Genomic DNA, 72,089 nt, shown 5'->3' with positions numbered 1-72,089 from the left:
GCCCTGCGTTTAGTTTTTCCTCTCTCACGAGCAGCCGGTTGTGTGTGCGAGAGAGAGACGTGTTGTTGCCATGTGTTCTGCTTGCTGCGTGTTAATCAGTAAAGATGTGGTGTGGAAGGCGTAGTGATGTTTAAATTATTCTCACACGCCGCTGTGGCCTTTGTTCTGACCTCATGTTTCTTTAACATGCATGTGGATCTTTGGAGAAGAAACCTAATCGTAGTGAGCTGCCTATATTAAAAGCACGTTAAAGCATTGTAGGTGCACTAAACTAGAAGATTATACTTAAGGTAACATAGTGTCCTAGAAGGCAAGGGAGCAGTTAAAGGAATATTTCACATTCGAAATGAAAATTCTGTTATTATTTACACGCACTCTTGTCTTTTCAAACCTGTATGATTTTATTATGCAGATGAACACAAAAGAAGATATTTTGAAAAATGTTGGTAACAGAAAAGCGTTTGTCCCTGTTGACTTGGATTGGTTTTGTGTCCATACAATAGAAGTCATTGGGGACCCATGTTTTTTCAAAATAATTTTTTTTGTGTTTTGCAGAAGAAAGAAAATCACAGAGGTTTAGAATGACTACGGGGTGAGTACATGCTTTTCCTTTTGAAGATGAACTATCCCATTAAATATAATTCACACGGCATTAAAGGGATAGCTCACCCAAAAATGAAAATTCTGTCATCATGTACCCTCCCTCAGATTGTTCCAACACTGTATACATTTATTTTTTCTTCAGAAACAACAGGGAGAAATTTGGATGAATGTCAGTAACCAAACAGATCTCATCCCCCATTTACTCCCATAGTATTTATTTTTCCTACTACGGCAGTAAATGGCGAATCAAATCTGTTTGGTTAATGACATTCTTCCAAATATGTTCCCTTGTGTTCAGCAGAAACAAGAAATGTGTACAGGTTTGGAACAACATGAAGGTGAATACATTTTTGGGTCAACTATACCTTTAAGTAATCCCAGAATTCATTGCAAAAAGTGCAATAATTTTGACAGGTGCCAAGGAAATGTGTATTTATAAAGGTCCGCTCAACCAAGAATGCTATCTATACAGACAACCGCAGTCACTTTTTAAATATGCGAGCCATTGGATGTTGATTGGCGCTTAATATTTTATTGTTCATCTGCAGTTTTTTCAGTTTTGTCTTTTATTGTAACAGTCCACACATAAATACAAATGTTCAATTTACTCACCCATGTGACAAAATCTTTATACAAGTATTTTTGTTGTGGAACACACAAAAGAAGATATTTTGAGAACTGTCTGATTTTGTGTCCATACAATGAAAATCAATGGGAGCTATTTTTGTTTTGTTATCGAAATATCTAATGTGCTTTGCAGAAGAAAGTCTTAAAGGTTTTGAATGACATGGAGGTGAGTGCATGTTGAAAGAATTTATATTTTTGGGTGAACTACCCGGTCAAGTTATACCAAAATACATTTTCAAATGATTGATAAAAGTTCTAAATAACTATTTGACAAAAATATTTGCTATGCTATGTACTGTATGTGTATGTTCTTACAACTGGTCTATCTGTATTTTTTTCTGCACTTTGCTGAAGTAGTGATGCGTACAGCAGTGGAAAATGTTTAAATGATCCCACATGAACTTACCCGGCAGGCGGCATGTTAAGAAGGTTGAAAACTGATGTCACATTTCAAGAAATAATATTACAGTATGTACATTCTTTAGCGTATGTTTCGCACACACCCCGCATTCAAGTCTTTATGCAGTAGATGTATCATTTATACATATTGTTTTATCGATCCTTACAAATTGAATGTACTAACAGTGAGAAGTCATCTCGTGTGAATAAAGATCTGGCACGTGGCGTTAAGTGGCAGGGCGAATGCTAGAATCCCATGCTTGATCTGTTTTGGCAGCTGGACGTTCATTTAGATTGGCCTGATCCCCGTTTTTCCCTTATGTTGTCAGCAGGCTTATTTTAGAGCCCGAGAGCAAGAGGTGACTTTCCATGGCAGAATATTAGCTGCTAATAGAGGCTTGTTTAATTAGTTTGAGATAAATTAGTCTACGCCTGTTGCAGAAACCGCTTTGTGGTTGGGGCACAGCGTTCTCAATGATCTATCTTCAGCTCGCCTGTTTGTTTTCGGACGGGACTCCTTCACCCGTTTAGTCTACCGAAATGTCATCTCAACCCGCTATGCACATACAGCCGTGATTACCAGTATCGTGCCTTGCAATTATAACTATTTGATGCATGAACAAAGACAGGATCAGCACTGTATATAAATAATTTTTTTGGGCACGATTTCAGAACCTTTACAACCACCAGTCTATTTATAGATTCACTTGTGTTATTTGGGGAAGTTTGGGAGTCAGCTGTTGATTTTTGTTACCTCATTGCCAAAACACAATGTTTGACATGGCACAGGACCGTGCTGCATCTCTTCTTCACGTCATCCTTGGAGCTCACGGGTCGTGTGCCGTCCATGGCATAAGGTTTGCCTATTTTAAGTTGGGCTACTTTCACAGCTGACTTGTAAGCTCTTTGCCTCATTTAGGCAGTCCCTGCCAATTTTTGGTCATTAAAGGTCCAGTGTATGAAATTTAGTGGCATCTATTGGTGATGTTGGGAATTGCAACCAGTGGGTTCCTCTACCGCTCACCCGTCCCTTTCAAAGCACCACTGTTTCTAAGATGACGTCGCTTTGTCACTTCTTTGCAGAAGGACATAATGTATTTATACTGTCCGTTTAGGGCTACTGTAGAAAAAACATGGCGAATTTCATTTTAGGGGACCCGTGGCGTTGATAGAAATCGCTCATTCTAAGGTAATTAAAACATAACACTTCTTTATGTGAGGTCTTTATACACTTCTGAAGACATAGTTCTGTATATTATATTGTATTTCTGTCAATGGATCCTCCAAAAAATGACACACAGCACCTTTAAAAAGACTTTCTCTAATCTTCTTGGTGGTCTACTGTAGGTTTAAGACAGATTTATAGCCAGACATAGAGAGGCAGACAGATAACAAGTATTACATTTTGCCAAAATATTGTACTCCCTAGTCATGTTGTAATTGTACCAAAAGGAATACACCAGTGTCTTCCATGTACAGGTGTCAGAAAAACACAGCAGTCGATATCGTTCGTGAATCAGCCAGCATAAATTCCTCAAGGTCATGACAGCTTTAGCCTTCCATTGACCACTCTCCCTTGTTTGTGTTTGTTTTCGTTGCTTTCATCTACAAACAGCAGACAAATGAGTCAATGCTCAGCACTGCCGTTCGGCAGCCAAGGAAGTCTTTGAGTTTGTAGCATTTGTAGATTCATCCATGGAACTCGGGCCTCACCCAAACGAATATGGCTTTAATTAGGCCCCTCTGTGTCGGTCTGCGATTTGGTCAGGAGGGAACCCTCACAGTGTCCTGCTTCCTATTTGCTCCACATCCGATTCTCTCTCCGCGTACACGAGATAAATAAGGCGTGCTGGAAATTTGCACGAAGGGCTTGTCATGGTGTGGTTATGTTGTGTGCAATCCTGCAGATCGACTGGTTGTGTCTGGCGCTAGCCTTCCAAGGGACTTCACATCCATGGACTGATAAAATACTACCTTTGCGTAAAGTGTTAAAAGCCTCTAAGGCCGGTTTTACAAATTTAAAGGAACAGTTCACCCCAAAAAAACATTCTGTCTTCGTTTACTCACCCACAAGTTCAAATCTGTACACATTTCATTGTTCTGACAGAGATATTTGGAAGAATGCTTGTAACCACACAGTTCTTTGCCACCATTGAAACATTTCTTTAGAAGTGTATTTGTTCTGTCGAACACAAAAGGATATATTTGAAGAATGTAGGAAAGTAAACAGTTCTGGGGAACCGTTGACTACCATTTTTATTTGAACCGCTATGGTAGTGGATTCTTCCAAATATGTTTCTCTGTGTTCATTGGAACCGAGAAATTCATACAGATTTGGAACAACTCGAGGGTGAGTAAATGATGACAGAAGAATTTTTGGGTGAACTGTACCTTTAACTGTACAGTAACTGTATGGAAACTTGAAAGTGCTATTTAAAGAAGAATAACCTAATCTACATGCCAGGTGGAAATATGCTCATTCTCCAAAGTGATAGCACTGGCGTATTTAGACACAAAAGCGGTAATAGTTAGAAGAAAGGTCGTCCAAGAATTACAAACCATTTGTTTGTTCCAAATCCAAACATCAACACCACATGACAGAGCGATTGGTCAGTGATGGCAGCATCTCCTCTCCGGCAAAAGCGTGCACATGGTACTGGTCTGCATGCTCTGTTTCTCACCTTCCTTAATATCTCACAGCTGAAAGCAGTCACTAGCTCCTCACTGATACAGTGATGGTAATAGAAAAACAGAGCTCTCATGTCAGAAGTAAAAATATCTGCAAAGAAGAAATGCCTTGTGACTTTGCATGCCATACTGGCAATTAAAATAAACACTGGTGTCAATCCACCTTAAAGCAACTCAATTGTATGTTTTCCACCACTTTGTCCCATTGGTGCATTAAAGGATTTACTTTAAGGGGAAAATTATTTCATAATTTACTCATCCTCATGTCATTACTGACTTTCATATTGTGCATAACACAAAATAATATATCATGAACAACGTTGGACCCCATTGACTTCCATTGTATTGGCACACTAAGACATTTCTCAAAATATCTTCTTTTGTGTTTTACAGAAGAGAGTGTAATACTGTACACAGGTTTTAAATGACATGAGGGTGAGTAAAGTATCATTTGTATTTTTGAGTGAACTATCCCTTTAAGCCGACGGACCTATAATTGACTATTTGGGAAAGCATCTGAGAGTGTGTGCGTGGAGGATGCTTGTTTTCGCCATTTTCATTTACTGGAAAAAGAAAGACGACTTGTTAAAATATCCTATTTCAGGCATTCTGAGTGAAAGTTATTCATTTGTTTTTTTCTTCAGCCAATGAGAGAGAGAGACGGTGATCATAGACTTACCAATATGAACAAATGTATAGACTGTGACTTGTTTGGTTGTGGATTTCAATGGGCATTGTTAAAAATGACTGATGTTTTTGATTAATGTATCAGATATAGTTTGTTATTGTTATTTTAATTGACAAAAAAATTGGTCTTAGTTGTACACGTTTTTTACATTTTAGATTTTTTTGCTGATCCTGTAAAGAGTTTATCTTGGTTGCTTTTTGTATCTTGTTGTAAACTAATATCTATCTATCTAAAAAAGTGAAAGTTCTGTCATCATTTACTCACCCTCTTGTCATTTCAAACCTTTGTCACTCTTTTTTATCCTGCAGGCTACATAAGGAGATATTTTGGAGAGTGTTGGTCACACAGGTTTGAAAAGAAAAATGATGATTCAATTACAGATTTTTATGTGAGCTATCCCTTTAAATGAATCAAAGGTAAGTCCGTCTGATAAACATTATCATTGAAACCAAATGTACCTACAGCAGCAGATCTTCAGAAATAGCGAACACTGGAAGCAATTTTAATTTTAAGCCAGACTTACACAAAGAATGGAAATAAACATTCAGATTGATGCGAACATGATGCTGTGATAATGACAAGGTAACTGAATTTGGTGAGAAAAATGTCATGATTTTAATAGAATTACAGCGCTTTAAATCTATGCTAGAGGGACTTTATTAAAGGGACAGTTCACCCAAAAAATTTAATTCTGTCAAAAGTGCCCCAAAGCTTTTTGATTTCCTACATTCTCCAAAATATCTTCTTTTGTGTTCCTGTGGTAGTCAATGGTGGCAAATGCTGGTCATTTTTGGGTGAACTGTTCCTTTAAGTTTGTTATTGTAAGAATCCTAATGGGGACACCAGTGTGTCCCATGCTAAAAACCAGCATGCATATCTAAAGTCACTGAGAGACGCCGATGCTCTCACCACTCAAATTGCTGTTGTTAATTTTTTGACCAAACCGAACAGTTGGCACAGATTTGTACTCACAATGTACCTTCTTATGAGAACAACTAATAGCTCCCCATACCGTCCTGAAACGTGACCTGCCTCTGACCCATCTTTGATCGTAACGCAATGCAATGTCAAAGCCCCTTTGATTCCTGGACTTTTTATTGCCTCTCAGCATCCCACCATGACCTCCACACAGAGATGTTCATCTCGTGGTACTACAATGGAAAATATTGGTTCTCTTGATTTCTGCGTTTCTTTTTAATGAATGATTTAGGAACGATCTGCTCCTTGTTCTTTGGACCTCAAGGCACTTTCTGGCACGAGGCCTCTCTGCTTTTTTTAATCATGATGTACCTGTTTAATGAAGTTTCTTTTATTAATTTCCATGGTTATGGCTTTTGTTATTCCACAACAAAGCCGGTTTATGAGGTATTTGACAATGTAAAGGCCAGCTCTGTAAACCGAAGATCTTCCATGATGTCACCGCCCCCTGCCAGGTGCACGAGGAGCGCGGTCAGCGGGAGGCGCTGTCACTGTCCAAGGTTTAAAGCCTCTCGCTCACTTCATCAAAACACATTCTGATGTTGAATTTCATGGGTAACACTTTAATACTGTTTCATACTTAATAGGTAGTTATGCAGGAACCAATGCAGAACAAATGATTAGTGCTGCATTAACACAGCATGTAGTCATTACTGATAACTAATAAGGAAGGAAGATTAACTTATCAATAGGTAACAGCACATGTTTAAAGCAAGTAACCATCAGTAACGTATCACTTATTTCATTGTCATTCATAAATACTAAATGATGCATGTCTCCAATACTATTACAAATACAATTTTAACTAATTTTGTTAACTTTCAGAAAACTTAATTATTTTATATCACCAAAATATTGTCCAATATTTTCCTTTATCAAGACAAGGTTCATATCAATCACATCAATGAAATAAATCTAATGAATATTTATCCTATTTTCTATTTTATTTATTTTAAAGGAAATTAACTTATACACCTTTTAATCACTGCATCACTTGCCAACTTACCTCACAAAAATATCTGACATATCTCTCCTTGTCGATAATCATGAGTCTGGTGGACAAAAGCTGAAGAGCTGTGTTTTATAAAAAAATGTATTACTCTGTTCTTATTACTGGATTATTCTGTAAAAATGATAATAACTTTTTAGTAATGCTCAGGTCTAACCGCATCAGTATTAAGTAATTACTTATGATCCGGAACAGTGTTAAAAAGTAAAAAAATATGGTACATTTTTAATAATTACTCAGACATTATCATATTAGTATTGAGTAATTATGATTGTTTTAAGCGAAAATCATGATAACCCGGCATACGGAGAAACCTCGACTTAAATGAGACATCCTTCGTAGGACATACTGGCCTAAAAGGAAACAGGAAGTACCACGTTGCTACGACAACACGTTGCGCTCGCACACCTGTCAAATTCCCTTAAAAGATTCCACATGATTTTAAAAGGTAAAAAGTTTGCTACTTTCTACCCTAAACAATGCCGAAAGAGTTAAACAAATATAAAAACAATTGCCTTGCTGTTTTAAAACGTTTAAAAATCACTAAACCCTCGTAAACCTAATTACTACATATGGCTGCTAAGATTAAAAAAACGTGACACAAATTGTAAACTGTTAACATTAAAACAACAACATATTTGATTGAATGTGCAGCTGCTGCCAACAGACCTGCTTTAATGAAACGAGACGTAAAGGTGACGTAGCAGGCTTCAAATGAGACCTCCGGAGGACGCAGCCTTCCGAAAAAATGACACAGATATCATTGCTGTTGAGTGCACTCGTAGCTGATTACGTCATTCGAATGTTCCTGTTTGTTTGAAATACTTAAGTACAGTACTAAAGCTACATTTCCAGAACAAAATGTATACTTTTACTATGAAACATTTTCCCTAAGCAAGTTCGTTACTACAAAATTAAAGCATAGAAACAGAACTGAAATAGAAAAGTCAGCGATCCGGTCACCATAACAACGCTGAACCAATCATTGGTTAAAGCTAAATGTGCAAAAAAGATGCTCTGTGTGGTTAATTTTAACTAAAGGTTTTAATGTGCTTCTTCTTTTAAAGATAAACTGCACATTTTTCAGTTTCAATTCATTATCAAAGGACTGGCTTGTTACTGTAAGGGAAATGCAAGGAAAGAAAGAAGTAGGGCCAGACAGATCTGTGCTGATTTTGTTCCAAGATGTTCTCTTAGAGGGATAATATTGGGGGTGGGAGGAAACAATCCTTTTATAAAGTTATAAGTTATGAAGTAAAGTGATGAAGGTGTGGTTCCTGAACTTGTATTTTACCAATTTGGCAACATGTTATTCCAGATAAAACTTCTGAGCTTGAGACGGAGCTTTTTCATAGTTTTACATTTCATTTTCCTTTTTATCTTTATGCTAAAAAAGTAAAATTTTACTAACAACGCTTGCTTCAACTTTACTTTTATACTTAAGTAGATTTAATACAAAATTGTCAATGGTATTAAATGGATATTGAGATCTGTTTGGTTATAAGCGTGATTCCAAATATCTTTCTCCGTGTTGATCAGAACAAAGAAATGTATGCACATTTGGAACAACTCAAAGGTGTGTAAATGATGACAGGATTTACAATATTTATCTGTTACTTTAAGACTTTTACTCAAGTCATATTCTAAAAGGTTACTTTCACTTTATAGGTACTTTATACATCACTGAAAGTTATCGTATGGCTTTAGGGGCTCATATCCAGCTGCAGAACCACAGCAGATTCTGAACAGCAGTCACAGAAAGGAGGGGTGGAGCTTGGTTTCTTAGACGAAGTCGCACCACCTAGAGTGTGATTTGCTATTGTTACCTGTGAAAAACGTCATATTGGGTATGGTTTTATCGCAAAACCTGACATGACACAAAATGTTAACTGTAAATCCAAGTTTCGGTTACTAGCTTCCAGTTGTTTTTGTGAATAAAGACAGTGGCGAATTCATGTTAAATTTATTGATAAAGTAAATTGCTTGATTTGTCTTTCTAATTTTAGATGTGGTTTAGCCAGCACCGCCGCTCCAACCAGGCGCATCGCGCGATGTGCGTAGGGCACCAAGTGCTGAGGGGGCACCAAAAATAGCCTAATGAAAAAAAAATGTATCTAATATTATTCCATCGGGCTATAGAAAAATTATTACGCAGGCACATTTTAACCATGTATATGTAAAAGAACAACAACGGCCGAATATTTTATTTATTTGTGGTTAAACAAGCATTGATTGACAAGAAAAACTTTTAATTTGACCACAGAAACGTTAGTGACAATACAGTGATAAAGAGGGGCATTCTTTTTTACTAGTTTTGGTTGAAACGCACAATAGATTGCTTTGTTTTGAATCCATATAAATAAAAATATCACAGTATGCAGAATTCTACGAAATTCCAGAAAGATTAAAACTATTTATATAATTAATCCTAATAACATGTATCTTTAATAGGCTGTTTACAGGCAAAATTATTCAGAGCAACTGTTAATAAGGGGTTAATGGAAAGTGAATTAAAATGAGTCCAAGCATACAGTATTTACTTGTTATTAACAACTATTAAGAAAGTAATAAATAACTAATTGTTACTTACTTTCAACATCAGTATGCAGTTACCTACGGATTAGTTAATATTTCTTCCTTATGAGCTATCAACTGCAGTGTTAATGCAGCACTAAGCATCCTACTTAAGAATCCGAATCAGAAAGAGCTTTATTGCCAAGAATGTTTGCACATACAAGGAATTGTTTTTGGTGACAGGGGCATCCAGTACATAGAAACAGCAACAACACTACGCAGGGACCATAACACACTAGAGTACATAGTACACAGATGATTTAATTAAGGGCCTATGGGTATAAAAGAATAAAAAAGAAATACTATACAATACAATTCAATAAACATAAGATAAAGATTAAAGCTAGTGTATATTAATACGTGCAAGTAAAAAATAAGAATAGACTATTGTAGACCAAGGTATGTTTTTTTAAATTTACAGAAACAGTTGGATAGTATAGTATAGGATAGTATAACAAATGGATAGTATTATCTGGAGGATATAATGAATATTACACAGTGTTATTAAAACATTTAACTGTTCAAGACGTAGATGGCCTGAGGGAAGAAGCTGTTTTTGTGTCTGGTTGTTTTGGTGCTCAGTGCTCCGTAGCGCCGACCCGACGGCAGCATTGTGAAGAGATGATGGCTTGGATGCGAGAGGTCCAGGGTGATTTTCTGAGCCCTTTTCCTCACTCTGGATGTATACAGTTCTTGGAGGGGTGGCCAGGGGAGCACCAATGATCTTTTCAACAGTCCGAACCGTCCTAATATGGAACGATTATGGAAGTGTTACCAAAAGAAGAAAGTAATATATAAGCGAAATGACAGATCCTCTTTACATTGCTGCAGTGTTTTGTGGAGAGTACATATTAAACTATAGTTACGTCAACACATCACTTACATCTTTTGCTTGATTCCTGGCAATAAGGAATTCTTAATTGGAATTAATTTGTGATAACAATCGAACACGGGGTTAATCAGGAAGCTGAATGTGTGGTCGGTTTATTCCCAGAAATGTTATTGGTGCGACTCAACTTGGCTCAGTTTGGATCAACACACAGTCTATTGTCCTTATCGATGACTGGGTTCCTGAACGGCGTGACCTCATTCAAGCTTGTAGGTGGGGTAGGGTGGGATTTCTGGAGAGGCTGGTGATATAATTGCACATCAGCTGACCTTTGACTTGGCCGGCCTTGTGATAACACAGGAAAATGCTGTGGGAGGGGAATGAAAATTGTGACATTGACACCTGTGCTTTGATATTGTATCTGCTTTAACATTATTTAATCATTTCCCAACATGCGATCAAAAATTTAAGTTAAAATAAAAAGAAAATAATGCTATGAACTTTTATACAAAATTGCATTTTTTTTAAATAAAACTATTGGTATATACTGTATATTCCCACCCTACGAGCTTGGATGGTCACGCTGTTCAGGAACCCAGTCATCGATAAGGACAATAGACTGTGTGTTGATCCCAACTGAGCCAATTTGAGTTCAGGAGTAAGTGTCATATGTGTCTTATGGTGTGACGGCCGTTATTTTTTTAATACTTAAAAAGATGTGTTTCCAGGGACCACTGCCTGGAGAGGTGATCCACCAAGGCACAGTCAGAGTTACTGACTTTGACCCCACTGAACCCTACCCTCAACTCTGTGAACTGCAAGTACACAACAAGGGAAACAAGTTTTCTAGCCCCCAAACAAAGCTAATGTTGTTGATCAAATGTGTGAATTTGTCTGTTCCTGCGCTTAAAATACAGCATTTTCCATTCGAGCCAAAGGCTATGGGTCATCGATTGGCTGTGCTTCTATGGTGATCTGTTTGGTATTTCCGTTTCCTTTCAAGTTTGTCGAAGCTTGATGAATGCTGTCTATCGTTGACATTGATGACTGCTGCAGTCATTGGATAGCAAACAAGAACTTAGAGTTTGAGTCATATGGCTTCTTTCAATTCTGCAGATTGGTTTGAAAAATGACTGGTGCCCATAGTCTGCGAGATTTAAAGCGATAATGCTTCTGTTAGTTGCTTGAACGGTATCAAACAAACGTTTTAAAATGTTGAACAGAGGTTAAAAAGTTGAGCAGATCTATTTATAAAAATGAAAAATTGACGGATAACTCTCTGGTTTTACTTTATACTTCAGTCTGGATTTTAATCGATTAAATCTGTTTCTTGGGGGCAAACAGCAAACAGGCTGTAACAGTTTATGCTCCATCTGCAAATTTGAGTGACTGTAAGTACTGACGAATATCTGAAGTATTGAAGTAGTGTTGTTTACATCCTTGAACTTTTTGCGGCGGCGATTACTAACGGTGCGAACACGCAATGAGATGGACAGCCAAAATAACAGATGAATCAGAATCTACTATCTTCACAGAAAGAGTCAGATCATTTTTGGCAATAACAAAACTGCCTGTGTAAAAACAACAACAAACCCCGAAATGATATAAGAAAGATTTCCTTTTCACACGCTCAAGAAGCTGTTTCTAATATAATTATTGGGAACAGATTTTACTGCATTGAATCAGCCTTATGAATCAAAAGTGTGATTCATTTTGTTTAGAAGAACACAATGAACAACCCGTCACACACACGCACACATACACACACACATACAAGGTCAAAAAAGTTTCGAAACAAAGAAAGGATTGTGCTCATGCAATGGTATTTAATGTCAAAGAATAATACCAGGCATGTATGGTAGAAATAAGATAAGCCTTCATCAGGAAGATGGATGTGAGCCATCCAGACTTGTATTATCTGGGTATCCCACATATTTTCCACTCCTACCCTTTAACACCACCTTCAAATAGTCTGATAAAGCTCTCAGCCAATAAATTTCATTTGATCCAATTCACAGCTTTTAGATGTTCACGATAGCATCAATATAAACATATTTTATGTGTTATTAGAATACTCTGTCTTTACACATACGAGGCAAAATTCTGAAAGCCAGCTGGGTCGAGCGTGGTAAGCGTGCCACCAGACATCAGACTTGACATCTGCAAGCTCAGAAGCTGTCAGGTTAATTCGTTTGACAGCATGCTCTTGAAAGCGCTCTTCTCTGGAACAGATTACACTAAAGCTGGAGGATGAAGTGAGAGAGCGCGAGTTTGTGATTGTGGACAGAGAGAGTGAGAGGGGAAAGACTAATGGTTGTGGTGAAGAGGAACAGACGATTGGAGGGAATTAGTTGATGTGGAAAATGTTCAAATGGCGTGACTAAAAGAGCGAATTCTGGTCCACGCCCGCGACCGCATCCATTTACCTTTACTGAAGACGCAGATATGGCATCAAATCTCTGCCGTCGTTCCATCCCATCCAGTAGAAAATATGCGTCCTAAATAAAACATTACGACCGGTCGGGCGAACGTGACCAGCATACCATGAAGAAAATGAATGAGCAGCTGAGGTCATGTGATGTAATTGTGTTTTGGACGTGATGTCAACACGAGTTCAGTTCAATGTTATTTCTGTAGCGCTTTTTTCAATGCACATTGTTACAAAGCAGCTTTACAGGAAACATTTAGTGCTCGAAAATGATGCTTAAGAACGAAGTAGTTCTTTTAAAGTCAACTAAATAAAATGTTTAGTCATGAGTCAACCCCATTATGAACTCAAAGTAAATCGAAATAGAAGTATATTTATTGGATGTCCCGGTGCGTAACACAATCACTTGGCTCGCTAGAGAATTATAACTCAACAAGCATTGTCCTAGAGATGAAACAAACCATAAAACATAATCGAGAAAAATGCTTGTGACATGCAACGAATTAGAGGCTGAATGTGTCAGATCCAAAAGGTTTGACAGATCCGGTGGCTTAAACTGGACAGATGATCACATTCTGCCAATTCATAGACCAATGAACAGTTTTGCCTGGAATCAATGCGGATGTGGGTGACTCAACGCTATGGCCGGCCAGTAGCCTTTGACTGTTGCCATTTGGGTTCCCTCAATTGCCGTCTGGAGAGTGTTAGCGGGATCTGTCTCCTTTGAATATTTCTCTTATTTTCAGCTTTGGATTTGTTCTCCCCGAGTGCGGGAAGATGTTAGAGTCGGCCGGCATTAACCTGACGTCTTCTGAACTCACAGATGTTGGTCCTGATGTTTGGTGGCACGCTTCTCGCTCCACTCCGCCTAACGTGAGTCACGACATAGAGTTAAATAAACTAACAGACTGAAAGATGGCGGAAATATCCCGGTCTGATCTGGAAATGTATGAAATTCCTTTTCACTATCACATAAATAAGACTTTGACAGATTTATCGATGATCGAATTCACACTACTGTAATTCGCAGGCGCTCACGCAGACTACGTATATATTAGCGAAATATGGCTAAAGGCCTCTCTCTCTCGCTCTCTTTCTTTCCTTTTGTATGATGTAGAAGCCTGATGATGTTTTGAACTATGAGGAGGGCTTCAGACAAACAATGTGGTAGATTAAACTGGTTTACAAGGAAGGGAGGGGAACAGACTAGGCTTTGGGCTTGGAAAGCGGTGACCCCTGACAAGCGTGAGGGATCAGAGAAGAGGGTCTCCAGATCTGTCACTCTCCTCAGGGGATGTTGTCGCGCCTGAGGCAAGGCAACTGAGTCAACACAATGTGAGGTTTGTGGTGGTCTCTTTCACCCGGACCCTTCTGACCAGGCGGAGAAGCTAGCTGTGCACATTCGGTAAACAGAGAAAAACAGCGGACGTTGAATAACCGCAGGCTGCAGGGGCCAGACTCTGAACGGCGGTGGTCCGCGGTGCTCGAATGCAGAACATGAGTCGTCATATGAGGCATTCTGAAATTCTTACATGCCTGAAATCAGTCATGCATTTTTACAATGTTTTTGTAGTTATTTGCTACAGTATTTTTGATGCTAAGATGTTCTTTCAGAATGGAATATCTTGACCTTCTAGCATGCTTGACTTGAAGCCATGACTGGTTTGTGTGAGGACCAGAACTGTACCCTTTGGATGTGAATTTGATTGTGTTGGCCGGATAGACCACCTTAATAGTTAAGTAAAAGAATCTGAGACCTGGTGAGGAATGAGGAATGGTAAAGATATCAAGTATCTCACCTAAACATGGGTTATAGATGCTGGCTTGAGCTGACACTCTCTTAAGTTTTTAATTGGTGATTTGTGATTTGTATCTAAAGTATATAAAATGTTTATACATATATATATATTTATATACTGTACATTTATATATATATAATTAATTTTTTTATATATACAGCTGCGAAAAAAATTTAGACCATCTTTTAAAAATCAGTTTTTCTGAATTTACTAATTATAGGTATGTTTAGGTATGGTTATCTTCGTTTGATTCTGTGAACTACCAACAATATTTCTCCCAAATTTAAAATTAAATCATTGTTTCTTATTTGCATTTATTCGCAGAAAATTAATCTGGGGAAAAAACAGAAAAGACGCTCTGGATTTTTCAGACTTCAAATACTGCCAAAAAAGCAAGTTCATATTCACTTTTAAGCAAAAAACAGTAATATTTTAACATATATTTAGGAAAAGTTTGAAATATATTTTTTTATGTTATAACCTCGATCTTTATCAGTTTTCACGTGTCATGCTGTCAGTGTTTCGAATTTTGTTAAATACATTATATAAGCTATATAAGTTCCATATTATGCTTACATTTATTTTGTACGTTGCACGATAAGAAAACTCATTCATTACAGATACTTACCATTTGTGTGATTGTGTTGTCTTTTCTTTGCACATACTGTACATGCACATTTACTTTTGTGCAATTGTTTACATGTGCGTTTAGTTCATGTGCGTGTACATGACCTGAGATTCCCGATTTCACATACTATTTAATTTAACAATGCTGGAAAATGGGAACTTTTTTCATGATGCAGAATATCACATACCAAAAACTCTCCCAATGACTCACAGGGGGACACACGCCCTTCAGCTGTCGCAGAAACGCAAGCAGATGTGTAAACGTATGTATGAACGTAATTCACGCTTGAAATCTCTTCCACATAAATATTTTTCAAGACTCAAGTGTAACCGTTGTAACATACTATACTGTCACTGAAAGTATATAATGCAGTACGCACCATACTGTACACCGCAGTTTCTCCGATCATTTATTTTTACTCTCCGCTAGGTTTAATTCCGTCTGTTCAGCAGAATTACACATATTATGGTCATGGGGATATTTTGCTTCGATCACATCACCCAGCAGCCCAGGGACCACACACCAGCCGTCCCAATTCCGTGAGCCTATCTGTCTGTCACAACCCCGGAAAATGTAGCCCGGTGCTAGGAGCAATCCTCTGGCAGGCCCCTAATTCCTGTGCATAGCTTTGCTAATGGTCTACACAGCTGAATAGAGAAGGAAGTGGATTAAATAACACAGACAACGCAAACCAGCTCCTCAGCCTTTTTCCGCTTCACCGCAGTTATTCCCCTCTGCTGGTGACGTCACGTTTTTTTGTTTCTTTTGGCTTTTCAGCGCGCCCTGGGCGCATGACACTAACGTTTCAGTCAGCGTTTCGACGAGTGAGCCTTGTGTTCTGGTGGTCCTCATGTCACACACTACTCCCTCTTTGGCAGTAGCAGCCATACAGGTGGAAGGAAGGAAAGTAAAATATAATCACCAGGACCGCACGAGCGTGTGAAACAGACAGCCAGCAATGCAAGAATGTCTAATTATGTCTGTTTCTCTTACAGCAATGCACTATCTTTGTTACAAGCACTTCATTGTGACGGATGAACAATGAAAATGTAGAAACATACAGTACTGTACATGCTCTCTGGATTTTATATTTGTTCCCTGTGGAGGTTATTGTGCACAACAAGCATTGATTTACTGTTTTGAGGAAATGCTAAATCATATTCCGTCTCAGAATAAAGGCTTTTCTGATTAAGTTTGTTCAATCTGTGAAGTTCACACGGTTTCTTCGCAGAACTTGCTGTACTCCTCTGAGGTATTTTTTGGGCAGTGCATCTCTTCGCAACGCTTGACCTGAATCGGTCAAGTCAAACAAATTATACCGAGCATAAAATATCGAGCTGTGCTTTTTCAACAAAACAAAAGATATTAATAATCATGACAATATCTGATTCCCGCTCAGTGGCCAGAGGAACATTTTTCGTTTATGATATGATTGGCCCGTAAAATCTTAGTTTTAAAAGTTCAATGGAGGTCAAAATCAATTCATGATCAGGAGATGATCTCATGGTTGAGTGATGGAAGGGTCCTAAAGGTAGTGAAAAGATTCACTTTGACACTAAAGTTATTTTTAAAATGTTATACCAGGGAGTGACCCCCCCAAAACCCAGTAAGAACAATGCTGTTGTCTGCCAGAGAGTTTCTTAAAGAGACTGCTCACCCAAAATAAAAATATTTAATCATTCATTCACCCTCATGTTGTTCCCAACCTGTATACATTTTAATGTTAAGCAAAACACAATAAAACAACAACATTGGCCCCCATTGACTTAACACAAAACCACATTTCTCAAAATATCTACTTTTGTGCTCCACAGAAAAAGCCATATACACGTTTTGAATGACAGGAGGGCGAATAAACAATGACAGATCATTTATTGTAGTGTGAGCTATCCCTTTAACCCTATTCTGTCCCTTTTGTTCTTGGCTCTGCCTATTGAAATGCAGTCGAAAAAAGAGAGGTAGGAAAAAAGGCTGAGAAACAAGTCATTAAAAATGACTATGCAATCATTTTACACTATAAAAATATGGTCTGCATTTGCTTTCGATTATTCTCATTAGAAATTATATTGAAGGGCTTTAAAAAAGTACAACACGAAATACTGCACTTTTTCCATTTTGTGTTCGGGATGTTATGAGAACTCACAAAGAGGTGAACAGGAAAACGGCCTGAGTGCCACTTCCTCCTCCGTCCGATCCAAAACGACGATTTAACAGATGGTTTGTGTGATTTTCTTTAATCACGGTTAGCGAGCAGTTTGGTGAGCAGTTTGATGTGGGATGTTGATGAAGAGAGAAGCGAGCAGGTGCATGTCTGTATTGTTTGGTAAACAGTTCATCCAGATAGTTTTCGAGCACGGTCTGTTTGGGGAGAAACACAGTCTCGTGACACCCTGAAATAAATAATCCGTTGACTGTAAACTCACAGGGATAGGGGAAGGGCGACGTCACCTTTCAAGACGGTCTGCACATGGTTATGTATGGATGGGTTATTTAAAATTCCTCCTTCCTTCACATCAGGTTGGCGCAATGTCATTTAAGAGAAATGCAAACAAAAATCTGCTGCGCGGAGCCGAGTGATGCGCAGATGTGAACAGTGCGCAAATGCCCTGTCGCGTGCACGGGTTTTCCACGGGGTCATATATTCTGCGGCATGACGCGCTTTTTCTAAATGTCCATATCAGTCTTCGCTCTGACGTGTACTTTAGGCAGAGATTAACTGATTGTCCTGCCTTTAATGTGTTAAATTACAGGAAATACGTCTCTTATTTATGCAACGCATTTTTTTCTTCATTTCAAAGTGCAATCGTAGCAGGAATGTTTTTTTTTGTGTTAAATGCTACTTTACAAGCTCACCTCACAGATAATAAGTTGTGACGGATAGTATGCGTATTTGGTGTGCTGTCCCGGGGCGAGAGCTCCGAGCACGATGATTCTTCCGAACTCTGAGCTCCTGCCCCTTGGCCTGGGAGAGACCCACGGGCATGGTGTGTGCCGGAACCGGACCCGAGCTTGGCGTAGTGAAGGGGAATAAATAGGTGTGTTCTGGAACCGCCGTTGTAGGCCAGCTCGCTTTGTACTGGTGGTTGAAGGTAATGGGAAAAAGTTCCACAGAAGCTCGGAGCTGGAAAGCAGCGGGCGGCTGTAACTGCTCTTCTGAGGCGTAGCCCAGACTTCCCGACGGCCTTCTGCGGCGGCCTGGAGGTGAAAAGCCTTGCCTTGGCCCGGAGGTGGAAGGCCCTGACTAGGCTCGAGAAAATCAGGAAGCCTGGTTCGGCTCTTCTGCAGCTTTCAGCTGTGAAGCGGAGATCGAAGGCAGGGTCTCTGTTTGCAGGGAGATGTAGAGGCTGTACAGCTCTGCCTTGCCCAGACGAGTGAGCATGTAACTGTCATCCAAATATTCTCATTGAAATGCTGTTATATCTTCAAATTGCTGTGCGCAACTGTATGAGTCCGTTAATGATACCAGAGTTAACATTTGTGGCTGGGTTCCAAGATGCAGTTTTGTTCGGGTTGGCAGACAAGAGACAAAGGAGATCTTGCTGTTAAGCACCGGTCGAATATACACATTTTATTTTGTATTCATTCGCACTTGTAATCTTTAATCAAAGACGTTAAGCTCCTCTCCCCCTCTCAACAGAAAAGAGGTAGGACTGCAGGCCCAACTTACAACAAACCAACCAAAAAGGGAAGGGCAAAATAAAGTCCCGCCCTAAATGTTTTTCTAATTTCAGAAGCCGTTTTACTCAGATAAACTTCAAAGAATTCAATCGCAACTTACGTTTCATGGTGACTTTAATGAATGGAAATGTGCTTTTTCAGTGCTATGTTTCTTTTACTTGAAACAATGACAGTTTGACTTGTTGGCTCCACCGTAGGAATCACACACGTTGGAAACCCACAGCCGAGCATTTTTTCCATAGCCTGTTTTAGAGCTTATTTAAGATGGTGCAGCTCCACTTTTTAAGGCATCTCAGCTACCTAAAATCCTACAATATCTTGATGATTGTATTAAGCAGTTTTAGGATTTTGTTTAGTCATCACATCAATAGATGTGTTAGTGATACTGCCATTGTTGTTGTCCATAAAGCTTTTGTAGTTTATGTAAAGCGTCAGTGAAGAATGAATTCAATTTCAGACTATTACACAAAAAGCTAGATGACTTGAGTAGATTTAGAATACAGCACACAGGTCAGGAAATCTGTTTTTGTGATACTTTTTGGAGATTATAAGCCATATCTCTTTTCATAGGCTGCTTAGACATTATCTTGGTGAGGAAATAAAAAAGAAATTGAAATAGGACCAAAACTACACAAGGATGACTTAGTCGTGCAGTTTCTTTAGATTTAAAAAAATATAGCAACTTTCATTTATAGGCATTTTTTTATGAATTCAGGCTAATGATTTTAATCAAATAATTTGTTAACTTGCACTCGTAAGAAAAAATATCTCGGTCAATTTCTCGTTGTTTTCATTCAATTTCAATGGCGAGCAATCAAAACGCTTGCTAACTCTATGTCAGATCATTTCCCAGAAATCTCACTAACGTCTCCAATAGAATATTTAACCTATCTGCATTCATATTACAAATCCATGATAATTGTCTTATATGTTTCTTTTTTCCCCCTAAACAGTTCTGGGTGAAACATCCTGAGACTCAAGTTACTTTCATGGAAAATTACTCAGAATTCCATTAAATCTCCTAAATTATAAAAGAGCAACATCTGAGCAATAAAAACATTTTCTGGGCATTTATAGCAAGAAATATATCTCTGGACTACCAGATGTCACACTGTAGATAGATGAGAGCCTCAGCCCCTATAATGCCAACAGGAGTGAAAGCAGGCCACATGTGCTAAATTCAAGTACCTTCCTTTGTTTACCTTTCTAAAAGATCTTAAGTGTGTATCTCTCAGCATTTGCCGCTGAAAAACACTGTAATGGTGAACAGACGATGCAAGGAGCAATAGTCTAAGCACAATTAGCTCTTCACATTCCAGCTGCTTCTATAAATACTCGTTGCGTGGTCTCTCCAACCCCTGTCATTCTCATTAAAAGAGTGGAAAATCAGTCTGCGTCTGCCGGGACTTCAAGCCCTGCTTCCCCTGGAGGATAATAAGGCGTGCACAAGGCTCTCTCCATCTATTTTAGAGGCTCTGGAGAGGTCTTAGAATGCGGTTAATAGACCACATTCCAGGTTCTTTCAGTCTGACTCAGGTGAAGTAACAGTCTGGATGGGTCATAGAGTTAAACCAAGCTCGAATGTGGATGCAAATGAAGATGGAAAGCCTTCACTTTTGCTGACTATTGCTGATTCTAAGACAAAACGTGTGATTCTTTCAAATCGCTTTTACTAGAAATCCTTCTTTCCCTGAAACCTAGTGTGCGAGCGCTTTTTATTTGCAGTGTTATAATGAAATAATGAAAAAGCACGCCTGATGGAACCTTGTCATCAAGTGTGACCAACATCGTTAACCAGAACATCCATTACCTTTAGTAAGGTGCTGTCACAAAGATTTAAGGACTGAATGACTGTAACTATGTTTCAAGAATGTTCATTTCATCATAACTGTTTCACATTATCACCAATTCATCATATAATTCTGTTAAGGACTACTGTAGAAACAACATGACTAGAGACCTAAGGTATGTGTAGACAGAAATAGCTCATTCTAAGGTAATAAAAACGTAACGCTTCATTATGTAAGGTCTTTATACACATCTGAAGTCATAGTTATGTTTATTATATTGTCAATAGATCCTCTTAAAAATTACACACTGGACCTTTGAAGAGCATCGTGGGATTATTATGTGAACTCTTTAAAAATGAATAGTTCGTAATGGTACAGTAGTTGACAAAAGTGATGTTCAGCTTTGGACAATCGATGTCTTTGTTTTTCATTCAAATATAATTTTAACGATGTATTATAAATGTTGTATTTCTGTTCTATATAGTTGTATAAACTGAAATTAGGCTTTGAGAAGAATTTAATGTTTTGCCAAGCTTCCTTAAACACAACATATGTGCAAAATGTATAATGACAGCCCAGGTGAATGACTACAAATTATTACTAAATAATTGAATCAAGAAATAGATAAAATCAATTCAATATATGCATTATTTTTTGTGAGCTTTTTTCATGTTAAAATAAACCCTATAATTCCTGATACACTGTGGTTTGCTTTTCAAAAGGTTATAAGTTAGTGTTTTGTTAATTATGTAATTATTATTTATTTAATGTTTTGATTTATGGAGATTTGTTTCATTGTAACCTGAGGGGGCATTTAAAGCAAATATTGTACAAATAATCCCCCAGACATCACTTTTGGCTACTACTGTACAGAAGATATACAGTATATATCGTTCATTTCTGATAATGAATTAAATGAAACTACATAAAGAAAGGTCCTTATAGAAAAATTTTATAACTCCTCTAAGAGGGCCCGAGAAGGATGTTGATTTACAACCTGTTCACCTTCATGCAAAGAAGAATTTACAATGCCCTCATTTCTCTGAAGATGCCGAAGGTCCTTAATGACACAGAGGGGACCGATGTGCATGTGAGCTCTGCCAGGTCTTGACGAAATGCGGCATATGCAGGTGCGCTTTAAAATCACTCTCCCTTTAAATACCTGACATGCGTCGCTCCGCTATTCCCAACATGGGCCTTGGCAGCCGAACGCAGCTAAACAAGCACGTCTAGCTGGCTGAGCGTGTCCAAAGTTCAAAGCACTGGAAATACGGCCCCAATCACCTTGATTGGGGAGAAAATGACCTCTCGTCTGAAGCATCTGCAGCTGTGGAGATGGAAGATGGGTATTCTCAAAAGTTAAGAGAGAACTGAAGGTACGCTTTAAAAATGCAGTTTTTGTCATTGGGTAAAAAAGGGTCTTTTATCCTGTTTTAACCCATTGTTGGGTCAAATAGAACGATTTGTCTAATTTTCTGGTGGTTTTTCGCAAGTACAGACCTCTTTATGAACTCAAACAATGGCAGACTTCCTATATTTCACACAAACTGCTTCCTTCGTTGGGTGTCAATGGAAGACGTGAGCCGCACATGTAAGGATTTTTTATGTGAGGAAGTACAGTAGTTGGTTGTTTATAATATATTCAGGAAACAATAATATACCATAAGAGATTTAATACGATTATTTAGATGTAATTTTTTTATAAACAGGTACGCTTGGAGTCAAAAGTAAATGTTTTATTATATTATCCTTTTTTCCAGAAATGAGGCAGTTTTGCTTCTCTGACACTACTAGAAGTTATTCAGTAACTTCGACGTTCATTAGCATTTGGGATGTTGAAATCCTGTTGTTTGATATGAGAGGAAAATATTACGAGATGCGCTCGGTTTCGTGAGGCAGGACAGAGCTCCTGCGGTCGGATGTGTTTTGCAGTAGTTTCATCAGTTCGTGTACCATGACATTCTTTTTTTAATGGATACGGAAAGTGATTGTTTTGTTGAGATGTCCCCCCTTCTTAATTCTTTGAAGTTCACCAGACACCTAAATTCACGTATGACACAAAACTGCTATTGCTCCTTTCCGGAACGGGGTTAAAAGACCTGGCCTACGGGTCCACGAGTTTCCACCGCATAACAACAATGTTTCAGTTCGTCTAATCGGGGCTATTTAGGCTAAGTAAACTATTACTCTTTGGGATCTCTTCAGAAGACATGGCCCAGTCATGCCGGCGTTTTATTCAAACCATTTGTGTGCGGTTGGGAGACAGGGGCGGGCGGCAGGCGGCGGAGTGAATGGAAGGATAGAGGAAAGATTGGATAGCCCCGGGAGAAAGTCTGAGACGCGCAGAGTGAGAGGTCTTGGCTGCCAGTGCCAAACCACACGCAGCTTGCGTGATTGTGGCTCCGCTGCCTGTGCGTGCTCCCCCTTCCTCTCCCCACACTCGTTCTCAAACTCCCAGAAGCACCTGCACGCACTGCCACCTGACCTCAGTGACCTTTGAACTCCAACGAGCCGAGGTTGTCCGAACGGAGGAAAATAAAAGACAGAGTAAAATCTTTAAGCGGACTAAGTTTAGTTCTTACCTCATTCTCTTGTCTGCACATTTCCAGATTGAAATAATAAAAGCACAAACTGAGTCTCATTTGAATCCTTTAACCGTGACTGTTAAAGGATATATTTCTGCTGTTTGGTCATGTGGATGCTTACTGCTTCGCTGAATTTATACACTTTTTCCATTACAAACGGAAAAGAGACCGATTGTGTGTACATTCAGACACATTCATAACAAGAGCACTGAAAGCTGGTCCCAATGAGCTCAGTCCATTATGGGACCTCAGTAGTCACACGCACACACACAAAATATGTATTAAAATAAAAAAGTTTGAGAAGGAGCCAAAAGCCCGATTTCGCCAGCAGCTTTTTAATGGTACAGGTTTATAATGAAACACTCCTTTAGACCCCTTCCCAAAGCAGTGACGCTATTCACTAGACACACACACACATTAAAACGTGCGCTATTCATAACATGTGTGGCTATCACGAATGGAAAGTAGGGGGAGAAGGCATTTTAGGGGATGAGAAACTCAAGCCTAGCGGAAACCAGGTCTGCGCAAGAAAAAAGATCAATTTACTATGGTTGCTATACTTTTTCCTCGAATGTTCCTCGCGTCCTTTATATTGAATCCGAATTGGACTCGTTTCGACCAATTAAAGCAGATTGAGGTCATTGGTTTCTAACAGGTGTAGACGGCCTACTAACTTTAAATGAGGATGCTGTAATTTGATGGACAGGCAGGGTTTTAACATTATGACCCAGAAACAGTGTGAGAGATTGTGTTTATAAATATATATACACTGTATATATATATGAACTTGTGTTTTTATAAAGATAAATGTATTAGAAATGAATGCAACATAAAAGTATACAGTTATTAAAATAAACCATCTATCATATTGGGATTAATGGGTGAGCAAAAAAGCATTACAGGAATAAATCATCCAAAAATTACAATTCTCTCATCATTTATTCACCCTCATGTTGATCAAATCCTGTATATGATTCTTTCTTCTGTGGAACTTAAAATATATATTTTTTGAGGAATGTCTCAGTGGTTTTGTGATCATACAATGGAGGTCAATAGGGTCCAATGTTGTTTGGTTACCAACGTTCTGAAAAATGTCTGCAGAAGAAAGAAAGTCATTTGTGATAACACAAGGGAGACTAAATGATTTTTTTATCATTTTAGGTTGAACATTAAGCATGGCTTCACCAGACCTCCATTAAAACGTAAAACAATGAACTAAACTTCTACTAAACTATTACTTAAAGTCCAACAGTGTCTATTCTGTGACGCGATGCACGCTAAACTACGAATGATCAAAATATTGTGCATGTAAGATGTGAAAGTGTCTCATATTCACTCAGCAGCTCCTGTGGTTGAATGGCTTCTTATGCTTGCACGAATAGTCACAAAAAGCTGTAAAACAGCTCTGGATAATAAGATCATAACATATTTGTGCTTCTAAAACATTCCTTTGGTTGGTTGTTACAACATCCCGACACGAACGTGCCTGAAATAATTACAATGATTTTGCATGCAAAGGTCATAATGTCCAGTCTATATTTAGCTTATTCATTTCCCTCTAAAAAAAACATCATTACAAAAACAAACACGTCTCTGATTTCACATTAAATGTGTAGCGCTTACAGTATATTTTCCATAACGTCTCGTCTCTCTGCCACCCGGTCGACGCACACTCAAATGGCTTCTACTGATTGAGCCTCAAAATATTCCCATGTGTGACCAGCATGAAGCTGTCAGCTCTTGTTACCCCATATCACCCGGTGGCTCTGAACGAGCCAAGTCCACCAGAGCAGCAAGTTCACAGTCTGTTGTATCATGGCAAGTATGCACAGAAAGGGGTCATTCGGGCCGAGCTCACCTGATGCGATAACCTCACTGCAGGAACAGTTGGACCGTCCAATATATTACAGATGGAAAATACAGCACCCACCATTATCCATGGATCAGTGGAGCATTCGAAGCGTTATATTCTGTGTGATGTTTAGGATATAAAAGAAAGTAATAAATGGGGAAAGGAAAGGGAAAGTTTCCTGTGTTCGTCTTCTCTTTCTCTGAATGAATGGAGTCCTGTTGGTTGAAAAGCAGTAGTCGTTATTTTGACAGAAACTCAGCAGACGGTTAAGTCATTATAGAGACATCAATATAAAGAAAATTCTGGCTTTATACAATTATTTTTCAAGAAGTAACCAACCAGTGGATGTATTAAGAGGTATTGCATGAGTGCATTATTTGATTTGTTTTACAGAACTTCATTTTTTTGAATGTGTGGTTTGTCCACTATAAAGTTGTGAAGTTTACATTCCTCAATTGGACGGACACTTATATTCAAACAGTGCCTTCAAGAAACACCTTTTTTACATTTATAAGGCGTGTTTTCTGAGATTTGAACCCATGACCATGGTTGTTGCATGATAAACCGGTTGAATACATTATTTATCTCTTAATTATAAATCAGAACACATACACACACAACAGGTGGGGAATTTTGAGGACTTAACCAGTGCATTTGAATTTAGTTTGGCTCCACTGACACGTTAACATCTTCTGGTGGAGTGCTGCGCTCTAGTGGGGCATTTGTGCGTTAACACGTTGATGCGTTGAATGATGTCATGATGTGGTCAGATCACAAATGGTCAATAACGGTCAATTGTGAAGTTACAAGGCAAAATGTTAACATGCAGAAAGCAACTCTATAACATTTAATACTTTCTCATATCTTTCCACGATCCCCCATCAATCTGCTTTAACCTATCTTCATTTGCTGCTGGAAACTCTCTTGCAATGCCACAGAATTTAAATGGAAACAATTGGACATAGCTCAGCTCGTTGTATTTCCCCTGGATACCCACTGGTATAAAAAGCAGTGGTTAAACTTAGTGTGTGTGTGTGTGTGTGTGTGTGTGTGTGTGTGTGGGCGGGCGTGCGTGCGTGCGTGTGTGTGTGTGTGTGCGTGTGCGTGCTTGCCCGTGTGCGTGTGTGTGGGGGGGTTGCTTGTGGAAAAAGTGACTCTCACTGTAAAGTTGGTGGGGTGCAGAATGAGGTCTCACAGTGAGGATGGTGGGATGTAGACTGAGGTCTTGGTGAATAGGTGTCAGGGTCATTGTAACAGGGAATCCAGAATGTTTGTTCTGTCTCTAGAGTTCAGTGCAATTCTTTGTACAGCATAGAAGTGAATGTATTGCACAGCTAATGTAATTACTTTTTTACCGTATACATTAATAATTGTAAAATAGCATAAAATGAGATGTACAGTATATGGTTTCAATATGAACATAATATACTGTCTGATGTGATTCTCCCACCTTTGTAAATTGTTTGTAGTTGTTTTATATTGATTATTATGATCTTGGTTATGACACAAAAAATTCCCACACAAGCCCACCCAAAATGCTTTCATCACGTGCCCCCAGTGACTTTCATTATCTGAACCATAAACATTTGTCAAAATATTTTCTTTTGTGTTTCACTGAAAACGGATTACATTTCATTTAAAAAATATATAATATTTGCCTAATTGAATTTACACTAATAAATAATAACATTAGTTTTGGTTTATTAATTTAATATTGGTTATTTTAGTAATACATTTTTTATTTAGGAGCAAACTATTTTAGCATAATTAAGAGCTATGATATGATTCTCAAATGTCTGTTTCTGCATTTAAACGGAACTATTCGTCGATTGATGTATGCATAATTGTATTAGTGTATTTTATTCTTATTTTCTATGGTTGTAAGTGTAAGAGTTCGTGTATAAGGGTATCTGAGCGTTGAGAATTCCCTTTAGCATTCAGGGGAGGAGGTTGCTGATGGGAGTGAAGCTTAAGAATTACCATAAGATGCTCACCACATCCCCCCTCATCATTGCTTGCAAGAATACCCAACTGTACCCAGCAATGCTTTTCTTCTCCTTGTGTTTACAGAGTAACGTAGTCGTTACGGTAAAAGGACGACGTAAAAGTTCTTTAATGTGTGTCCATGTGGATTTTACGCAGTGCTGAATAAGCTTTTTGGAGATTTCAGGGGTCTGAAAGTAGCCACGATGAACACATCTCAACAGATTCATTTTTCCGCCAACTGGAAAGTTGAGTCGATTATTATATCTGTGATTTTCTCCATCATCTTTCTGGTGGGCACCGTTGGAAACTGCCTCGTGCTCGCCGTTCTCATTCGTAACGGGCAGATGAACACAAAGACCACCAATTTGTTCATCCTGAACCTTGGCTTGGCGGACCTCTGCTTCATCGTGTTCTGCGTGCCTCTCCAAGCAACTATCTACACCATGGACGAGTGGGTCTTTGGACCCTTCGTGTGCAAAGCAGTGCACTTTATCATCTATCTGACCATGTACGCGAGTATATTCACGCTGGCAGCTGTGTCTCTGGACAGGTGCGTCTCCATCCTGTTGCGCGCAACGTGCGCGCTTTTCTTTACAGTTAAATAATTCGAGCACACGAGTTGTGTGTAAACGTTGGTGAAGGTTAAATGACCGGGAATTGCATTCAGTATTAGTAGCTACAGACGACGAATATCAGTTAATAAGAGAACTATAAAGAAAAACTTGAGCTGTTTTTGTAGGTCTGTGGTGCAAATAATATGGTTTGTTAGTTTTTATTTACTGTACAGTGACTTTGAAATAATTTTTTTCATTCATTTCTGAAAGAGATTAAAGCTATTCAACAGTTATATTTGCTTTGTACGTAGGTAAAGTTAAAAAAAATAATTTTGAAGAAAGAACCTGTCTTTCACATTTTGATTTAGGTTTGATTTAGTTGAAAATGAACAGACTCTGAAATGGCCACAATACATCTAGAAGTGATGATTAAATGAAAATTTTAATGAAAAGATGTATTGCATTATAAATAATTCATTATGAATCTTCTCTTGGATGGATTAATACATTTTAATTATTTTGCCCTCTTCTCTAAAGATATCTCGCCATCCGCTACCCGCTCCGTTCAAGAGAGATGAGAACACCCCGTAACGCTCTGACCTCCATCAGTCTGGTGTGGGCTTTATCTCTGTTCTTCTCCAGCCCTTATCTCAGCTACTACCAACAGATGGATCTTGATGGAGCCACCCTTTGCATTCCTGCGTGGAACATCCAGCACCGTAGAGCCATGGACATCTGCACCTTCATATTCGGCTACCTGATCCCAGTCCTCATCCTCAGCATCACCTATGCCCGCACCATCCGTTACCTGTGGACGTCTGTGGACCCCATGCAAGACATGTCGGAATCCCGCAAGGCCAAGCGCAAGGTAACCAAGATGATAATTATCGTAGCTGTGCTCTTCTGCATATGCTGGCTGCCACACCACCTGGTCATCTTGTGCATGTGGTTTGGCTACTTCCCGCTAAACCACACCACCTACGTCCTCCGCATTCTCTCTCACCTGGTGGCTCACACCAACTCTTGCCTCAACCCCATTGTGTACGCTCTGGTGTCCAAACACTTTCGGAAAGGCTTCAAGAAAGTGTTCGGCTGTGCGTTCCATAAACGTGTCGTAAACCGGGTTCACGCCGTCCAGCCGGCGCAGACGGTGAGCTTGGTGGAAGCGGCTTCAAGCGAAGGCTCCAATCAGAGCGAGGGGTCATCCCGGGGTCGCCTGTGGAGCAAAAGCGGCAGGAAAATGATGACAAGCACCTTTATGACATTTAATGTGACATAACCTTTTGGACTCAACGTTTAATAACCCTTTTGTTCCAGAGGCTTTTAAAAGCATTTGTGACATGGTTATGTGAGACAAGTTGTTAAATAGAAAGGAAGCAGGGCTTTTTGTGTTCTCATGAGGACAGTGACCGATGTTTAAAATGCTCTCTCGGGTCTGTGTTTTCTCAATGCTGGCAGCTTTGGTCAGTGTGCGGTGGTGTCTGTGTTGTGCGACTGTGCAGGCCCTTGTGACACATGGTTTGGTTTTTCGGAGGTGCAGTCTGGTTTATTATCGGGGCACATTGCTGGAACATCCGTAACTATTTGATCCAGTAAATCTCTGAATTAACAAATGACTTATTTATTAAATCTCAATGTATTTTTAAACCTTGTCTGAGTTTATTTAAGGATCTGTTGTGTAGTTTCATGTACAAAATCCCAAAACTGTTGAATAATCTCATTTGTGTTAGTTGAATGTCAACATTACCTTTATATGTTTTCATTGGGCTTTGTAATCACAATAATATTTTGCTCAAGTTCAGAAAAAAAATATTTGAATAAAAACCAATGAATTAAAGGGATGTTCACCCAAAAATGAAAATTCTGTCATAATTTACTCACCCTCTTACAAACCTGCATGAACACAAAATAACATATTTTGAAGAATGTCGTAAACCAGTTTGCATTGGTTTTGTGTCCATGCAATGAATGGGTGCCGCTGCTTTATTCAAAATATCTTCTTTTATGTTCTGCGAAAGAAAGACAGTCATACAGCTTTGAAATGACAAGTGGGTGAGTAAATGATAACAGAATTCTTATTTTTTTGTGAACAATGCCTTCAATGAATGAACAATTATTTACTAAATAAAGCAATGAAATCAAAGCCTTGTTCTTTATGTCACGTTTTCTAAGCAACAGAATGCATAACCATCTACCTCCAATCGATCAGCCCTCAAGATGTTATGAAACCGGTTTGTACCTCCACTTCTCTTGTTTTTCCTTATATCTTCACTGGGGATCTGCCAGCTGGCTTCTTTTAACATGTAGATTCAGTCTCCGCTGATGCTTAGATGGATTGTTGGTAATATGTGCTCTCTGATTTGCTACATCAGTGGAAAAAGCCCTTTTGCTGCTTCATTTAACATCTGAAGCTGTTATACGCTATGTCGCTATTTAACAAATTTCCTATTTCTTACTTCCCATGATGCTTCCTTATTCGTTGAAAAAAGTGAAGATCTGTTAACAAGGACCTCTTGTTTGTAAAGTACCAGCTGCAGTCATTCTTGCTAAATTAGGATGCGAAATTTGACCTTTGAAAATGTATTATGTACATTACTTACTGTATGTGTCCAAAATCATGCAACATGTAATTGTGCAGGAGACTTTGGCAGCCATCTCTCACATTCTCGTGCTCCACATTTTCAAGAGGCACTCTGGAGTTAAACTGATTGGCAAATTTAAAGAGGACATCTGCCGAGCGCCAACAGCAGTCCTTGTGGACCTCTGCTGCTGCTGATGCTAATCCGTGATTATTCTTCCCATGTGTCCTATTGACAGCGGTCACCGATTCAGCTTTTCATCACGACCCAATCATATCTGAGCTTTTGACCCCTGGATAATAAACAAGAATGTTATGTAAAGATTGAGATCAATTTTAGATCTATTACGGTTTATTATTAGCATAAAAATAAGAAAGTTATTAGGTTGCACAAGCCAATTAGAATATGATGCTGGGCAGAACCAACAGCAGGGGAGTCGGGATGTGTGTTGCCTTGAAGCCTAATTGAAACGAGATGAAAACAAATGTGCCATAACATTCATTTCCTATCTTATTTGGGATAAGACTACATGAGGAGAAGATGGGGAAGTTTATTGGATGTCTTCGCAATATATCTCAACATAAAAAACCTCATTGCTCCGCCATAAAGAATTTTTGTGTATGCACTCTTCCATAACAAAACTCAATTATGTATGAATCAGAATGCTGATATGTATGTGTCACCTTACGCAGTACTGTGTATTGCCTCTTATTCAGTGCTAAACAAAACCAAAATCCACAAAAATGATTGAATCTTCAGCGACCTGCAAGGTGATACATTCAAACATTCCTGACACGTGCAAGAGAGTTAAATGTTTCTTTTATTGAAGCTAACCGCTTTCTATCCTGCTCTGTACTTTAGTTGTCTACAATAAAAGGAAACATAACGCAGGAAAGCATGTGCGTTCTTCACACCATCACCCCACATGGCTTTCTGTTGATAATACCATGTAATAGCCGTGTGTAGTCAAGAGAAAGTTCACCAATTAGTCCACAGGGTTCTGTCGTATCTTTCCAGGGCATAAGGTGACTTCTGATGTTGATATAACTTGCAGCCTCTAACAATGTCACATCTTCCCGCCTCACAACTCCTGGTACTGATGATGTCACCGTGTACTTTTCTTTGTTGCCCTCGTCTTACCATCTCTCCGGGGGCAAACGGGAAAAAGAATCTGTTTTACAGATTCTGCTGCACACCTCATGAGCCTCACCGTTTTAAACATCACTCTAGGCCGAAACAGGCAGGGATGGCCATTTACCTTATGTTTCCAATCAGTTCTAATGGAGGAACCTCAAAGTTAAAGCATGCTCGGAGAATCGAACAGAGACGTTATGTCCCAGCAGACTTGTGCCTTTAGCGAAGTTGGTCAAATTAGGACCTTCGACTTTTTCAAAAACAAGACAAAGTAAATTTGGAGCGGTGTTAAACAAAAGGTAAACATGCCACTAAAGTAATTGCAGATGTTTTACTGGCCAGAATTAATGACCCGAAAAGAAGTTACTTCCCGTCTGTGTTTGGTTATAAAAACAATTTGTTTTATAATTAATATTCATTTATGTAATATTTTATTGTATATTAATTGTATTCAATTAAATCAAAACTACTCAACAGTAATTGATTCTTTGCAGAGGTCTACCAGGAGTGAAGTTTTGGCCACATAACGTTTGTTTATGTTGTTGTTGCTGAAATCGTCTATAAGTGCAGTGATTTTAAATTTGGTTAAATATGGAATATCAACTCACATTAAAATATTAGATTTCAAATCTGTAAAGGTAATCAGTACTACGGTTACTAGCTATATATGATGCTTCTGTACCGGCAATATGTGTGTTACCAAGGCAACCACATAAGCTTTAAACTTATTGAGCAAAATGTCCATTATTATTGAAAGCACTCCATACAGCCATTGCAGGTAATGAGCTGATGAATTTTAATTCCCTCCCTAATGTACAAACATGATGCATATACAGTATATAAAGCGCAGAACACCAACTTTAAGCATTTAGTGTGTTACTGTGTGGTCTTTACTGTGCAGCTAAGAGAATGTCTCTATTCAACATGATACTTTATTTATGTATGATTAATTAAATACATTTTTGAATGTTTGTTTGCATTTATGTATAGTAGGCCTATAGTTTGAAGTGTTCAAACTTATGGGAGTAATTCCAGTAATGGAGTCATTCATATTATATCGATCACATGGGCGATATAAAGACTGCGCTCTAATCAACATTGTAGCCTACATTAACCAACCTTAAGAAAACAAACCTCCAGTGACGGGTTGTTATTTCGCTAAAGGCGCATTTGCCCTGGCGAACTGGATGAACGATGCGTAATAGGCGTAGAGGGGATAGAAACGCACTACATGTTCCATAATGCCAGCGAAAGATCCTCTCGTTGAGACGCTTAAAGGTAGGTTTAATGCCCACTGTGTGATCATACGAGTACGAAAAAAATAGTTTTGGCCTGCCTGTATGCGGTTTCAATACCGATCAGCTGTTGCTCTGGTTAAGCAAACGGAAGGATGAGAGCTTGCGGATGCGATGGTGTTTCCAGCTAAAAGATGCGCGCACACGCCAAACGCATTGCATTTGAGAGGTGGGGTGTCGTTGTAGTGGAAATTTGGTTGCTGTTTTTCGTCTTCGCTTTTTGTTTTATTGTTTGTATGTGACGCACCCTTGCGTCGCGTGTTGTTTTTACATGAGCGTCGCGTTTTAATACAGCGCGTCACGGAAAGCAAGTAGGGTACATACTACTTTTAAAGGCCATTCTTTCATTGTGCCTATAAGCATCCTAAAACGCAACTCTATACGAAACGAAAGCAAAACGAAATACAGAAGTGTCTATCTGACTGCTAATGGTTTATAATGATATTTTTAATGGAAAAGCAACACAGCTCCAAGATTTCTAATGATTCTAATGATTAGACATATGCTAAAAAAACCACCAGGAGATGCTGACATCAGATATTATTTACTAGAATAATTTCATTTACTATATAAAACACCATGTAGCGTGTTTTTATTTTTCCCCTGTAAAGCTGCTTTGGAACAATGCAAATTGTGAAAAGCGCTGTATAAATAAAGTTGAATTGAATTGATTCTGCTTTGAAGTTTTTGCAAGGACTGTTCTATAGTTTCAGAAATACCTGTTTGTTTGCAGTGTGTATTCTGAATTTGAAGTCTGAAGGTACAGTGACAGACTCCAGCCCACACCTGGTGTCCTGTTGTGAACTCCTGGAGCTTATATTGCGAAAGGGACTTCAGCGTGAGCTGCACTTTCCTACACTTTCCTGCCTTCATATCATCACTTTAGACAAGAAAGGACACACCACATTATTTTCATAAAGTTAAACCCTTTAAATGTGAATTATGCTTAGATTTTTTTATCATTCTCAAATGTCTAAACTTTTGACTATTTTCTGTGTAGGAGAAAGCAGTTTAGCCTATGTTAACATTGCTGCATGTTGTTAATGTTTTAGAGCCGGTTCTGAGTTTAGCCCATAGAGATTACTGCACTGTTAAACTTTTCCCTGTAAATTTACAGTAAAATACTGGCAGCTGGGTTGCCAGCCACATTCTGTATTTTTACAGAACCACAACTGTAAAAAGTATTTACAGTGTTGTACTGTAGTTGCCAGATACAGTATCATGCTGTAATTGTATCTTTTTTACAGTGTGTGCTGTAAATATTTACACTTTTAATTTACATTCCTTCAGCTGGGTTGCCAGCAAATTACTGTATTTTTACAGAACTATGACTGTATAAAGTATTATACTGTTATGCCATTTAATTTGACATATTACAACGTGTTATATATTGCAATCAATTGTTTTCTACACAGAATATCTTTTTCCTTAAATCAAGAATTTACTTCCATATCAGTAGTCTCAAATGAAAATAGAAAACAATAGTCTTAGAATATAAAATGTTTATTTCTGATGCAAAGGCCAGAGAAATCCCATTTAAACACATTTTGGCTGAAATGTCAGCTGTACGAAATAAATTGACAGAACCGTTTACAATTAGCAGAACATTATCAATCAAGTGCATGCTACTATTTTTGTATTGCAATTAACAGTACATCATTAACAATGCCTTACTTCCTTTAAGTCCATTTACAGTGGATAGTGGAAGTGTCTAAACAAAGTTCCATTTAAAGTCTGTAAGTTCTCGGAAGAGAGGAAACCTGTGGGTTCACAGTAGTGTCCTTTTTTTGCACAACTTGGCCAGTCTTCTTTTAAGTCACTTTCCCCTTTTTGGCTTTTGATCCACGCTCCGGGTTGATGTCAAGAAAGCGTCTACAAGACAGAACAGAAACAAATTATTATGATGATTATGCCTATTTCTAGATATCTCTGTCTCTCTCTTTCTCAATCAGATGTCTTTCAAGAAATTGTCTGGATAATGTTATCACACCAAAATTAACTAGCTGCATGTGGTCAATTCCTGACCTGCAGTGAGGCAACATGTTTCCAAGTGTCATGTAAACAGCAAGAATTATAGAATCGACATAACTGCCATCCAATACATCGCAGAGGACACCGTTTGCTTTAATTTCAGATCGTGAATTTTTATGTTGTTCTATAACTGATTTACAGAATAACAAAGCTTCTAAACTTTGCATAGTGGGAATGTACTTAGCAAAGCTTTCCTTGCCAGATAAATTTTTACCAAGGCAGATGGGGACAGGTTCAACATACTTGAAATTGGCTTTTAAGAAAGACTTTCTCCTCTTATCAGTGTGTAGTGCATGGGTATTACACATCTGAAAAAGATCATCAGTTTTTGAACAACATAAGAATTCTCGATGTTGTAGACATAATGTCTACATCATTCTTGATATCATTTTCAGAAATTCCAAGTGTAGTTAATTTTTCACTTACCCTAGCAAATGAGACTGGGTAATATAGATGTCCTGCAGCCCCTCAATTACCGACTGAATTACAGATGATGGGAGAATGTGCTATGCCTGCAATTTGAGATAAATATTCTATAAAAACAGCATTTCATTTGCATTATCTGGCAATAGTGCAATACGTAACTGATCTTCACCATCATCCCAATCAATAAACGAATCAGACATTGCATTTGAGTCTTCAGTCACATTGCATACTCACCATGTTGCCTCTGTACTGAAAAGTTTAAATGTAGTAAATTATAAAGAAGCCTATCTGCAGAGGAGTTGCAGTGATACCTGGATATATGTGAGGTCAGTGTTGACACAAAAGAATAGCTTTTATTACACTTAAATGGGCAAGACACTCTGGTGCCTTCTTTGATAGAGACCTCAGGTGTAAAATGAAGTTTTTCAAATCACTACATCTTTCCTGACAGACACCAATGTCACAGACTAAAGTTAAAGCCTTACCTCTTTATTGCTCAGCAGATGTATCTGTGTCCCTCTTTTTGTGATCCCTGATCGAGCCTTAAAAGCAGCAAACTTTTTGAATCTGCTGGGGAAACCAGGAATACCACATTTATAATTAGCATTAGGAACATGACTATGTATATTCATGAGCTGGCAGTATGATAAGATCGATTCAAATGGACCATCACAGAACTGACACCACATCATTGTTGTGAACAAGTGAATTATAACTTTAAGGCTAAGAACTTACGTTAGCACTCAGACGATCTTCATCAGATGACTCAGCCTGAAATTAAAAATGAATCGAAAATCAAACGCAGGTCGTGCGAATGGCATGATACATGTTTACCTTTCAAAATATATCACAAAGTTCATTGGTGAATAGATGAGAACAGACTGAACTATTCACTCGTGTTTTAACCTACGTGTAACGTTACATGGCTAAGCTAAGTTGAATCACATCGCGCCGAAAGACAGCAACTTATCTTTGGCATTATAATTTCGATATCTTATGTTCAATCGTCATAAACGACAGGATTAACACACCGATCCAAAATATTCTTGATTAACGTAACACTATTGTTCCCAAAATCAGTCCACTGGTGCTAACAGTTCAGAAATGTAATCGAATAAAACAACTGTGTCTTACCGTGTCAATGCTCAGTCAAAGAATCCATCTGCTACCAACTTCATTTCTCTTCGACACGGACAAAATGTATTTCCCCCGTCTTCTTGCGGCATTATCATCTAATTTTCACAGGTAGTCTCTCAAAGTTGTAATGTCACAGGCAGCTGTAGATTAAAAGGCGAACTCGCTGCTCAAATAAAAAAAAAGAATCACGACGAAACGACTAGCATGTGTTCATAAAGTAGCCTATGTAGCGTTAAGCTTATGTTGTTCATATGAATAACAAATTAAGTGCTTCAGCGGCAACAGATGTGTGCTCACATTTAAAAAAATTGAGCGCGAAGGAAATCAATCCCAGAATGCAAAGCATTCACAGCCCGATACTGTATTACAAATTTTGCGTGCTGAAAACAGAATAATACTGTACATTTACAGCCATTCTGTTAAATATACAGTCTCAAACTGTTTTATATAAATACAGTACAATACTGTTAGAAATTGCCTGTAAATTTACAGAAAAGTTTTACAGTGTGGCAGTGTTTTAAACAGCTAATACAGCACGACACATGTGGCCGGTGAGTTCTTTTATTTGAAATCCTACAGTATTTATATTTACACAAGCCCTGGATGTAGATAATAAATGTCCGCTTATGTTTTTAATAAGTTTTGATTGATCTCTATCAGAGTTTAGCTAAAAAAAGATGTTCTGTCTTTTCAAAGGCTGAGTTCAGTCTCTTTGGCAGTGCAACAGACAGCATCCTGCAGCAAGATAATTACCTCTCAGGGCCGAGGCCGCTTCTTTATACGGTTGATGCTGATGAAAAGAACTCTGGGAAATGTAGTAAAACATCTACTCCACACAAACAGAGTGATCCAGGTCAGTGAACACAGAGATGGAAACTTGAGCCTGTCAAATAACTCTTATAAACAATGCAATTCATTGTTTAAATGCATTTTTAAAATACCAGGAGCTGTTCTTTCAACACAGTTTATAAAACTAACAGTAAACACTTGAGGCTAGACTTGGACTCATGCAAACAACGTGACGTACAGATAATAAATGCAAGCTCTTGTCTTTGCAGTGGTATAGCCCTAATGTTGCTATATTAAGAAACGAAGAGTTTGTAGGTGAGTTTCTACAATTGAAACTATATAAAACATCTAAGTTAACAAGTTGACACAAGCAGTTCCTTTGCCTTAATCATTCTCTAAATTCTCTCTTTACAGAACCATTTATCTCACTGTCAATGGTATTGTCAGAAATGGAATTTAAGCTCAATATTACGGTATGCATCACACTGCTAAACCTTGGCATAAGCTATGTATATGTCTTTTTATGTTTGAGTTTTGTTGAGTTGACTTTAAAGTTCCAGTGTATGAAAGTTAGCGGCATCTAGCGGTGAGGTTGCGAATTACAATCAACGGCTATCCTCCATCCCTCCCACCTCCTTTTCGAAGCACTACGGTGGCTGACACAGAACTAAGATGTTGTCACCTGTTCAATTCTTTGCCGAAGGAGATAACAAATATACAAAATGCGCTCTGCGGTTTGTCAGTTTAGGGCTACTGTAGAAACAACATGACAAAATTCACTACAAGGGAACCCGTATGTAGTGTATGTAGACAGAAATATCTCATTTCTAGGTATAAAAACACTTCATTATCTAAGGTCTTTATACACCTCTAAAGACAGTCATGTATTATATTGCATTTCTGTCAATAAAGCCTCCAAAAAATGACACACTGGACCTTTAACTTTACAATCATTGTCATTTGCATGTATCTGTATGAGTTTTCTATTTAATGGACATTTCCTTTCTGAAACTTTAATCTCAGAACTGCAGCTTCCTGGATGAGAGTTGGCTGCTTCCGGTACGATTGAAATGTTTAAGCACACCTAGATTTGGCTGTATGTGCATGAAGAGTAAATGTTGCTTGTGTTTTAGGTGTGCCAAATATATGAAGCTGTTCCATGCCAGGAGTTGGGCATGGTGCTCAGGTTAGCATGTTGGCACGTTGTTTTATTTTGTTTTTGTACTATAATAAAACAACTTTTATGGCCAGTGATTTTTCAAATAATGTTGCAAATAATTTGTACAAGTGTACGTGTTTTAGGTTTACCATAATGTAACAGAAAAGTTTATCCTATGGCAAATTATAGATAAACAGTCTTTCTCTCTTAAAGGTACCTCAATGGACGTGTTTTTGTGCTTGACCTGCTGAAGGGCAGTCAGGCAGAGGCGGACATGTTTGTAGAGCCTGGTGACATCATTGATGAAATCAATGGAATATCTCTGAGGAATGCCAGCAATGGACAGGTCAACACTAATATTACCGTGTGCCCTGCATGACCCTGCATACTGTCTTAAATCAATATTAGATTGCTTCTTTAATATGCAATATGTGTGAAGTCTGTTATCTCAATTGCTTGAATTGATTACATGTCATATGCTCCTACATTCATCTTGCGTTTGCTTACTCATATACCCTTTCATTTTAGTAAGGTGTGGCTTTTGTCATATTACAGTAAGCACAAAATGTACTGTGACTACCAATATATGACTTTTATACAAGTACTTTTTATCCAAAAGGCAGGTGTGGTTTTCTCTAAGCTGAAGGTACAGCCTCTTTCCATTCGGTTGATACGATGGAGAGCAGAAAATGGGTCCATCTACCAACCTTTGGTTAAACACTTACGGCAGCTTAAAGAGGAAAACACATCACTTCAATTCGGCCCGAAATCGGTGTCTCATAAAACCGTGGGTCAGAAAAGGGGGCAAACGCCCAGTGTAAAAGATGGCAGGTAAACAAACTGCCCCATTGAAATCTATTCACAAAAAAGATGTCTAGTGTTTGCAATTGTATCAGTCTTGAATACCATAAAGAACCCCAGGCTGTGTGACTAATCTTGTTTCATCAACAGGATCCTGTATGCTGTGCAGCTCTTAGGAAAAGCAAACATAGGAATGGTACAGTAGTTGTGCAAACAACTTCTTTATGGCCCTCTTACTTGGCTTTAATCCATGCATGTGTGTTTTTTGTATTAAAGTGATGTTTTCATGTACACCAAGAGTTTGATTGTTGCCAGTAATCAGAGTATAAAGTAAAAGGATTAAGATGTTTACGTAACATGCAAACTTATTTAACCCTGTTTGTATGCTATTTTCCTTTACTTAGGTTATTATGGCAGCATTCTGTTTACATAAGAGTGATCTTAATCCCAATACTGCCTTAATAACATTATGTGGTAAACATAGCTAATGATCGTAAAATAATGCAATTACGTATTCAATGTTACATTTGTTTATCTTACATTTTGTTATTTGAAGTATGGAGGTAAAGAGGTTTTGCAGCACGCCATTCCCGTTGTCCTGGAGTGCAAGCAGTCTAGAAAGGTATATCTGAAATTGAGAAAGCGAGTTTATGTACAGGGCTACCTGTGTCATTTTTCATGCATGTTTTTTTTTTGTGATGTTTTATAGGAAGTACTTCTGGATATAAAGGAGACTTACCTTACCTGCACTGATAAAACCAGTCAGCAGGTTTGTATTATGCAATGTTACACTTACATTTTATCATTATTTTCAAGCCATTAACAATGTTAACTTGTGCTTTCTCAAAACCAAATGGCCTTATAAGCGCTTCTGGTTTCTCTCCTAACCAGACGCTGTTTCAGCATCAATACCCAGAAATATCATGTGTTGGGAGGTTTGGAAACCAACCCGATTTAACCATTTTTGCCTTCTGTGTATTGTAAGTATCTTTAGAATTTTTGGAATAATACATACGACATCGCCTATTCATAAGTAATGTTAATGAGTTGCATAGCATGCTTTAAATAATTGTGGACTATTGCAGGGAAACACCACAAACAGAAAGACCAATGGGTTTTTGTTGTGTGGTCCTGAAGGCTGCTACAAGTAGTGAGTGTGAAGAAATTGTTAGTCGTATCGGTGAGTCTGATGCCAACACATAGTTTTACCATAAAAAAGATAATCTAAGTCATTATTATGTTAATATCATTTTGTATTATCTATCTTTTCTTTTTTTCCAGCTGCTGGGTTCAAACATACAGAATGGTTTGTATGAGGAACGTCATCAGCGTTGTAGTTGTAGTGGGTATTTTCATTTGTTTAAAATAGTTTCTTGTTTGTATAATCCTATTTGACGTATGAATATTGTAAAAAAACGGTAATGCTCTGTATCCGTGCAATGCTATTTTGGAAGCAATACATAAAACAGAATCTGTATTGTCCCTTTTTGTTTTGATTTGACATAAGAAAACTAGACTCGCCAAGGGCCTGTTGTTGTCACTATATATTATATATATTATATGCATAAGAAAACTAGACTCGCCAAGGGCCTGTTGTTGTCACTATATTTTATATATATTATATACTATACAATATTTTGAAACACTTTGAAACAAGCAAGAAAACAAAAATGGCTACTAAATTAAACACCACGGAGTCTAAAGTGTAAAATGCATCAAAATGTGAAGATAATTGATGTTATCTTATCGTGCATTCTCGTTCTCCGAGAATAAAAGTAAATTTGCTCACAAATCATTTTGATATCGTCATTATTTTATCAACTTTATCCGAAGCCTTCTCTACATTTGAAGCGCATCCCGCTCTTATTTTGGTAAATAAGAATCGTCTCTGACTTCACGCCGCCATGACGTCATCACAATGGCCCGGAATTTCCTCCTCGCCGAATCTGGCGCATGCGCACATCGAAAAAGAACGCGGACTTCGCATCTCTCACAATATTGAATTGTTTGATGGCCATACTTTGATAAATCATGTCGAAAGCGCCATCTCAGCCCGGCTCTTCGGGTGCCGCGGTCAACCTAGGACCTTCTTCGTCCTCCTCGTGCTCGTCTCCCTCGGCGGGTGGCACGACGTCCCCCGCTAACGTGCTGCATGCTCAGCCCGAGAAACCCCAGCACTACACGTACGTAACGAAACACCTTTGCACCCACCTGATCGCTCATGCAAATCACAAATGCTTCATGCATACGCAATTTTTCGTGCCTTCCTTTAGGTTCATGAGGTCAGATGATCTGGATCCAAAGCTGTTTTTGAAGGCCCGTTAGCAGTTATAGATATAATGCATGTTTGTAAAAGATTCGGTGGCATCTTGTGCTTATTGTGCTAAATAAAGATCGTGTGTTGTTTATGTCATGCATAGTGGACGTATGACGTTCGTGAGTGGGATAGTTTACCTTTAGTATTTGTAGTAAAATCATAGTAACCACAGATTTAACATAGTACTGTTGAACGTTGAGCCATGTTTTGTAAATAGCGCGCTTCTGCTATTATTCAACATAACAATATAAAGATATGGCTACTTACGTCACTTTTACTGTAATACCGTGACGCAATGCAATTTAAAACAATGATGACTTCAACTTTAATATAATAGTGACTTTTACTTTGCTTTTACTGTATTATGACCATAGTAACTGCAATTTTAACGTAATATAAACATGGCCAATGCACCATTACTGTAATATCATGGTAGCTTCACTTTTTACTATGGTAAAACCATGTTTACTTTGCTTTTACTACGGATAAACATGGTTATTTTTAATAATAGATATTACAGGTCAACAATTTGATTTGGTTTTAACCTTTGAGTTTAGATGACCTTTAGTTCATTTTAAAGTCCACTTTCATTTTAATCTCTCGACTTTTAGGTTTATTCATCGCAAGGAGTTGTTTGTCTGATCTATTTTGCCGTTGGTCAGGTATCTCAAGGAGTTTCGAACGGAACAGTGTCCCCTGTTCGTGCAACACAAGTGCACTCAGCATCGCCCCTTCACCTGCTTCCACTGGCACTTCCTGAACCAGAGACGACGGAGACCGATTCGCCGGCGAGACGGGACCTTTAATTACAGCCCTGATGTGTATTGCGTTAAATACGATGAAGGAATAGGGACGTGCCCGGACGGAGATGAGTAAGAACCAAGCCAAGTCTGGCTTAAGGCACGCTGTCTGAGATGATGTTGATGTTTGTCTATTTTTGTTTGATCTCAGGTGTCCGTTTCTGCATCGGACAGCGGGAGACACAGAACGTCGCTATCACCTGCGATATTATAAGACTGGCTCCTGTATCCATGAGACTGATGGGAAGGGACACTGCAGTAAAAATGGCCCTCATTGTGCCTTTGCTCATGGCTCCCATGACCTCCGTAGCCCTGTCTATGACATCAGGTTGGTTGTAACCTGGAGTTATGTTTATATGTTTTTAAAGAATAGTTTTCGAGTGTCAAGTTCCAAATATATCATAAATAGTTGTCATAGTCATACAACTTAATGAGCCGTGTTTTCCAACTTCCAATTTGTGTCTGTCTTATTTATTTATTAAACTTTTTTAAATTCTCCACTTGACACACAAGAACCATCATTGACGTCAAGCCCTGTGTGATGCATATAAAAGCCCATCTAAAGTTAAAAGTGATGTTAGAGTAAATTATTTTAATAAAAAGCCTTTTGAATCATAGCCTGCCATTGCAGATCTAAAGCTCTTAATAATAAGGATATTGCATTCACATTTTCTGTGTAATTCATCTATTAATTTCTTGTTGCACAGAGAGGTTCAGGTCTTAGAATGCCAAGCTGCCACAGGATTGGCCGATGGGCCATCTGGAGAGGGGCAGTCAGGGGTCGTGGCGAGCACGGCGCTCATAGAAAAGATTCTGGGCGAAGATCCACGCTGGCAAGGTAAAACACGCAGAGCTGACGTTAAGAATTTAACTTTACATTTGTGTATCATCTGTCATGCTTTTGTGTTCTCGTGCAGATAACAGTTTCGTTCTGACCCTCTACAAGACTGAACTTTGCAAAAAACCTCCACGGCTGTGCCGTCAGGGCTATGCGTGTCCTTACTATCACAACAGCAAAGACCGCAGACGCAGTCCTCACAAACACAAATACAGGTTTGCACAACACATAATAACGTTTTAACATAGCCTTACACCGAATGACTTTGAATTCTTTAGTAGTGCTAAAGTGGGAGATGTTTATATTGAAGTGGAAGAAGTATGGAAGGTCACATGCTCTGAATATGTGTATCTTGAAATAAACAAGATTTATCCATGTGATTTATTTTATAATTGACAATAACAAAGGTCAGTGTTCAATTTTATTGGAGGCTCTATTGACAGAAACGCAATATAATATTCATAACAATGCCTTCAGAGGTGTATAAAGACCTTACATAATGAATCGTTATGGGTTTATTACCTTAGAATGAGCTATTTCTATCTACATACACCACGGGTCCCCTTGTTTCTACAGTAGCCCTAAACGGACAAACTGCTCTACAGAGTGCGTTTCGTAAATACGTTATCTCCTTCGGCAAAGAAGCGAAAACGTGATGACATGTCACCGCTAGATGTCACTAAACTTTCCACATTGCTCCTTTAAAGGAAAAATACAGCAGATGTTATAAGTGGTTTCAAGAATCAGACTCATTTTTTTATTTAAATGTTCCTTTATGTTGAATGTTGACAAAAAGGTCTATAATGATAATGATAATTCACTAGACAGCACAAGCAGAAATGTAGCTTTGTTTTACTGAAATTAGACATTCTTATACACGTATATTTTAATACGTTTATGTAAATATACTTGATTTATATAAAATTCACAGAACTGATTTACCCTACCTCCTCAGGTAAATACCAAATAGGGCTGTAGAAACAATAAATTATTATTAAGCATGTGAGGTACAGTCTGTTATCTGTAACAACTTAATTCAATTAATTCTCAATTTCCTGCTCTGTAGGATGTGATAAACAAAATGATGGAAGAGATGTTTAAAGTGTTACGCTTGTGCTTGTGTTTATGCTTGAAGAGCCCTGCCATGCCCCGCGGTGAAACACAGCGATGAGTGGGGAGACCCCAGTAAATGTGAAAGCGGTGAAGGATGCCAGTACTGCCACACACGGACGGAACAGCAGTTCCACCCTGAGGTATTTCAGGAAGTTAACTTCGGAAGAGAGACATTATTATAGGACCGTATCTAGGGACCAGAATATTACAGATACTGAAAAGTGGCCTATTTTTCTTTACAGCCTGTATGCAACCACCTAGAACACCTTGTAGCAATGCCTTGCAACCACCAAAGAAAATCTACTTTTTAAATGATCGTTTCTTCCACAGATCTACAAATCCACCAAATGCAATGACATTCAGCAAAGTGGAAACTGTCCCAGAGGGCCGTTCTGTGCTTTTGCTCATTTGGAAAGTAAGGTTGCATTACGCACCCGGACATTATTGTGCAATGGCATTTTATAACATCGCAATCGTAAAAATATTTGACATTTTGTCATGTTGTAACCAACATGTGTACATTTTCTCTTCACAGAAATGAGTGTTAGTGAGGAACAGCTGACTGCACAAAGCTGTTCTCCTCCTCTCGTCACGTCCTTTTCTGCCCCCTCAGAAGACTATAGCCAGATCCGACCCTGTGCCGCCACAGAGGAGGGGCTGCTTGGACGGGTTCTGCTGGAGGAGTCCTGCAGCATTGATGTGAGCCTTGGAGGAGAGGGAGGTTATGGGAAAGCCCCTGGGTTTGAACGGGAGGACCAGGTATAGTAATACCAATTTGCATATAAAATAATTAGGACATTTTTGTAGGAAATGTCCCCGTAATCATGTAAATCCTTGAAATACATTATATAAAGATTTAATATCTCCATAAGAATATATTTTCTATTTCTTTGTCTTGACTAGCCAATGTCTGTCTAGTTTTGAGGGCCTTCTACATGTAATAAAATGCAAGCTTGCAAGAGATAAAAGTTATGGTTGAAAAGTAATGTGTACTTTGAATTTGTTTTATGATTTTAACATGACTATTTTGCGCATAGGGCAAACATAAAAGTTTTGGACAGGAGCAGCGGAGTAGAGAAATCTCCATGCACAGCAAACAGGTGCTGTTTAAAGTCTTCCACGTGCATTTTTTTCATTTTGGACAAAATATTGTCTGATTACTCTACTAAGTTTCTTGCCCAAATTCTGAATTCATTCAGTGCCATGTGTTTTCAGGATATGTTAGTGTTTCTGCCCGTCGGCAGTCCTCTCAGTATATCCTCCAGTATACCCTCTAGCCTGGCAGCGACCCCACCCAGCCCTGCACCCCCCGGCCCCTCGCCGGGCATGAATGCCAACGCCATTCCTTTCTACCCAACAAGTGACACAGTGGAGTCAGTAGTGGGTAAGTGGAGGTTTGGAGACATACTGGACATAAGCACCGTGATATAGTAATAAAATAACACAGATGCTTAGTAGAACTACGAATGTTACTGTGCACAAGATTCAGGACTGCTGTATAATATGTTTTTAATAGCACCTGTTTCTCCTCTTTATTAGAATCGGCACTAGATGATCTAGATCTGAATGATTTTGGAGTCTCGGCTCTGGAGAAAAGTCTAGAGAGCTCAGCGTTGCCCAGCATGGGTCTTATGTTGGGTAGGTGACATGTACACAGTTAGATTGCATAGGATTGTATTACATAGGATTATACCCCTTATTAAATGCCTTTTGAAACTGAGTTTAAAATGATCGAAAACTGCTGTGTGGGGGCTTAAAACATCCTGTTTTGTTTAGAGATTTGGGCATTTATTGGATGAAGGATTTATAAACGACCGTATATGGAAGATAACAGCGTGTAACAATGCTTATTTTCTTCCAAAGGAGGCTGTCAGTTACAGTGTTCGGCACCTGTCAATATCCCTGGCTCCCTGGGTAGCCCCTCCCCTTTCAGATCGTCCTCACCTTCTCCACCAATCAGAGCTCACCACTCTCCATTCCTTTCTGCACAGCCCCGCCAATCAGAGAGTAGCTTTTTGGGGACCTCTCATGGTTCTTTAGGTTTGCGTTGTTTATAAATTGTATTTTATTTGTGATGCAGTTTTGCCTGTCCTGGGATGTGTCTAAACTTATCGTATTTGTTTTGTAGGTTTAAACGGTATGAACAGCAGTATTTGGGAGCATTTTCCTACAGGCCAGAGTTCCCCGGGTACCCCACCTGCCCTGCTCTCAACAGGGGGCATGTATGCAGAGGCGTCCCGTCTCAAACAGGAAGTTGAGGAGGCACACAGAGTGCTAAAACGGTGGGACCACAGCTGGAGACAGATGACCCAGGTCAGACCTAAGATGTGTCCGCATGTCTATGGAAGGAATGGGAGACTATATATTTAAAATAACTATATTCTCATTTTTATAGTGTTTTTCTCCACTAATGATGTTTCTTGGGTAACAAAAAATTATCACCTGTAGCAATGAACACCATCTACCTTTAAGACTTGGCTAAGCCTTTTGCCGGTCTATCAGGATGAGTGCAAAATACTGACTAAATACTAGGGGTGGGAATCGTTTGGTCCCCTTACTATTCGATTCAGAAACGATTCTTGATGTACTCATTTGCATATGTAAGATGTAATCGCGTCACGGTTGTGCTCAGAGTCAGACTACTGTTGGTACTTTGGCTTCTACTCTTATTTTTATACAACTGAGTGCTCAGTAAAGCCTTTCTCGTTGATGTATTCTGCTGTCAGACTCATTAGTGCTGTATGTTAAAGTGATAGTTCATTATTTTCTCACACTCATGTCATTTCACACCTGTATAAATTATATATGAGCAAAAAGAAAGATATTTGGAAGAATGTTAGCAATATTTTCAATTCTGTGACATCATTGACTGCCATAGTAGGAAAGTTTGTTCCTAAATTCTTCAAAATATCTCTCTTTGTGTTCAGCAGAACAACATAATATACAATATTGTTTTCCTACTATGGTAGTGGATGATGTCACAGAACTGACAATTGATAACATTCTTACGTGTTTAACAGAACAAAGAAATTTGTATAGGTTTGAAATAACCTGAGGATGCGTAAATAATGACAGAATATAGTTTTTTTTGGGTGAACTATCCCTTCAAACGACAGTCTGTTCGACGCATTGCCACATCGTAGGAAAAAAGCATCATACACATACATTAAAAGAGCGGTTATTTTACCAATATCAGTGTACTAGTCCCTGTGCAGAGCACTCAGCGCGTCCGTCTAGCTAACAAACTGTGCATATTTACAGAAGTATGTTCATGGTCTTAAAGGGATACTCCACCCAAACATTCTGTCATGATTTCCAGACATGTAGAAATGTATTTGTTCGGTTGAACACAAAGAGAGATATTTTGGAATAATGTTAGCAACCAACAGTTCTGAAGCACCAATTTTTTTATAATTGTTTGGTTCTGTTGAACACAAAGGAAGATATTTTGAGTAATGTTGAAAACAAACTGTTCTTGGGCACTTTTGACTACCATTTACATTTTTTCCTACTATGGCAGTCAATGGTGCTTTAGAACTGTTGGTTGCTAACATTATTCCAAAATATCTCTATTTGTGTTCATCCGAACAAAGAAATGTATACATGTCTGGAACAATCAGAGGGTGAGTAATTCATTTTTGGGTGGAGTTACCCTTTAAGTCTAATTTGACAAATTTTGGGAAACGCTATTTCCCACTTACTGACAAGTCAGCTGCGGTATAATGCTAGTAAATCGAATGCAACTACCACTCACTCACTGCACAGAGCAGATGCAGAGAAAGACCATCCTTAAAATGTATTTCATTGATCTTGCAGTTTATTTATTACTTTATTTGTGAATCGATTCGAATCGCTAGCAGATTTAATTGATATTCATCGAGAAAGATTTTTCTCCCACCCCTACTAAATACATTAAACTTGTTTCAAAAGAGCAAGAATGTTTCCATGATAGTCCTTGCCTAATAGACACACTTCTACGGTTTATTGAGAATGTATTCTCAGTATGTTCTATTGCCTGCAGTCCTGGGCGGTCTTAAAAGCTGATGGGGAGGAGGCCCGTCTCCTGGCGAGACAGCTGGGTATTGAAGCAGAGCGGGCACAGCAGGCCGAAGAGGAGGCACAGCAACATGCTGCTGTCCTGGAGGAGGCGCTAGATAGTCTACGGCATGCAGAAAACCCACACCTGCAGCTACACCAGCTGCAGTTACTGCACAGACTGCCGCTCAGCTCCATCTGCAGCCTGCAGGCCCAGATCTGCACCTGCTTAAGGACTGTGGAACAGGTGATAACACACATTTTTTAAAACTACATTTCCCCATGTTTCACTCACCCTCAAGGCGTCCTGATTGAATATGACTTTCTTCTTGAAGAATAATGCGAGTTATAATACCACGTATCATTTTTCTTCCAAGCGGTTGAACGCGGGGCAATTTTTCGAAGCTCCAAAAATGTCTAGCTTATGTTATCCCTCGACTGCACCTGAACCCGAGGCTTGTTTTTCCAGGAAATGATCCAGGCTTGTCGTAAGTTCCGGTGATGAACGTGTCATTTTTCATTTTGATCCAATAGGATACATTTTCCTCTGGGCGGGAGCTTTCATCATTGTCATTTGCCGGAAAAACAAGCCTTAGTTTCACACGCAGCCGAGGGATAACGGAAGCTAGACATTAACGTTAATAGCGCTCTCAATATGGATATTTCTCTTAAACAAACGCATCGATTCACTTCAGAAGACCTTTGTTAAACCACAGAGCCGCGTCGAGCAGTTCTTTGATCGATGGATGTGCTTTTTGGAGCTTCAAAAAATTTTCCCCCATTTAACCGCTTGGAAGAAAAATTATACGTGATATTATAACTTCAAGAAGAAAGTCATATTTAATCAGGATACCTTGAGGGTAGGGTTGAACGGTGTACCGGTGCTACGGTAGCATCGCGATGCTAAAGCTTAAATAATTCCTGCGATGCCGCTTTGTTTTTTAAACGGTAGTATCATAGTGCCGTAACTAATGTTGCATATGTGCATTAACGTTTCATCTGTCTATTTGGGGTGTTTCTCTCCTAAATTAATCCGTGTTTTGAACGAATCTGACGAGATAATGATTCAGTGAGTCATTCATCAATATACTTGGTTAGTTTTTTAAGAAATCCACTGTTTTGAACGAATCAGACGAGATAATGATTCAGTGAGTCATTCATCAATATACTTGGTTAGTTTTGTAATGAATCCAGTGTTTTGAACGAATCAGGCAAGATAATGATTCAGTGAGTCATTCATCAAGATACTTTTTAACGCTGTTTTGAACGAGTTGGTTGAATGATTCATTGACAACAAAATCATTGTCGTTACCTACTGGCAGTTTAAGTCACATTAAAAGTAAGCCTGACATTTTCCTTTATAAGCATTGCTATAAATGCAATTTGTCGCACATTGATTGAATTAGTTCCAATGTTTAAAAAATAGAAAATGAAATTAGTTTTGGGTAAACTATCCATTTAGTTACAGCAATGACAATGATATTTTTCACAAAGATTAAAGTTATATTTCAATGAGTAAAACATATATAAATTGTATATTACTGTCAGTTTTTTTAAGTATAGAAACTGCACAATTTGATAACAACATCCAAGGTGATTGATTTTCTCCAAGGAGAGGGAGATAATGTCCTTCATTATCATGAAAATGTCATTTCAAATATCAAGTCAGAAATAGACTTCATTTCCTTGTCTAAAATATATTTTTTCAATTTTCTTCTTTGATTACGCAGTAATACTAGTAATGTTATCACGTAATATTCTGATGTATAAAATAGAGATGAGTAATGAGCTTGTTGGTCGGTAATGCATCTTTCCTACTTTCAGGCTGTGTTCAGGAAGCAGAGATTATATTGTGTATCTTGCGATGAGATGGGTTCGGTGTCGTTGCCATGCCAACACGGTCTGCACTGTGAACGATGTGCAGCCTCCACAGAATGCCCGCTGTGCACGGACCACCAGCAGAGCCTGAACATCCAACAGACTTGATCTATTACAGTCCATAATCCTGACCTGTCACAGCTTCTTTTGTATTTAGATATTAACCTGATTTAATCTCGAGGGCTACATTTATAGGCTGTTCTGTTCATTTATACAGTGAAAGCCATTTAAGGAGACATCACACATTTAATCTTGGTCTTAACCTCTTTAGACAACAGTTTGTTTCATAAACGATAGTCTTGTTTACTGCACATTGAAGTCCCTAAAAACCGTTATACCAGCATGCAGGGTTAACACCCAGACCTAAAAGATGAGATCATTTTCAAACGTTCCTAGAGAAACTTTGTAGAGAAATGTCCAGTATGTGATATTGTCATGTTTAATAGGGTGCTAAAACACCTTGCAGATTTATGAATATTTTTATCATAATTATAATTGTCCTGTATTAAAATTCATATTGGTTAGAGTTTGCCGAAGACTAACAACAGCGTTTCCATTATGGCACATTAAAATATACAACTTAAACAGAAATGATATTGAACAATTTGATGATGATACCATATAAAGACAATCTTTTCTACATTTTATAAACACAATGTGGAATGTCCTTCCGAAACATTCCGATATGTTTACAGAACAAATGCAGTGCTTATATCTTCAGTGCAGCTGGAATGACTTTTACCATATGGGATAGGCGGGGGGGGGGTTATTTCGTAATCTATACATATTAGCATAATAGGTAGCTATATAGTTGGCTTACCATGACTTTTGTAGGATTTTATTTTGAGAGTGTTCCCGATTGAAAGAGACCTCCACACTTCAAAAATGGAAAGGAAATCTCATTATTCTCAGGTTTTGGTTTTCAGACTAAAGATGCAAGTTTTTTTATGTAATTCTATAATGTGCGTATTGTATATTGTCAAGTATGTTTGCCTGTTAACTAGACCAACAGCACATTCCCAAACGAAGCTTTTGTTCATTTCTATGAACGGGTGTCTGTGGAATCGGCGGAGAGTGGAATTCACACGCACCGATCATCAAGCACACAATCTCAGTATAAGCTAAAGCTGTCGGAAGAAGGCACGACTCCAATGCGTTTAGTTTCTTTTGGATGATTTTGGTTGAATTCAATTTGAAGGTAAAGTTATGTGGGGGGTCAGCCGATGACTTCCTGTATGACCTAACTGTGAATTCAGAATACAGTGTTTCTGATTTTGTAAAGGACAATAAACAAATGTATATTTTTGGATGAAATGGTTGTATTTTGATGCTTTAATATTAATACAAAACTGTCACTGTACAACAATCAACACAACACCCTATGAAGTAGAAAAATACTTCATGCTTGCATAATTTAAAAGGATAGTTAACAAAAAATACATTTCATTATTTATTCTCCCTCGTGTTGTTACTAATCTGTATGCTATTTCAAACCCAAGGTTTATATTAGGGTGAACTATAAAAAATAAAAGGCAGACAAAATAGCATGTTCATCCCTGTAGATGTGAATTTCCTTGTTTTTAATCCATCGTTTTTTTCTTAAGTTTCTTGAGACTTCTTTTCCCTTTGTCTGCGCAGCTTAACGAAAGCGTGAGCGTTTCTCTCGCCTTTTCTGCCCTCAAGTAACTTCAGGATATTTTCGCCTTAAAAAAAAAGAGATATGAAATCATATTGCATCTTCAAACACTCTGAAAGTCATGTGTAGCTTGTACAGATATTTAAAGGGATAGTCCACACAAAAGTAAAAGTTCTGTCATTAATTACTTTCCCCAAAGTTTTCTCTGTTCTGTTGAATACAAAGTAAGATATTTGGAAGAATGTTAGCAATTCTTAGTTCTGGGACATCATTAACTACCATGGTAGTCAAAAGTGCCCCAGAAATGTTTGCTTTCCTAAATATCAAATGTTGTGTTCAATTGAACAAAAAATTAATTTTCCTAGAATGATAGTCAACCAGGGTGGTTGAACTTTCCCTTTAAAAGTGCAATGACATACTGTTGGGTTTAGGATGCATCAGAGGCAGGCGGATTCGAGCGGGTGTAGGATTGTTGTTTCCGCCCCCAACTCCCGGCACAGCCTTGAGAGAGAGGAACGCCTCTCCTTCAAAATCATCACTTCTCAAGGTGTCATGGTCCAGCACGGTCACCAGCAGACAAGCCCCCGGAGACTGACACTGTTCTAATGTAATGAGACTGTGCCCAACAGAGGCCAGGAAACACAAAAATGGGTAAGTGTGCCATTGTCTAAAAAGTTTTTTTGTATGACATTTGGTCTGAAATTGAATCTGCAAAGTTGCATTTTGCCATGGGAACGATTGGTGTGTGTGTTTACGTACAATTCAAAGCACTCTTCAAACAACGGGTTGAGATCACAGTTCTTGATCTTGGTTGAGCGTGACTCTACCTCGGGGAACACGTGCTTTGGTTCGAGAGACAGCTGAACAAACGGATCACTGGAACCTGTAATAGACATCATACAAATGAAATGAAATGAACATGTTATGTAGAGGCACAACTTTTGTGAGACAGATAGACAGGATAGATTTAATTTAATGATCTAGATTTAATATAGTTTAGATTTAATTTAACAATTACATTTTCCCGCAGCTTGACTGTAATCTGCATAAATAACACTGACCATTAGAGTCGAGAGGAATGAGATTAACAGCATTGAGAACCTCCACATGCAGTTTCTTATCTGAGCGCTTATATGAGGTGATAAGAGTGACGGCTCCATATTTCTCTCCGGTAAACACTTTCTGTTAAAAAAACAAAAACATCTCAGTAACAAATGCATGCGAGTGCTCACGGGTCATTTCCTCCCCTGTCGTCTCACCTGCTCCCACACTTTCCTCTCGAAGAATTTCTCTATCAGCTGGTTACAGCCTAAAGAGTTTTGTGTGAGCAGTGTTCGCAGTATCTGAGAAAACCAAAAGGAGAAATGTTATAGTCTCGGGCAAAGAGCGTCAGACAAATGGAAACAGTACGAACAACTGACCTTATATTCATCAGTATGTAGTGTCTCTAGAGGCAGTCCGTTCCCTTCAGCGTGAAAACACTGTTCTAAACACTGCAAGAACAAACACAACGTCTTAAACTGAAGAAACATCAGGAACTATACCAAAGTTTGCTTAAGGTTATGGCGATCAGAATAATGACCTCCAGCGAGTACAATAACCTCTGGAAGTAAACCACATTACTGTCTTCTTGTTGTGATATTTGATGCAGAATCTTAACAGAGTTCACCCACAATGGAGTAAGAAGACTGAAAGAAAGAAAGAAAGAAAGAAAGAGAGAGAATAAATAAACATTTATTTTGTGCATAAACAAATCTAATCACCGATCAATGAAGCAAAATCTGTAAAAACGTAATACTGATAGCGTCCTCCTCAAAATTGTATATAAAAAAGCATTAGGATACCTGTTGAAGTTCTCTTGAACCAAATTCTCATTCATATACTTGAGTTCTGTCTCCAGATATTTCATTAAAGGAACCACAGCCTGCGTAAGAAATATGGTAATATGCACTCAATATTTCTGAAATTCACAAATGATGTAAGATTAATACAGTTATACTTTAAAGGAATAGTTCACCCCAAAATGAAAATGTCCTCGTTTGATCCTCACTCCGATCGATCAGTGTAGGCCATTAACTGCATTTTATTACTCGATCGGTACTCACAAAACCGATCACAATCATGTCATATCGCCGGTGCGAAATTATGATGGCGTTTCGAGAAACGATGAAAAATTCGCTATTTGCCCTCTATGTCACCAAAACATCTCACGTGGAAGACCAGTGTCCAAATATATAACAAAGGCAACATGGTATTACTTTATTTTGAAAAAGGTTAACGTTGATCATAGAGCTTACATATAAGTGACATTAAACATGGAAATTGGGATGCGCATCTGCTATGCAAAAATCCTGATCGTATCCCTCGTTTTAGACATTTTTGTAAGCGTTGGAGTTTTATGGATTACTTGTATGATGGATGTACAGTGTGTGCTTTGTGGAGCTTCAACAAGTTAGGGACCATTCATTGGCAATACAAAGCCAAGGAGAGCAAGGATATTAATTAAAACAACTGTTTGTTTTGTGCTGAAGAAAGAAAGTCTGAGATACATCGGGGATGTCCCGAGGGTGTTAAATAATAAAAGAACTTTCGTTTTGTGGTGAACCGTTCCTTAAAGCTTAAAGTCTTACTTCCTCTGTAGTTCTGGAGGGCAGCCTCTGACGTGAAGCCATGTTGCGAACATGTAACTCTATGTCTCTCTTTAACTAAAGTGAGAAGACAACACATCATGTCCGGCTCTAATCTTCCATAGAAACCTAATGATGTAGTCACTTGTACCCTACCTTCTTCCCGAGCGTGTCGACGGCCGAGCGAATCTCTCGGTTGAGGGCGGACTGAGTGTGTTGCAGCTGGGATGGAAGCGTGTTCTGAAACTGGGTTTCTCCAATCACGTTTTGCGTACGTTCCCGAAGCCCCTCCCAGTTAAGCTTCTGTGGCAGACGGTTCAAAACCGTGTGCAGATGCTCCAAATCGTTCACCACTACACACAGCTGGACAGAGAAACATACAATTAAAACTACAGGTGATAAAAAACATGTTAAAAATTCTCATCATCACCTTACCATGTTGATAGCGCTGCCGTGATCCGAGTCCACAGAGAGCTCCTTCACACGGGCTTTCAGCATCTGGCAGTACGTGGAAGCGATCTTACACACATCCTAAAACACAAGACATAGGCTAAAGGTCTATTCACATTGACCACAATGCAAAACAAAAAAGAGAAGCATGACATCAGTGCATGAACACATTAGTAAACCACACAATCTACACCTTACAAGTTTATTCTATTTATATAAAACATACAAAAATTGTGTGCAAGGTTGACCACAGTACTGCACAGACAAAAAGAAAAAAACCAAGGGTGCCCACCTCTGTGAATTTGACCATAAGCATGAAAGCCTCTTCTGGGTCAGGCCAGCTTAACTGTTCCCACAGCTGAGCGATGGGATGCAAACACGCTGCGATGTCCACCGCAGAAGAGCTGTGCTTGATGGGTGCTGCTCCAGTCTGCAGCGGAAGCAACTGCAGATAGATCGGATATCACAAACCGCAACTTTGCACAAATAAAGCTTTGAAATGAGTGAAGTATTAAAAAGATTTCTTTAATTCTTCAGTTTGCTTTTGAGGACGATGAAAAGAGTGATGGACTTACCTGATCCACATGTACAGCCTTTTCCACCCTGTCTATTGTGGTGCTAAAGGCTTTACTTAACCAGTATGGAAGAGCGTCTCTAAAGTCCTCATGAAAATTCGAAAGCTGCAGCACTTTTGACCTAAACGAAAACATTTACATTTACGCATTTGGCAGACGCTTTTATCCAAAGTGATTATAGTATATATTTGTATCGGAGTACTTGCAATCCCTGTGATCAAACCCATGACCTTGACACTGAGCTACAGGAAAGCTTCAACTTAAACTTGACAATTTTGCCTTTCCAAAGTAACATTTCAACATTTTTATTACAAATATTCAATGAATAAGAGGTCATGAAACTACATTCACATAATTAATACAGTGACAGGTCATGCATTTAATATGAACATCTGACCTTTTTTGTAAATAGGCTTTCTCTTTGTGTATCGCCTGTAAAGTCATATAAACAGTAAACAAACTGTTGGCCAGCGGCTGATCCATTTGATTCTCCAACTGAGAGAGAGTCGCTCGTAACTCATCGGCCAACTGTACACACATGCCGGAAACAAACACAAACTCAACAAATGTATATCTCACAGAAAGACTGATAAGGACAATAATCCATCACTATGTACAGTATATTTTTGACTCTCACCAAGGAGTCCAGATTCTGGTAAACCACAGTAAAAACATCTAACTGCACAGCACTGAAAACACAAAGAAAAACAGAACACAGATGGTAAAGAGTCAGAAGGTTGATACTTTAACAATGACGTGATGGAGAAGTGAGAATATTATTATTATTAAAAAATGACAATACATAGGCAGCATAGGCCGACTCAATGTCTATATAAATATTATAGCATATCATCAGATTAACATTGATCAAATATGAAAAAGTAAAGATTTTTTATTTTACCTGACGAACACTTTGTTCCAAACATCTTTACTGAGCCGAATGTCTTCCTGCACTTCTCCAATCAACCGAGTGAGGGCGCTGACGGTCTCTAACAGATCCTGTCAAAAAGCAATGACAATTTAAACTCATAGATAAATCTGGGGATCGGAATTTAGAGTAATAATAACAGCAATATTGAATAAATAATATCGGTATATGTTTACTAAGTTTAGCTAGTATAGAATAAATAAAATGAATGCACATGCTCTCTCACCTTGGTCATGGGTTGATGTAGACCTTTTTTGATGTAGAACCATTCTACCGTACCAGTCTGATAGAAAAATAAATAATTCAGTTGAATACCTTTACAATTAACAGTCAGCTTTTATGGGGATGTTTTTAGAAAGGTGCGCTTAAGTGGTTTTGTTTTGTGATAAGATCAATAAATGATTATAAAATCATTTATGATTTATGTTACTCACAGCAACAGCGTCTGCGACCTCAATATGCAAGTCAAACTGAGCGGGATTGAGATTCTGAAAAGCTCGAGTCTTACAAATCTGTACAAGAACTCTGCAAAAGCATTGAATTAATCAGATCAGTAATTATTCATGGGAAAAATAACTGCAGATGGATATGACAGTGCATGTCTGTGTGTTACCTAAGCAATGTATGTAGCCGTGGTGTTGCTTTTGGGGTTGGAGGAAAGATGTCTCTGTATTTGGACACTAAGCAGAGCCCATACTGGAGAAAGCCGTGCAGAGAATCACCTAACTCCTGCTTCTGTAAAAAAAACACATAAACACACATTTATCATGCTGTCTAACATCTGTTGGTTTTGCATAGATCATTACAATTTGTTAGCATTAGTATTTTCTTAAATTACCCTTTGAAATGAACTACTGTGTATAAATACTGTATATCATATTGTGTATGGTTGTATGCAAAAAAAAACTTAGAGCGTGAAATGCAATTTTACAGAATTTTCTGTTATTTTTTTACAAATTTTCCACGTAAAATGTATTTTAGAAATACGGTCAAAACTTAAAATTACAGAGAAATTCTGCAAATTTTCAAGAACAACTATATAACATGTAATTTACGGGGAAAAAACGTTATTTTACAGCTTATATCTGGTGCCCAGCTGCTAAGAAATTTCAGTTTTTTTAAACAAGGCTCCTTTTTGAAATACGGTCACAAACTGTAAAATTTCTGAAAAATACAGCAAATTTACAAGAAAAACGTGCAAAATCATTTATTATATATCCTTATATCCTGTAATTTTACAGGAGAAATATGATCACGGCGTATTCCAGCTGACAGAAAAATCATTTTATTAAGGAATTTGCTTTACTACAACCATCACACAAACCTGCTGACATTTATAATTAAAATTAGTAATTTTTAGCGTGTAGGCCTAAAATTGTCTTCTGTAGGCCTAACATATAGGACAGAATTTTCATTTTGAACGCCTTAAAGAGCAGAAATGTTTTGTGTATCTTTATAAGATGATGTTTTAAGTGCTTCATGTGAGCACAAGGCTTTACCGCAGTATAACTGTGGGCTAGATATGATGATATCTCACACAGCTGATTTCCACGGTAGCACATCATGTTCTGTTGCAACACCGACACTGTAGAAAGTTTTTCTAATTCTGTCCATCCACACCCACTCTGCACACTTTGAAATCTCACATTAATAACTAACCTGCATGTAGGGAAGTTCTTGCTGGTCCCAGTGATATTCTATACTGGTTAGCTGATGGAAAAGTACAGTTGAGTCCACCTCCAGGCTCTGGTAGAGTTTACTGTAAGCCACCCACTTCCTGTATAATCCCACAAACATTTTAACCAAATTCAGCGTTTATTCAACTTGTTATATTGTGAAAGAACATAGTAAGTTCATCTGACTTTGGGTTTCAAAAAAGCATTAAACTGTAACCTGACTACTTGGTTTGTTTAATTTGTGTTGCTCTACATCATTTAATGATAAATGCCACGCGACATGCTTACGCCAGATCCTGAAGAAAGGGTGAGATTTCATTCTGCGTGGCGTAGTATTCGAGCAGCGCAGTTCCCTGCCCACACAGCTCTCCTTTCCACGGGGTTCTGTTCTGAGGGGTAAGATTGAACGAGAGATACAACAAATGAGAAATACGTAAAGAGTTTATGTGGAAAAAACTGATTCATAAAAATGTTAATCATGTTTTTTAATACGCAGCTAGCCGACGCAACAAAACACAATAAAAATGTTTTGTAACACAACATATATTTTAAAACAGAGTTATCTGTTTTTGCAAATAAACTCTTTATATGAAGTGTAGTGGGATTAAAGAACATCCATTATGTAAAGAGTCCAAATCTGTGATACGCAACCTCTTTTTATAGGGTTTCTTAATGATATCGACTGGAAATGAATGAATAGAGGATTTTTCCAACTTAAGTTTATCAAAAAGCACAAAAGCACACAAGTTTGAAGGGATATATTACATTAAGCAGTTTGCATGACTGAATTTCACCAATTTGTTAAACATGTGAACGTAACTTTGTAAAATTCACATATTGTTGGCTCGTTGACAAAATATTAAATGCTTTTTCATTTCTAAGTCGCTTTACAAAAAACATGTATGTAAACGAATAAACTTTAATGCAAAATGGATGTCCTTTTTAATCCGGGGTTGGTGCTTTTTGACTGAATATTGGTTACACAACCATTGCCAGTTTCAAAGCCCCATTAAGCAACCAGATCTTTCACCATTTCAACAGAAACTTTCAACAGTTTCTTTATCATCAATCCCTGATATTCTCGGTCAAGATATTTACTGTACAAAATCATTGCAACCTACCTACCTCTCTCATAGGACACATTTACACATTTATATGTCATCTACCTAGATGCATTAAGGGTAATTTACCTGTTGTTTAGAGATATGAGCTTGAACAAACTGCTGCAGGATGCCACAGTAGTTCACGTAAGGACTCCGTCCAGCACTCAGGTTCTCATCTTTCTGGTAGTCAAAAACAACCATATTCGTGATATTCAAGGCTGTATGTTGCATGTTGAATCAGCAATATTAAAATCGTATAATTAACCGTGCATATATTTATGCTCAGTTCTCAGTAAATACAAGATGAACTGAAAGCAACGCAGTAGTACATGCTGTGAACACACACAGTTTCACTTCTTTTATTGCAAGGGAGCTGAACTGTGTGTTAACATTTCGCATCGTATAATTCGTACTAGTTGAGTGATTTTGCCAAATAACATTTTGTTGAATTAACATACAGGATAAACTCTTACCTCTTTATGAATGAATTGAAGTTGAAGGTGGCATTGTCCTCTGTCTGGGTATGTCTCTGTTCGGGGCTCTAGGATGTACCAAGAGTCTTCTGTGCAGTGCAGGTTCTGCAACACACACCATAACATATGACAGGTGTTTAGAAACAAACAAATCATCCATTAAAAAGCAGTCTATTTGCAGTATAGCTATACCGATGTGGGAGTCAAAATGGTGTAACATACCACTAATTTTAGAAAAATATTCCCCAAAAAATCATCCTGGCCTTTTACTTTTTTTGCATCTTTTAGCATCCTGTGTGGAGGTGAACATGAATAAACTGATAAGCAATGAAATTAACTTGTTACACATCAGTACAGAGGTTCTTTATGCGTGTGCATTAATCCTTTCATTTACCGTTTAAGTCCATGAATGTTTGTGCGAAACTCATCGAATTTTTGCACGAGGGAAACCTCTTCATCTTTGTCCCTGTAAAAAAACATTAGAATTATTGTAGTTGTATTCAATGTAAAAACAACTTCTGATTTGCTTGTATTTATGTTTGTGCTCACCACATCTCAATGTAAAAGCTGGCAGTTGATAAGTCTTTAAACTTCCTGTACAAGAGGAAATATGACAGAACATAAGCAGGGTCATTCATGTTGAATATGAGAGGCAGAAAATGCATTTCTCTTTTTTATAAATGTATTGCTGTGCATTTAAAATGCTATCTCCAGTAAATCAAAAGCCTTACATTCAGATTCTGTAAATATTTAAATAATTTTATTCATATACTATAGTGCAGGGCTAGTCAACTGGCGGCCCGCCTTAACATTTCAACTAGGTGGACTGGAGAGACTTTAAGAATGGTGTGTTTTAAGAAATGCACGACATCTTTGATAGTCCAAAACGCTATGTTTAATACGAAAGTAATTCCCTCGGCTCATAGAGATTGACGTCTTATAAAGCGATTTGATCAGTCTGTCCAGGAAACATAATGTTATTTACAACGCTGTAATCGGCAATCCACATCCACATGCAGTCGTTTTGCGCACACGATATGTCACGTCCAAAATGCGCCTCCTGCCCTTGAAAGTAACTGCAGGAAGGGGACACAACACGAAGTATTGCCTAAGTCAGATAAGGGCAAACTATGTTGTTTATATTACTGCATTATGTATGATTTTAACAGCTGTTCATACCCATCCAGAACCTTCTAAGAGCGTGGGGCACATGGATGGGATAGGAATTCACCCAATAATATCTATGATAATGGCGTTCAGTTTCTTGCACGGAGCAGTTGTTTAGTTTTATGAGACGTCAAGGGGCAGGGATTTCCTTTGTGCTGCATCTATTAGCGTTTTTTACTTTTATTCATTTGACTTTCATTAATTCAACCATCTTCATTAATCTTATTGAAAAAACAATGCCGCCACATCTTGAAAGTAGGCTACTGGGGGGTAATAAATGATTTTCAAAAAATGTATGTTTTGGAACAGCAACAAAAAACATATCAAAGGAACAAAATGCAGAAGAAATGATGATATGGTACAAATCTGGCCCGCATCCTATTTATACTTTTGCAATCTGGCCCTCAAAGAAAGTTGAAACACAACCGCACATGTAGAATAACTCATCAGCTGATGAAATGGGTTCAGAGGAACATGTTATAGGAATGAGCCACTTACAGTTTGAATGTTTCGTCCCAGATGGGGTTAAGCGTCTGTTTTTTAATGGTGGTCTGGAACTCCTGTCCCTTAACTGAGTCCCGTACAACTGCCTTCTGAGGTTTTTGAGATAACCCTCCATCTTTCCCTTCATTTAAGATCATCAGCAGGCAGTACGGATCACTAAATCCTGTTAGCGCAAATGGAGAGAAGTTTTGGAACATTAAAAAATATACATGTTTATCATATTTAACTTGAAAATGTCAGTAGTAAATGCACAATTATGCAATGATGTTCTATGGGAAATTCACAGATGAACTTTTACCGCTAATATCTTTCCCTAGAATTCCTCTGGCTTGCTTCACATTAACCATCAGACAGTAGACTGGGGCCTATGGAGAGATTCACACGCTGTATACAATTTTCAGAAGAACCAACATAAAGAATATCACAATAGTTATAACATCCATCACATTGTCTTACCAGTGAGCTTTGGACCTTCTCACTCAAGGTTTTATGCTCTTCGTCGGTCATTGGAAACGCCTGTAAGAGACTCCATATTTCAGAATTATATTAACTGGGACTGCTAATAAATCTTGGTAGTGGGGAAAGTATATGTTAGTTTACCTCTTTGATGTAATCCTGTAACTGCTTCTCACTGTATTGTTCTTTTGTGTGCGATCTTCCCAAGCGATGAGTGATCGTGTACAGAAGCTCCTTGTACAGCGGCTTCAGCTGCAGGGACAGTAATGTTCATGTTTTTAAACAGATCCCAAAAAAATACAACTAATAGATTCTCTGTTGAATTGCTACCTCTTTCTCTTTATGTTTCCTCTCAATCTCCTCCGGGTTCTCAGTTTCTTTGAAAACCTTTAACATGATAAAATCGCAGTTTATTTAAAATAATAAGTAAACAAATGAGATGTTTTATATAGAATGAAGGTACCTTCGGTTTTCTGGTCATGCCTAATTTTCGTGCAGGGGATGACTGCGAGAAGAGGAACATTCAGTTTAAATCAGTTTAAAAGAAAGAAAGAAAGAAAGAAAGAAAGAAAGAAAGAAAGAAAGAAAGAAAGAAAGAAAGAAACCGTACCTGTCTCTGTCTGATTCTATTGGACCCTGCACTTTCTGTGTGGGGCTACAAACAGAATAAAAATGTTAAATCTCAAAATCTAAAAGATCTAAAATCTAAAACCTATCATCTATAACTTTACTAAAAGCAACCAAAACTATAACAGTTGGAAATTACAAAATAAACAAGCGTTAAAACTCATTTCGAAGACTTTGTGAAAATAGCAAATATTTTAAACATCTTTATCCAAGACAGCGATAGTATCTATTGAAATAAATAAAATGAAAAAATACTTTTGCATCAGTTATCTTTTGTGATCGGTTATCAAATGTGCTTCACACGGAACACAGCCATGCAAATACAGCATGTGCAATTCATCTGTTGTCTTTGCTCTGTTTCCTTTACAGCTGTAAGGAAACTTCACCATATAGTGACCCACCATCAAAAACTTGGCTACATTTTACAAAAGACGTATGAAAGCAATTGCTTTGACACATTGATGGAACAGAAACCCACAGCTTGGATCATGTGATCCAAAAAGGCTGAAAAGACTGTAAATAGCATCGTTTCCAGGTTTTGTGAGACTAAAATTTCCAATGACGTACACGTCACAAGAAACGTCTAATTTTTTATCTATTCTTTTATTTTGATATAAAGATTTAGATAAAAAATGTAAAGTAGAGAGTAAGGTTTCACCATTTTCCACCTTAAACCCCTTTTGCAATTCATCATCATTTAAAATAGTCCTGCGTTGAGAAAATCTAAAGTTTCTTCACAAACATGAAAACACAAAATGGCTTTATATATCATCGACTCACTACACTTTGGATGTTAACAGACCACACTTCATATTTTACACTCAAAACTGTACAGTTGATGATTGTAAATAGTGATATAATTCACTAACCTCTTTAGGGGGAAGCAGCAGGTTTTCCCCTTGTGTAGATGCACCATATTGGACTGGTACCATGTTTTGTCGCTCTCTTTACAGTTGTTTCTGACATACACCATTCACACGAGAGATACTCCACAATCGATTCATCAACACTATAAAAACAATACCAGTATTTTATTATGCTTCTCTTTTCTGCTGTTTGTAAATCATAAGCGTCTTCGCACGGTCTTGAGCACAGTTGTTCATGTAGGGTGCGGAAGTTGTCGTTTCCTGTTAAAGGTCGGACCTGCAACCTAACTGTTTTCTTCATACAGCAGAAGCTGTAACCACAGTCTCCCGCTGATCTTCTGTCACTCCATCTTCCTTCCTTTTCTTGACACATTGTCTACTCCCCCCTGCTTGATTCCTTTTAATCTTTTATTTTGGTTCAATCACCACTGTACAGTTATTTGGTGGTTCTTAGCTATATTGAACTAACTTTGCATTGTGTAACACAGCTGGTCTTTGTAATGCTTTATGAGGTCTGATGCACATCAACAGATAACAGGCAACAATAAATGTAACCCCAATGATTTGCATCAGGACAGGAATAACCTAACCGGAGGGAAAACATCGTTTGGTCTCCTATCAGGGTAAAGGCCTCAAACGTCAGCATGTCTGAGAAGAAGCGAGATAAAGAATGATGTGTTTGAAAAATTCAGATCAACCGATAGATATCTTAAATCTAATGCTAGATAGACTGGTTCGACTCAAACAGTACAGTAGGCTTTAAAGCATAAAGATTTATTATTATTCGATTAAATTCTCCTTTTTACAACATGTAATCACAGCAGTGAATTTAAACATATCTGCACTGTATTCACAGTCATACATTTGTTTTGTAAAACATAATTTTACATGGAAGTCCCTATATGTGTTATGTGTATAGAATCTATCAAGATTCAAGAGATGAAAAACCTCTTCTGAAACCTTTTTCCTTAAATTATATCATAAACCACAATCTACAAATTCATTTATAGTCTGTAAAACGTTCGGCATAATATCACTGTCCAATTGTGTCGTATTTCCAATTAATTTCAATGATAAGTGAAGTAACAGCGAACTCTAGTGGCCGTTATTAAGAACTGCACACGTTCAGAAATTGATGCGTATGCCGCCATGCAAACTCAACTCACAACAGACAAAACAAAATAAACTAAAATAAATAAAAGTTTCAAGCCACACGAACATAACATGTTCAACATGTAAACATCAAATATACAACAGGTACGGCTTATTTCTAGCCTATATTTCATCTAGCTTGAATCGTGCTGTTTTAAATGTGATTTTGTGTTGTTTGCATATATTTCTATTGCATGTTTGTTATTTTTTATTTTGCGTTGTTTATGTTATGTATAAGACAATGATGTGGATGCGCACATCGTCATAGCAACGCGCCGCTGGTGTAGTGGTATCATGTAAGATTCCCATTCTTGCGACTCGGGTTCGATTCCCGGGCGGCGCACTTCTTATCAATAAATGACGCGTCATCAAATTACAAATCATTGCCGATAATTTACCTGACGTTAAGAGACGCAAACGCACACAAAAATTAATAAAATGAACACTTTATGGTCCACCACGAGAATTAAACTCTCTTAAATAAGTTTCACACAGTATTTTCATCACAATCTTGCATTGCGGTGTAACAAAACTATAAATACCAGATACAGTGCGTAGAAATCTCTTCCCAAAATGAAGATCTTTATCATAAGGTGTTTGTGCATTATGTGCCACAATTTTAGCCAACGATTGAGTTTTGAGTTGCAGCACTGGCATCTAATGTTGCTTTCTCGTAATCGTATGTATTTTATTTCTCTTTGTAAGTGTCTTAAATCTGCAATATAAATCGCCTTTAAATATCAGCAGCTTCCATGGTGTCAAGCTCAACAGAAGTGCGCAAGTTTTGGGTTGTTGCCGGGCAACATCGTTAGCGTTTGTGTAGTTTCTAGGAAGGATCTCTGAGGATCTACAAGTCGATCCTTTGAGGTTTAAACCACATCCCAGGACTATAAGAATGGCCGAAACAACACGTTTAAGTAGAGAACCGTGTGATTTAATGACGGAATGGTCATGTAAAGGAGCGGGTGAGTTTAACAGTTGTGGACGTTGTCAGCCTTGTGTCCTAAATGACAGACTTGACCAGTTTACCCAGTGGATGCAAAATACCGGCAGGGCATCCCAGAAGAGATTCACCACCGGCATCCTTATGCGCTGCCAAAATCTTCTGATCCTGGAGAATCTTCGGAGCGTTTTAAAGGTGACATCGGGGAAAGATTTCACTCATGCCAGGTTCAGACACCAGCCAAATACAACTAGAGACTTGAATAACATCAGCACGAGCGTGAAACCGCATGGCATGAACATGCTGGAAATATGGGAATGGTTTAGGAAGACCCCTGAATGGACCAAATCCAAATATCTGCTGGGGGTCTTGTCCTCGTGTGATAGCCACCTTTTGCACATTATAGGAAATCTGGTGCACACCCTGATTGATTGGGAAGAACGCAGATTTCTTCAGTTCAGCAATGCAGGTGAGAATTGACAATATTTTATTTTTACCAGACTGTTTGCGAACTCATCTTCTTAATCCTTCACTATCATTAACATATGATTATGAATATCTTCATTCAGTGCTGTGGTTCCAGATGTGATTTTCAACTTTAAGACGTCTGTCTCCCATTTATTAGATGTGTGCCATGCAAAGAACTGTGATGAAAGAAACGTAAATGAAGATTCAGGGTCTGACAGCTGTGATGACACAGCCCTTGCAGTCATTCCAGGGTCATCTAAATCATTGTCAGGGGTCGGCTGCTATAGGGACCTCATTCGAAGACTACCAGTGAACGTTGCAAAGAGGATTTTGGGTAAGGAGGAAAGTGTGAAGTTAACAAATGTGACAAACAAATAGGCTATTACAGAAGTTAGCAAACTTGTGCGTTCTCACAGTTAACAAAATGACAGATTAAACAGTTTTTAAGAGAAATCTAGGATTTTAGGGGTTTACTACAATTATAAGATATTAAATGTTGTCTGTCATATACTGCATACTCAGTATTTTATCTTAAAGGGATAGTTCACCCAAAATTCTGTCATCATATACTCACCTTTGAGTTGTTCCAAATCTGCATACATGTCTTTGTTCTGATGAACACGGATGAAGATTTTTGGAAGAATGTTTATAACCGCACAGCTCTTGGCCACCATTGACTACCAGAGTAGGAAAATTTGATTTAGAAGTGTTGTTGTTCTGTTGAACACAAAAGAAGATATTTTGAAGAATGTAGGAAAGCAAACCGCTCTGGGGCACTGTTGACTACCATTATAATTTTACATACTATTGCAGTCGATGGGGGCCAAGAACCGTTTGGTTACAAGTATTTTTCCAAATATCTTTCTCTGTGTTCAACCAAACAAAAAAATGTTTGGAGTGAGTAATTCATGACAGAATTAACATTTTGGGGTCAACGGTCCCTTTAATGAAGATCAGTTTTGCATATATCTGTGTCTGTTTGGTTAAAGCAACTAAATATTTCGACTAAAATGTCAGGATTGTTTTATTGATTTAAAGCATTTTTCAGAAAGCACATATCAATACCCTTGTAAGGAAATGTGTGTGTTAAATAAACCTTGAGCTTCTCTGATTTGTCATTTTTATAATGACACGTCTAGAGCTTTTGGACAAAGCCTCTCTAAACAGCTGCAGGCGTGTGTGCGAACACTGGCGATGCCTATCAGAGGAGGTCTTAACAGAAGAGGAATGGAAGAAAAGGGTTGGGAAACAAGCCATGATTCTGCAGGTAATAAAACAGAACAAACAATACTCACTGTTAAATCACAATGTAAATAAAATTGTTAATGTACTTAATCTTGTTATTTTGAGTGTTTTTAATGCATTGATATTTCCCTGTGGGTGAAATCTTAAGGTTTGCATACATTCTTAGGCAAACTCCAAATCCAGGGTCAACCCTGTTTATGCCAAGATCTGTGACGTCTCCGTGCCCATTAATGAAGAGGAACAACAATTTCAACACGATGAATCTTTCCCCAAATATAAAGTGGTAAAAAATGTCAGTGTTCTGCATAGACAATTGAATAGACTATTACAATGACTAATGTTTTTAATCTTTAAAATAACTCCTCAAAAATACAGGAACAGGACTTTGATTCTATCTACAAAAGCATTAAAACGAAGACGATCCAACTGGAAGAAAGGAACGTGTACTGTGGAGAATATAACGTCCTTGTCTTGCTGAAAAGGTAGATGATTATATCAAGTTGTGTTCTATAATTTACGCAACACAAAGTATTTTGAAAGTTTGGCTAGATATTACATTCGAAACGATACGAAATGTTTAACACACAGAGAGGATCCCAGCAGAGTAATGCATTACGCTGGGGGTCAGCTGGTAGCGGTTGGCTCCCGAGATCGTACCGTTAGGTTGCTGGATGTTGCTTCACTCAAAGAGGTTCCTCCTGAGATTTGGGGTCACGCTGGCAGCGTCAGAGCGGTTCTGGTTTGTGAAGAGAAAGATTTGGTTATCAGTGCAAGCTATGACCTCAGTATCAGGTCAGATGTGTTTGTGGCTAACAGATGAAGGTCATAGATATCAATAAAGAATGTTGACATTCATTTTTGGTCTTCTATCAAAGGTGCTGGAATCTGAAGACAGGTGTCTGCACAAGGATCTTTCATGGACATTTTGGCACGATAAACTGTCTGGATTTGTGTGGAGACAGACTGGTGTCTGGTGCCAAAGACTGCAGAGTAAAAGGTAGGTGGTAGAAATAATGTTGAGTTTGCACAAAAACCCTTAAAACTGGAGTTTGAAGCCTACACATGGTTTACTGGTTGCAACAGGCAGTATGAAATTGTATAATTTGTATCAAAATGTATGCATCGGGGTCTGACTTGAAATATGGATTCAAGAGTTCTTGGTAAATGGTAAACATTGTGGAAATCTTTCAATCCGTTTCCATAATACAATTTGTGGAAAGAAAGAAATGTATTCAGTTGGATAGGAATGCAAAAAAGTAAAGTTCTCCGAAGTTTAGATTTCACTGTGTTTATGTTGATCATAGTGTGGAACCTGCTGACAGGGAAGTGCATTGACAGACTGAAGTTTAAACATCATAAACCGATCACGTGTGTGAAGATTGATGAAACCGTGGTGATCAGCAGCTGTGCCGGAGGTCTGGTCAGGATGTGGAACAAGGAGACCGGATCCCTCCTAAAGGTGAGATGCTCCTTCATCTTCTCCAGAGTCTCCCATTCCAGTCCTCCAATGACTTTTTATGTATTTAATCAATCAGATATTAAATGTTTTTGTTAGATTGCATTATGCCATGTCTTCTCGTTTAAGCAAATCAATGGCCACCAGGGGGCGGTGTTGTGTTTGTGCCTAGAACATTGGCACATCCTTTCCGGGGGTTCAGATGGGTCGGTCAAAGCGTGGAGTACCAACAGTGTCTTCAATAAGTGTCTGAGGACCTTCCAGCATCCAAAGTGTGCACAGCACACACACCATCAGTTTTTGACACTTGTATTCATATAACTACTAATTGCACGATTGAGTGATTCAATAATTTCTCCGTTCTTGATCTCCATAGAGAGGTGCTTACAATGTCTTTCCTGTTCCTGCGGGTAATTACCGGCTGCATGGACGGAAAGATCCGGATCTTCAACTTTCTAAATGGGGACTGTCTGAGAGTCATCAAGATGAATGTGCAGGAGAGCCCTGTCCTTTCTCTGCACACACATCACAACATGTGAGTTCATCTTCATAACGATCACAATCTATAAATCACATCCATGTCACACAAACGCAATTGTCTGTACTCCTGTACTGTAATGAGATTTCATGTATGTGTCTTTGTCTCTTGTTATGCTCTCAGTGTAGTGGTGAACACCAGAGGAACTGTTCTGATGCTTCAGTTTGCAGAGGTACTGTGGGACTATTCTGCTTCTGCAGAACACCAATCTTACACCTCCGACGATGGGCTTTGGATCAAGGAGAAGGGGAGTTCATGTAAGTCAAAAAGCCTCTCAACCCCTATTATTAAGCATACACAAGTAATCTTGCTTTATATGTTAGAGCCACTGTTTTTATGAACGTGCGCACCCAACACAGACATATGACTCAGTTTTACTTACCGCGTGCGGTTCTTGTCTGGTATCTTTTAGCGCTGGGACCGCGCCATCTATCAGTTTCAAACGATCTGCAAATCCAGCGTTATATCCACCATTTATATAACATTCCTCCCCAAAATGCAGTGAACAAACAAACAAAGCTGAACTCCGTGAGCGAAGTTCTCTCTCTCTCTTGCACATGCTGGTTGACATGTGAGTCTTTCATTTGGCCCTCGCGGGTTGACTCGTGGGCGTGCTATTCCAGGAGAATTGTCCAATGAGGGACTAAGAAAAGTTGTTACGAAACGGATTTTCAACTTTCCGAAACCTATATGAACGTTTGGGTAGTGTATCGAGCATACAAATATTACATCATACGTCCAACTCTAGACAAGTTGCCATGTCAAGCATTGGAAGACAGCACGTTTAACATTGTAACGGAGTCAGAATGCATGAAACACCATTGCACGTCCCCTTTAAAGGTCCTGTGTGTGAAATTTTGTGGCAACTAGCGGTGAGGTTGCGAATTGCAACCAATGGCTTAGTCCAGTTCTCCAGTTCAAGAAACTACTGCGGCTGACAGGACTAAGATGTTGGCGTATTTTCGCTTCTTTGCCGTGGGAGATAACGTATTTATGAAACACGCTCTGTAGAGCAGTTTGACCGTTACTGTAGAAACAACATGATGAATTCCATGTAAGGGGTGTATGTGGATTGAAATAGCTCTTTCTAAGGTAATAAAAACATAACGCTTCATAATGTAAGGTCTTCATACACATCTGAAGACATAGTTATACAGTATATATAATATTGCATTTCTGTCAATGATCCTTCTTAATATTACACACACACCTTTAAGATAAATAATGATGGTTAGGGCTGACATCCGTCGCACTGTTTTTTGTGCCTTATTTAGATGTTCATAAAGAGCTCACAAGGGCAACGACATGGAGTAAGCTTCAGGCTCATTGGCACAGGGGGGCCTTCATCGACCTGCAGCCTGAGCTTCTTACCAAATCCAGATCTGGTCCATCAGCTGGCAGTCTTGTCAGTGGATGCAGTAAAGACATAAAGAAAAAAGTCAACCACACACTAGCTGCTTGGACTGCCATCACCAGTTTGGGTAAGAAAGCAGATTAGAGAAATTTGAGTTTTGCTTTAAAATAAATACAATTGTTCCAAATAGTTCCTATATCTTTATTGGTTAAGTGTTGCAACCATGAAAACGAATGGAGAAAATGTATAGCTTGAATGCATTGTAAGACGCTCTTACATTTCTGCATCTGGCAGATGCTTTTATCCAATGTAAAAATGCTTAGAAGTGTTTTAGTTTTTGGAGCCGTTACTTGGGTGCAAAAGTATGCAACACTAATAAAAATTATTGTATTTATGAATTATCTGGGTAAGAGGGGATGAAAAAGTGAATCATGAATTTCAAAATGTATTCGTATTTGTTACCTTGCATGTTTGCCTATTGTTATATATTCAAGCTGGCATCAGTATTGTGCAAAAGCTGATGGCTTAAATTTTTCCATCATGCAAGCAAAAATAAAATGCAAGTCAATCTCAGACATTTTGACCCCACATCCGAACATTTAGATACAGATTTAGACTGATGTTTGCACACAAAATTTGAGGAAGATTACATGTTATTCTTATTTATAGATAAAGAGACCAACAGCGTGCTTCTCAGACAGAGTGAGAAAGCAGTCAAAGACCGGATTAGAAAGAGAGGTCCTCACCATCCGATGACCCTTGATATGATTTTACTACGAACTAACAGCTCCAAGTACGGCCAATGCAATGACCTTGCAAGGTCTAATATGGAGCTAAATGCCAGAGTACGAGATGCCTGGGGCCCAGATTCATCCCGAGACACTCCAATCTCCAAAACCCAAAAGTCTGGTCCATCATTCCCACCCACTGAAACCACCTTCAAAAAATCTGCCAAACTTGGTGCCCCTTCCACCACCCACAAGCATGTGTCCAGACAGACCTCCTCCTGCTCCCATTTTCCTGCCCAGCTGGAGGCAGAGAGCACCAAGGGATCCCCACCCAAACACTCACAAAGACCATTGAAAGTGGCTAGTGGAGGGATGAACAAAATTACCCCACTAAACACACTTTCCCAAGAAGATGGGAAGTCTCCAGAGTGGTTGTTTGTGAGGCGGACAGCTACAGCCCCAGTGCCACGTATATGCTGCCACGTAGATGCCAGCACATATCACAACCCGCCAGATCCGTTTAGAGAGCACAGAGTCTTCCAGCTGAGAACAGACACACAGTTGGAGGCATTTATTCAGGAGCAGACCAGACAACAGCAGATTCACACACACGATTCTGAATGTTTTTAAAAACTTCTGCAGTAATATAAGCCAGCCGGAAAACTTGAGGTGGGGGTTTGGGGTACCTTACATTTTTTCTGAGGTAGCTTTAACAGCATCAATAGATCAGATAAAAAATCACGCCGCATCATTGATTTCGTTTTTTTTAACGGAAAACTATACGAAAAGAAGTTTTAATTTTTGCATTTAGCATTTTCTCTCAGCCACGTTTTACACGCAATCAAATAATCCACTAAGCATAGCCTCAGTGTTTCTCCTATGAAGGCAGCAAGCCTAGAATTTCATTCTATAGCTGTAAATTCTCCAGAATGCCTGGCTGGCTTATGGAAAAACCTGAAGTAACCGTGCATATAGTGCCTTAAAATATTTTCTTACACTACTTTATTTGTGTTTATACTCTTAGAATAAAGTTCACATTTTATAAACTTTCTTTCTCACATAAGGATTGAAATATCTATTGTTTCTTTGT

The 72,089-nt window shown here is 38.5% G+C and overlaps 4 protein-coding genes and 2 long non-coding RNA genes across 8 annotated transcripts; 3 read left to right on the top strand and 3 right to left on the bottom strand.

The window, feature by feature from the left end:
• Positions 1-27,344: 27,344 nt before the first annotated feature.
• On the top strand, positions 27,345-28,974 carry LOC306905514 (galanin receptor 2a; the record flags this gene model as incomplete). Its single annotated transcript, XM_079476179.1, has 2 exons — positions 27,345-27,691; positions 28,233-28,974. 2 exons carry the CDS (start codon positions 27,345-27,347, stop codon positions 28,972-28,974), a joined length of 1,089 nt encoding a protein of 362 aa, XP_079332305.1.
• Positions 28,120-41,227, bottom strand: LOC306905517. The gene is made up of 3 exons (XR_013787746.1): positions 41,067-41,227; positions 39,587-39,674; positions 28,120-28,911 (listed from the first exon to the last, which is right to left on the bottom strand). It is a non-coding gene; the product is annotated as an uncharacterized lncRNA (long non-coding RNA).
• On the top strand, positions 32,555-40,835 carry LOC306905513 (uncharacterized protein). Its single transcript, XM_079476178.1, has 17 exons — positions 32,555-32,686; positions 33,437-33,541; positions 33,756-33,788; positions 36,803-36,848; positions 36,994-37,150; positions 37,356-37,401; positions 37,501-37,559; positions 38,110-38,145; positions 38,220-38,272; positions 38,459-38,591; positions 38,865-39,076; positions 39,197-39,242; positions 39,603-39,668; positions 39,756-39,815; positions 39,938-40,026; positions 40,132-40,226; positions 40,328-40,835. Exons 1-17 carry the CDS (start codon positions 32,650-32,652, stop codon positions 40,360-40,362), a joined length of 1,308 nt encoding a protein of 435 aa, XP_079332304.1. The 5' UTR covers positions 32,555-32,649; the 3' UTR covers positions 40,363-40,835.
• LOC306905515 lies at positions 34,193-36,437 on the bottom strand. Of its 3 annotated transcripts, none has more exons than XR_013787742.1 (5): positions 36,295-36,437; positions 35,896-35,931; positions 35,646-35,730; positions 35,161-35,246; positions 34,193-34,575 (listed from the first exon to the last, which is right to left on the bottom strand). It is a non-coding gene; the product is annotated as an uncharacterized lncRNA (long non-coding RNA). The 3 variants fall into 3 exon arrangements; XR_013787743.1 differs by having other exon boundaries at positions 35,646-35,727; positions 36,295-36,364; XR_013787744.1 differs by lacking the exon at positions 36,295-36,437 and having other exon boundaries at positions 35,646-35,727; positions 35,896-36,005.
• Positions 40,651-51,547, top strand: unk (unk zinc finger). The gene is made up of 15 exons (XM_079476177.1): positions 40,651-41,229; positions 42,026-42,235; positions 42,315-42,491; positions 42,871-43,001; positions 43,081-43,216; positions 44,137-44,254; positions 44,445-44,529; positions 44,650-44,873; positions 45,152-45,214; positions 45,330-45,498; positions 45,654-45,752; positions 45,978-46,154; positions 46,243-46,427; positions 48,136-48,396; positions 49,974-51,547. The coding sequence occupies exons 1-15, from the start codon at positions 41,078-41,080 to the stop codon at positions 50,133-50,135; spliced, it is 2,349 nt and encodes a 782-aa protein (XP_079332303.1). The 5' UTR covers positions 40,651-41,077; the 3' UTR covers positions 50,136-51,547.
• On the bottom strand, positions 51,329-63,421 carry unc13d (unc-13 homolog D (C. elegans)). The gene is made up of 34 exons (XM_079476176.1): positions 63,119-63,421; positions 62,233-62,277; positions 62,086-62,127; positions 61,953-62,009; positions 61,767-61,874; positions 61,623-61,682; positions 61,465-61,531; positions 61,161-61,329; positions 60,045-60,089; positions 59,890-59,961; positions 59,718-59,787; positions 59,496-59,600; positions 59,110-59,202; positions 58,208-58,308; positions 57,903-58,020; positions 56,857-56,978; positions 56,678-56,768; positions 56,470-56,526; positions 56,217-56,314; positions 55,953-56,004; positions 55,713-55,843; positions 55,316-55,436; positions 55,033-55,185; positions 54,726-54,821; positions 54,447-54,653; positions 54,294-54,368; positions 53,508-53,587; positions 53,246-53,351; positions 53,085-53,156; positions 52,923-53,006; positions 52,725-52,845; positions 52,423-52,546; positions 52,083-52,279; positions 51,329-51,730 (listed from the first exon to the last, which is right to left on the bottom strand). The coding sequence occupies exons 1-34, from the start codon at positions 63,179-63,181 to the stop codon at positions 51,627-51,629; spliced, it is 3,306 nt and encodes a 1,101-aa protein (XP_079332302.1). The 5' UTR covers positions 63,182-63,421; the 3' UTR covers positions 51,329-51,626.
• Between the last annotated feature and the right edge of the window lie 8,668 nt (positions 63,422-72,089).

The sequence above is a fragment of the Barbatula barbatula genome (genome assembly GCF_947034865.1).
Source record: "Barbatula barbatula genome assembly, chromosome: 16".
NCBI lineage: Eukaryota > Metazoa > Chordata > Actinopteri > Cypriniformes > Nemacheilidae > Barbatula > Barbatula barbatula.
The sequence above is the reverse complement of the archived record's forward strand: the minus strand, read 5'-3'. Positions and strand labels throughout refer to the sequence as shown.

Bases quoted from the DNA above. Each gene is read 5' to 3' on its own strand.
- unc13d (XM_079476176.1), bottom strand. From the start codon at position 63,181: ATGGTACCAGTCCAATATGGTGCATCTACACAAGGGGAAAACCTGCTG. The intron at 62,128-62,232 runs GTACGGTTTCTT...CTCTTCTCGCAG, and splicing joins ATAGAATCAGACAGAGACAG to TCATCCCCTGCACGAAAATT. The intron at 59,203-59,495 runs GTAAGAGTTTAT...TTTGACTACCAG, and splicing joins TTCAATTCATTCATAAAGAG to AAAGATGAGAACCTGAGTGC.
- LOC306905513 (XM_079476178.1), top strand. From the start codon at position 32,650: ATGCCAGCGAAAGATCCTCTCGTTGAGACGCTTAAAG. The intron at 38,273-38,458 runs GTTAGCATGTTG...TCTCTCTTAAAG, and splicing joins GAGTTGGGCATGGTGCTCAG to GTACCTCAATGGACGTGTTT. The intron at 39,077-39,196 runs GTAAACAAACTG...TTTCATCAACAG, and splicing joins CCCAGTGTAAAAGATGGCAG to GATCCTGTATGCTGTGCAGC.
- unk (XM_079476177.1), top strand. From the start codon at position 41,078: ATGTCGAAAGCGCCATCTCAGCCCGGCTCTTCGGGTGCCGCGGTCAAC. The intron at 45,499-45,653 runs GTAAGTGGAGGT...CCTCTTTATTAG, and splicing joins CACAGTGGAGTCAGTAGTGG to AATCGGCACTAGATGATCTA. The intron at 48,397-49,973 runs GTGATAACACAC...TCCTACTTTCAG, and splicing joins GCTTAAGGACTGTGGAACAG to GCTGTGTTCAGGAAGCAGAG.